Source organism: Lycium ferocissimum, chromosome 1 (assembly GCF_029784015.1).
Source record: "Lycium ferocissimum isolate CSIRO_LF1 chromosome 1, AGI_CSIRO_Lferr_CH_V1, whole genome shotgun sequence".
NCBI lineage: Eukaryota > Viridiplantae > Streptophyta > Magnoliopsida > Solanales > Solanaceae > Lycium > Lycium ferocissimum.
Window position 1 is genome coordinate 17,354,963 of NC_081342.1, and position 57,944 is coordinate 17,412,906.

The following is a 57,944-nucleotide window of genomic DNA, read 5'->3' on the forward strand; positions in this document are numbered from 1 at the left end:
CCATCTACCGAGAAAAGAAGGTATATGGGCATGGGGTTAACCCCGAGCTCGGGAAAGAATTTATTGAGTTTCTTAAAATTAACTCGGTCGCTTTGCTTGGTCCCATTTAGACATGACGGGTATTCCACTGGACGTGACGACACACAAGTTGAGCTTGGATCCGAGTTTTCCCCGGTCAAACAAAAGCGAAGGCCACAACACGAGGTAAAGCATGCATTCGTCAAGGATGAGGTAACCAAGCTCCTTAATATAGGGTCCATTCGAGAGGTAAAATACCCAGATTGGTTAGCTAACGTTATAGTAGTGCCTAAAAAGGAGAATAAGTTTAGAATGTGCGTAGATTATAAAGATTTAAACAAAGCCTGCCCGAAGGATTCCTTTTCTTTGCCCAGCATCGATCACATGATCAACGCTACCGCGGGTCACGACACGCTGAGTTTCCTCGATGCATATTCCGGGCACAACCAAATACAAATGGACCCGGAGGATCGAGAAAAAACCTCTTTTATAACTAGGTTCGGCACATATTGTTATAATGCAATGCCTTTCGACTTAAAAAATGCCCGTGCCACCTATTAGCGTTTGGTCAACCGAATGTTTGAACACCAAATAGGGAGATCCATGGAAGTTTACATAGATGACATGGTCGTTATGTCCCTGCGAACAGAGGACCATTTAAAATTTTCTTGGAAACTTTCAGCATATTAAGAAAATACAACATGAAGCTGAACCCAGAAAAATGTGCCTTCGGAGTGGGATCGGGCAAGTTTCTCGGATTCATGGTGTCAAATCGGGAAATCGAAATCAATCCGGATAAGATAAAGGCAATCGAAGATATCACCGTGATAGACGACATTAAAGGGGTACAGAGATTAATGGGGGACAGATAACTGCCCTGAGCCGATTCATCTCCAGATCCTCGGATAAGAGTCACCGTTTCTTCTCGTTGCTAAAGAAAAATACTGACTTTGCATGGACCACCAAATGTCAGGCGGCCTTGGCAGAACTCAAAAGATACTTATCAAGTCCACCTCTGCTCCACACACCAAAAGCGAACGAGCAGTTGTATCTATACTCGGCGGTGTTCGAGATTACGGTGAGCGGTGTCTTGGTTCGAGAGGAGAATGGTACGCAATACCCGATTTACTATGTAAGTAGAACTCTCGGTAACGCCGAAACCAGGTACCCGCATTTGAAAAAACTCGCTTTGGCTTTATTAAGTGCATCTAGAAAATTGAAACCTTACTTTCAGCGTCATCCCATATGCGTCGTAACATTGTACCCCCTAAGGAACGTCATGCATAAACCCGAACTCTCAGGCGACTAGAAAAGTGGGCTGTGGAGATTAGCGGGTATGATATTGAATACAAACCCCGAACTGCGATCAAATCTCAAATATTGGCGGATTTCGTGGCCGATTTTGCACCGGCCATGATCCCCGAGGTCGACAAGGAAATGCTTCTTGCCTCGGGGACTGGCACGGGAGTCTGGACCCTTCACACGGATGGTGCGTCTAATGTGAAAGGGTCCGGGTTAAGGATTGTTCTCAAACCCTCCTCTAGTGACATAATAAGACAATCTATTAGGTCTGCTGATTTAACTAACAACGAAGCCGAGTATGAGGCTATGATTGCAGGTTTAGAACTAGCTAAAAGCTTGGGAGCCGAGATTGTAGAGGCCAAGTGCGATTCTCTCTTAGTGTTCAACCAAACGAACGGAACCTTCGAAATCAAAGCTGACAGAATGAGGAGATACCAAGAGAAATTGCAGGTTGTCCTTCGCCGGTTCAAGAAGTGGACTTTGGAACACGTACCCTGGGATCAAAATAATGAAGCGGACGCCCTGGTAAATCTGGGATCTTCGGTCGAATCGGAAGGGTTCGCCTCGGAGGCGTGGTACGATTGCAAAATCGATCATAGAGACCGCGGCGAGATAAACTCGACTAACCTCACTTGGGATTGGAGGAACAAATACATAGACTATCTCCAAACAGGGAAGCTACTATCCGATGCCAAGAAATCAAGGGCCTTCCGAACCAATGCAGCTAAATTTTGTTTGGTCGATGGCCAGTTATACCGAAGATCATTCCACGGCCCCTTGGCGAGATGCCTAGGACCAGGGGAAACCGACTATGTTCTGAGGGAAGTTCACGAGGGCACTTATAGAAACCATTTGGGAGCCGATTCATTGGTCCGCAAGTTGATCAGAGCAGGATACTACTGGAACGAGATGGAGAGGGACGCCAAAACTTTCGTTCAAAAATGTAACGAAAGCCAAAGGCACGCCCCGTCAATACATCAACCCGGGGAAGAGCTTCATCCGGTCCTCTCCCCATGGCCATTCATGAAATGAGGCATGGATATAGTGGGATCTTTGCCATGGGCCCCAGGTAAGACGCAATTTATTTTACTTACGACTGATTATTTCTCTAAATGGGTCAAAGCACAAGCACTCGAGAAAGTCAGGGAAAAAGAGATCATTGATTTCATTTACGACCATATAATCTGTCGATTCGGGGTACCAGCGGAGATCGCGTGTGATAACAGGAAGTAGTTCATAGGTAGCAAGGTTAGCAAGTTTTTTGAAGAATACAGAATCAAGAAAATCTTATCAACCCCGTACCATCTAAGTGCGAATGGTCAGGCCGAGTCTACCAATAAAATCATGTCGCAGAATTTAAAAAAGAGACTGGCCGGTTCCAAGTACCGATGGAAGGAGGTTCTGCCCGAGGTTTTATGCGCCTACCGCACAACGGTAAGATCAAGCACCGAGAAGACTCCATTTTTCCTTGTATACGGAGCCGAGGCCCTGATACCCGTTGAGGTTGGTGAGCCGAGCTTGAGATTCCGTTATGCCACTGAGAACTCGAACCATGAAGTAATGACCGTCAACTTGGATCTCATGGACGAAAGAAGGGAAGCTGCTCATATCCGGATAGCCACACAAAAACAAAGGATGCAAAGGTATTATAACCGGAGGACAAACCTCAGACATTTTCAAATTGGGGACTTAGTACTGAGGAAGGTCACACTTCATACGAAGAACCCTCACGAAGGGAAACTAGCCCCGAATTGGAAAGGTCCATATTGAGTCACTAGAATAACCGGAAAGGGTTCTTATCAGCTTGAGAATGAAGACGGACACCGGCTGAAAAACAACTGGAATGTGGCACACCTAAAACGATATTATTGTTAAAGGTATGAATAACTTTCTTTTGCTTTCTTCTCTCTCGATCTAACCATGCAGGGATGCAGCCCGAGGGACAACGAAACAGCACACCGGATACTCGGAAGTCATAGACTTAAGACTGAAAGCACGTCTTTGCACTCTTTTGTCCTTCAACCGTTTTGTCCTGAAGTGGGTTTTCGGCAAGGTTTTTAATGAGGCAGCGCCGAACAGCGTGCTACGCATATAGAGCATACCAATCAGAGACCGGAGATCGGGGACTGCACATTCCGATCTAATAGTACCCGAGCCCTCATACTTTGGACTCGAATACTAGGGGACTACTATACCATGAGTTAAGTGAAAACTATGTAAAAGCCAAGGCCTGAACGATAGGATCAGATGTAAGGACCAAACGATCGATTGAATCGTGTCCACTTAGTTTGTTCTTGCCGCGGCAACAATTGCGAATGCATCTCTGGCCGATTTTTTCAATAAAATACTTACTTCGATCAAAAGATCCGATGTTGCCAAATACCGAAAAAACTATGGCATAATAGTTAAAGACTACGATCTAAAAAATAAATGCTATAGCATAACAGTTAAAGACTACGGTCTAAACTATGGCATAAACAGTTAAAGGCTACGATCTAAAAAATAAATGCAAGCTCGAAGGGTGCGACCTAAAACGGTTAAAGACCACGATGACCTAAAAATGCAAAATTGTTACGATCGGGTCTATCTTGCAAATTATGAATAAAGTAACGACTAACGACAACACGGACTAAAACCCAATCTTGGGCCGTTACCATTCGAATTTTATCCTGGCTGAAATAATATGGCAAATTATAATGAAGGCATAAACCGAGAAAACACTGAAACGTGGAGTACTTTATAAATATCAAACACAAATTTTGATTCATTCATATATAAAGTAGATTTACAAAGGCTCGGACAATGGCCTCAAAACAAAGATGCAAAAACAAAAGAAGGGGCACAAGGCCCCGAACCTAATCTTCATCCGACCCCTCGGCCTCTTCATCGGCTGACTCGAGATCGATATCCGAATCCTCGGGATCAAACGCAACCTTTGCTTCCGCTTCAAGCTCTTTTTCTCCCTCGATCAAATTTGATAAGTCCACACCAGTGGCGTGAACTTCTTCGAGGGTTTTCCTTCGGAATAAACACCGCTCATACTCAGCTCTAAGATTACTGGCCTTTTCGGCAGCAGTCACATCGGCCTTGTACTGCTCTAATATGTCGTCATAACCCGAGATCTTATGAAGAGCCTTTCCATGCTCAGCTTGCAGATCGGTGATGACCCAGCTCAATCGATCCCTTTCCACTTCGACCGCAGTAAGTGATGCGCTAAGGCTATTCATTTGTTCCTCCGACGTCCGAAGCTGCTCCCGGAGAACATCACGTTCGGCCACAACACGGATGGTCATTTCGTGGAGGGCATCAAACTCAAGCCTGATCCCATCAAGCTCTGCTCGGAGTCGATCGATCTGGCTAACATAAGCCCGGGCCTGAGAAGCAAGGACATTAGCATCAGCTATTAAAGATTTATTGTAAGTTTCGAAGGCCTTTACCTTCTCGCACTTGGCCCCGGTCACGTTCCGTTTGGCTTCGGCGGCTCGTTTCGAGCGTGCTAAATTCGATTTAAGGATGGAAAGATCAGGGAGAGACGAGATATATTGCAACTTCTTTTCATATAGAGTCATGAGCTCGTCCACCTCCTGACTCTTACTTTTGAGCTCCTCCTTGAGTCGGCCCACTTCATGTGTAAGTCGGTGGAAGCTTGCATGGTGAAGCACGGAGGCCTATAAGGGAAAAAGGAACGGTTATTAAAATGAGGCATGAAATTAAAAGCTGAGTAAAAAGAATATAAGGACGAGACTTACACGATTCAATGCATGCCGAGCCTCGTTAAAAAGGCACGATTCGTCGACCTCAGCCATTTTCTTACGGTCCTCTTGGGTCACCAGAGGGTACAGATAGCTGGACACCCCAACAGGACCCGATAACATGTTCATGTCGGCCGACACCTTAAAAGTAATTAGCCTCTTCCGACTAGGGTCGACACAAGGCGAGAAACGATTTCTCCGACCTCGGGGACCGAAATTAACCCGAAACCGAATGGTCGGTATTTCATATAGGGACCGGCCGCCCTTTCCTAGGTCACCTTGCCTTTGGCTTTTTCGTCATCGGTGGGAATATCCACCAATGGCGGCGGAGAATCCTGTATGCAAATTATCGTTTCAGATGAGGACACAGCTTGTATCGGAAGGACGGAGCCAATACCGTACAAAGGCGGGATAGTAGGTACCTTAGAGCCTGATACCGATGAAGTTGCCCTCTATCCAGCGGTTGCGGCTGGCAATTTTTTAGCACTTCGAGTGGAAGTGTGATCGGAGGCCCCGACTTTCGACCCAACGATCCCTACATCCGTCGACTTCGAGATATCACTCGACTCAGCCGGAATTCAACTTGAACTTTCCACCAACAGTGGAGTAATTGAAACAGAACCAGTTAAATCATGCTCGAGGAGCTCGTCAATAAGACGATGCCCACCCAACACCTGATCATCGTCGTCAGAATGGTCCAATAATTGACCAACGACCTCAGCATCCAAAGCACGGGCCGAGATATCTTCTGACGAGGTCTCTCGAGTGACGGCCCCTGATCTTTTCTTAGCCTGGGACGGAGCTCGAGATGATTCGGAGGATTTTCTTTTCCTCCTTACAACTAGGTCTCCCTGATCGGGAGCTTCGGTATCCTGCTCATCAGCTGAGGTCTCGGCAGTTTCCTGGCCCCGAATTCTGGTGGCCTTTGACAAACCTATGAAGCAAAGAGAAGAACAGTCATTACCTAACTAACGTGGCATACTACACATGGTAGAAAGGACAACGCTCTAAGGAGAAGACTTACCATGGGTCTCGGCCTCCCAACGGGACCGAGATAAACGCCTCCAGGTGCGTTCGGCATAAGTAAGTTGGGAACATATTTTCCCAATCCACTGGTCGAGGTTAGGAACCGCACCAAGGGTTCGGATAAGCGCTGTATACACACGAACAAATAAAAAGTTCAGTATCGGTGCAGGCACGCGGTCGAATCGCATCGATGTAAAATTACTTACCTTTTGGGTTCCATTTCTCGGGAAACGGCAATTTGTCAGTAGGGATCAGATCCGCTGTCCTGATTCGGACAAATCTGCCCTGCCAGCCTCGGTCTCTATCTTCGTCCAAATCGGAGAAGGGCGCTTTTCCAGCTCGTTTTGAAAGTTTTATCATTCCCCCTCTGAAGACACGGGGACTGTATAGGCAAAGTAGGTGTTGCACCGTGAACGGAATGTTCACATTTGTAGCAAGATAACGGAGGAGCACAACGATCCTCCAAAATGACCGGTGAATTTGGCCGAGGGTGATCTCGCCAACATCAGAGAAATCGACCACCACAGAGTCGAGTGTGGTGAAGGTGAAAGGGTAGGTGTAAACACTCAAGTACCCGTCCACGTAGGTCGATATGGCTTCATCTTGGTCGGGAATAACGACCCCCTTACCTTTTCACCCACAATCTTCCTTGACTTGTTCGAGTTTGTTCAGGGGTATCGTGCGAATAGGCTGATATTTCGACACCTCGATCCCTCTGTTGAGAAGGTTTCTCGACTTTGAAGTCCCGAATTGTCGAACAATCTTGAGGAACGAAGTCAGTCAGCAGTGGCTCTGGTTTAGGAGCCGAAGACTTCTCACCGGCCTTAGCCTTTGAAGATTTGCTCGTCATTTTGAAAGTATGAAGATAAGAAGGTCTAAAATGAGGTTTGAAGATTGAAATGGAAATTAAGAAGAAGATATGAAGATATGGAGGTTTGAAGGTTTGAAGATATCAAGATCAAAGTATTCAGAGCACACGAAGGTAAAAATTCCCTTTGGTAAAAGTCGGAAAGTGAAAAAAGAAGGGGAAAACTTGCTTTTATAGAGTGGGACCGAGACGCTTTACCTTCCGCAACCGTTTTCAGAGCCAACGGGGCTTCGACATGTGTCGATGTCAGACGGATGTGATGGATGTGACCTTGATCCTATCTAATCATGGGAAGCGTACGAGAGAAGGAACTGGGGCGTCCGCTCAACCAACAAATCGTGCTTGAACAGATCGACCTTCCGAAGAGACCTAGATCGGAACCTCAAACGAACACCTCCATGATCGAGTAAAGCTTCCGAATATTTCGCAAAGGTTGTTGTTTCGAACCGATCATGGTTGGGTTTAATAACCAGATGCTCGATTATGGATTATGGAATTCAAACCGGTAGCAAAACATGTCGGGTTCTTTCGGATTATGGAATAAATGATTACTGATCGAATACAACAAAGGCATATACGAAAGTTTGGGTACAAACATTATACATGAAATGCTCAATAAAGTCCAATAACAACCAGTTTGCAAGATTCCATTAAAGATTTTTTCCATTTCGTAAAATCTCGACTGTGCCGGATATATCGATACATCAGAAAAAGCAGAAGAAACCCTACTCTAGGACCAGTAATTGGAAAATAAAAGTAAAGCAGCCACACCCTTTCTCAACCTAACAAGTCGGAGGATGAGATCTCCGAGTATATCCACGGGATGCGACAATGACGGGTGATACCGATTAGCTGTCCCCATGACTTACACCAGAGGTGGACGACTCGGGGATATCCAGTTCCGGTAAATCTTCCTCATCGAGCACAATCACTGGTGTGGTTTCACCCAAAGGCATCTCCCGACGAGTCCCCATAATATGGCGAGTTCGAACTCGAGATCCAACCCCCAAATGCACAATGGGAAAACTTCTGGCCTCCCTGCGTCTAGGAGGCCTTGATGGAGCGGGTGTTCTTCTTCCCCGAACTACGTCCTCGGCTACCGATTTCCCTTTGGAAGCCCACCTCGGCCATAGTCCTGGAAACCAAAGATATTGAGTTAAGATATAATGCAGGGAAATAAGGATCGAAACGTTCAGATTAAGAAGTTACCATGGTCCTTGCCTTTCCACCCTTCGGGTGCCATTCTTCTCCAAGAACGACCTAAGCTACGAGAAGCCCGGAGAAGGGCAATCACCCATTCAAAAATACCAATTTCGAGCGTGGGCTCAACTGGATTCGGTGACGGGTCGGGAAAATCGACATACGATGGACGGTGAAGTTGAACCGTGAGTACCATCACGAACCGGTTAAGCCATCCTCGATCATAATTTTCTTCAGGGTCGATGATGCTTCGGCTTCCCCTGGGAATTAACTGAACAATTCCCCCTCGGATCACCCGAGGTATATATAAATGAAGCACGTGATCGAGGGTAAAAGCGACTCCGCGCGGCGGCCAACTTCTCGACACGTACGAACACGAGCCTCCAAATTTGCGGGACGATCTGCCCAATACATACTCGATATCGACAGCAGAAATCCTCGATTATTCTATGAACGGGGAGGGTGAACCCTATGGCGAAGGGATACGTGTATGACAACGAGTAACCGGGAACGTGATGAATTATTTGCACACCCTCCCCAACGGGGAGAAGGTCGACGTCCGCGCCTAGATGAAAATCTTCCCTGACCGTAGTAATGGCACTATCGTCGACATAAGACTCGAAATCTTTCGCCGGGTCAAGATGGTGAAGGACTTTACAGTCATTCGTATAAATAAAACCCGACGGGACAATACCAGCAGCAATAGATTCTAGCTTTGCCTATCGAAACCGGCGGTACCCAGCTCGATGGCATGAATGAAGGCTGACCTTCACCCTGAGTCAGCAACGGTAGGCCATGATCGTGGAAGGTTCTCCTTAACAAAGGGTACTCTCACCCTAGAACAAGAAGATTGAAGATCCGAAGAGTATTATGGGCTCAATGCAGGAATATCAGTGGGTTTAGAGGTGGAAAAAAGTGATATTTGAAGAGGTGCAGATGCATGGGAAAGAAAGAGGACATGGGCTTTATATAGACAGAGATTTAAGAGATCCTGTAGCGTATCAAGACTTCTGATACAAGGAGGATTCCCTAAAAAGATTTGGCGGTTGGGTAATAATGACCCAGCATCGGGCAGAGTGAGATTTGACTTAAAGGTCCCGTCCTGGGTAATTAGAGGCGGCACGCTCGGTTTATTCGGGGTCCGTTCCCCATTGTCGATGCTTGTGCCTCGGGAAATGGGGGGACTATCTGTATACGGGTAAAACCGAGGACACAGGCACGCTCGGTTTCCCGTCGTCATGGTTATGCTCGGACACAATACGACCGTCTCACCGGGAACGGGGCTTCGAGCCCGGGCCAGGATAAGGCGATAAAGGAAGGGCGATTAACTGCCATTAGTGGGAGACCGAAATATCCGTCCTCACCCGGATATTTCGGCGTCAATCTCGGCAATACAGCTGTCACCAGATTTACTTGCTTTATTTAGGTGTACTAGGGTTGAAACTCCTCTACTATATAAAGAGGAGGTCATCATTCATGAAAGGGGTTGGCAATAGCAAGGAGATAAATAGTTTACATCAATAATCATAAGAATCTTATTAAATCAGTTCCCATCTGTTCTTAAGTTCATTTTTATTGTATCTCGTGAGAGCTTGTAACAAAAGGGTATCGACCTCGATTTCTATACCCGAGGCCATACGTATTTAGCATTTGGTTAGATCTGCTTCTTTGTCCACTTTCTTGACATATCTCGCTATTTAATCTTTAATTGAATTTAGCCACATATCTTTGGCATCACGAACAAATTTAACTGTTCTACGTTTTAAGGTTAAACAATAGAAATTATTAATGCATGTGTTCTTGTTGATTCTAATTCCGTAGGAACATAGACGTTAATTTAGCTTGAATAGGTGAGTAGGAACTCTGAGAGTTAAACTAATCCTGTCAATTAGTAACAAATAAATCAATTAGTCAATTTAAGTGAATAATTCAATGGGATTTTCAGCTGACCCATAGCGTGATCTCTTGTTCTCATTACACATTTTACAATTTTAGCAACAGCTACATAAATCACATTCACTTTTGAAAAAATTGCTTGAATAAATAAATCGTAATAGTTTAAATTATACAATAGTTGATAATAAGTCTATGTGGGAACATATTTTACTATATTACTTGCTCATTACGTATAGTTACGTGTGTTTGCGTGTGTGTTTGGCCCAACACCATTTAAATTAAAACTCTTATAATTTGACACTTCTAGCCATGTCTCCATATCTTTTGGTATGCAATTATTCAATCATTATTTGTACTAATCACTTCGACCTTGTGATGTAATTGACATGGCATTAATTGCTTCAAGTCACAGTACATACGATGTCTCATTAACTGAACTCAAGTCTTGATGTACCATTGTTAATTGATTTGATTTATATGTTTAATGTATCCCTTAGAAACTTTGCACTCAGACTAGGAAATTAAATCTTAATTGGATCAGATTTAGGAAACAAAAAGGCAGGAGCTTTATTAGTTAACATTATTTGCTCCTAATTACAGGTCGCTCTTGCTTGTCTTTGTCTAAAAACAAAGACTATAAGAAACGAGGCACTACTACACATATTCAAACCATTTTTTAAGAGGACCTTCGCTGGGGAGATAACAGGAAACTCTCACCACCCCTATTAATCTTCAAACGTTGTGCTTCATTTGGAGATATCTGATAGGCATTAGTAAGAACCTCAACAGGCATTGCTCTAATCACTGATGTGTAACCTGCAAGTTGGTTGTTCATTGGTTCACCACTTGTCCTAAACACCACAAATTCAAATCCATTCTGCCCTGCTCTCAATGTCGACGCGAAGAACTGAGGAACAACAAACATTTCTCCTTGATTCACTCTATCGCTCATCACTTGTTGCCCGCTGTGGTCTACCACCTGCACTTGCGCATCTCCTCTTTGCACATATACCACGCAGTGGCCGTTTACTGACCAGTGAGGGGTCATCAGTGCATTCTGCATCAACCAATTGAGTACAATTTTATGTCATAGTACTAGCAGAATTTATTGTGCTTTAAGAGATAATATTCAAAAACACATCTAAACTATTACTTTTTCGCGAGTCTCACACCGCCAACTATCAGTTATTTCTTTTTTCTACCTGAACTATCAGCATCTATGTAAAAACACATCTAATTGAGTATAGATGGTGATAGTTCGGGTAGGAAAAAGGAATAGCTGATAATTGGTCCGGTCAGCTTCGAGGTGTGTTTTAAAGGTGTGTTTTAATACATACGTATATGGTTGAGCGTGAAACTCACGAAAAAATGATAGTTTCAGGTGTGTTTTTTACCATTAACTCCTTTTTTAATCAACTTGGGAAGAAGGGTGAGTTAATTACCGGATAGATGGTTCCTTTTGAAGCACTCATGTCCATGTATTTAAGGATGGGAAGTTTTTGGCGATTGACATGGTTGATTTTCCCAGCTTGCCTTGAGAAGAGGTCAGCTTGTCTACGGTGTCCCATGTTGGTGTGGATTTTCATTGTGCAAATGTTTTCTTCTAAGCCATTTCCAACTGCTTCCTCCCACCATTGTTGTCCTCGTCGTGGACGCTCTTCAAATTCTTCTTCTGCTTCATCGGGCCTAACCATTTGCATTCCTTCCCTGACATTGACAATTAATCCACGTTCGCTCCGTTCTTCTTGCATCCTCCTCACAAGCTCTTGTGGAATGTTGAAGGCCTCTGCCATCAATTCTGTGTCAAAAGCACGGAAAATGTTTTGGAACCTCTGTGTGCTTTGCCGTCTTAGACCAATTTGAACTCTTTGCCTCCCACTTTGTGGTACTCCACCAGCCAAGTAAAATGCCTATAGTCCAAAACACATCCAACCAACATATAAACAAATTATATAAGTGTTTAACTTATCATATACGCTAATAATGTAAGAAAATTTACCGGTAATCTTCTATAAAAGTGAGATAGAAATCATTTCGCCCTTCTTCTAATTTAATTTTATTTAATCACATGTGGTAAACCTGTACAACAAGAATTATTGACAAAAAATTTTATATTCAAATTGTTTTAACCCGTGTTTACGCCAGTGATATGAGTTACTATCACTTGATCGCTTACACTACCCTAAACATCTTAATCGCTTACACTACCCTAAACATCTTAGGGCATTTTCTATTACTTTATTACTTACTCTTTTCGACTTTTTGAATTATTCAAAATCTTTTCTTTTTAATTTAATAATTTTAATTCACAATTAGAATTATAGCCTGTCTCCATAAGGTGTGAGTGAAATTTATCCTTTAAGGATAATCAATAAAGGCGACGTGAAACATTAGTGTGACTCATTATGAAGTTGCATGTACAAAAAATTCATTAAATTGTCGAAATTAGTGGGAATAATTATAAATTTTACCCTCAAGTTCTGATCTAGCTGGTTGGATCGATGGTTGAGGTCGTTAATGGAGACAGCCACAAGCTCTTCCTCACCGTCGTTATAGCACCAATGAGCAGCGCCAGCTGGAATTGCCACGACATCACCTTGGCGAATACGGTGGACTTTCTGGTGCTGGTCGCCTCTGCGGCCTTGGCCTCTCTCTTCCCTTGGCTCTCTGCCAGCCTGGAAGGACTGCGGCTGAGACTGGAAAGTCTCAGCACAGCCAGGGTGAGTAATTCCAAGTATACCCTGGCCACGCTCGATGTAAACCAAGCGTGGCATGGGATGGAAATTAGGTAAAGAGAGAGAATTGCGTCGAATAACATTCCTCATTGGAGCAACTCCAGCACACTGGAATTGCTCCTCGTTTTCGTCCCACACCTCAGTGAAGCCACCCTCTGACTCAATGCGATCAGAGGGCTGGCTTCCAGTGAGCCTCTGTAAGCGGCATTGTTGAGCTTGAGTCAGACGAGTGCCTCGCTGACCTTGCTGGCCCTGATAGTCTCTAACTGCATTTGCTGCAGATACGAGAAAAGCCGAGAGAAGTATAGCTAACAAGAGCTTAGTAGTGACCGCCATGGCTAAGGATTATTATTTGTTAATTAAATACAAAGATGGGATGAGATTTGGAGAAAATGAGGCCTTGTTCTTATAGTGTTGGAGTGGAGCAATTAGGATGGCCGTGTGGCAATTAACATTGTTTTCTTTTGCATGGTGAAGCTGTCTTCATTTTAGCTAGTGAAGGACACCTTGCAATGGTTGTTTCAGAGGAATCAAAGATGTGTTGGTTTGTTTGCATGAAACTATATACGTGTGGAAGTGTGCTGCTGCTTTGCTTACACCTTTTGCCTTTGCACCTACCACTTGTCTAAGCTCTTCTGTTTGCTTAATTCATTGTTTTTTGACACTCTCACTGATCAGGTTGTTTGATTTGAACTCAAAATACGAAGAAATTGCACGGTTCGGCCTTCAAATGGGTTGGTCTTCAATTTTTGTCCTTCAAATGGGCTGGTCTTTAAGTTTTACCCTCAGCAATGGAACTTATGCCTAGTAGGGCATAAGCTTTTTTAGGGCGCGAAACATAACTTATACATATTTTGATGCGAAATATAAACCGTGAAAAAATTGTTTGCTTTTACGGACAAAAATGAAAGACCAGCACAAAAGAGAGGCCTAAGTGCAAATGACCCTTAAAATTTGGCGAAGTAGCAACATTTGGGTTGGGCTTCAATGTCTACAAGCAAACCTACAAATTTGGGCTTGTTCACTGTGGGCTTTAACGATAATAAACCAGGATAGGAAAGAAGCACATTGCATGGAATTTTTTTTTTTTAATTATTATTATTATTATTATTATTATTATTATTTTGATACAGAGAAAAAAATATAAGAATTTAGCCGTTTTAATTTATTTTTTGAGGGGTAAATAAAAATTGACCATATCATCACTAAGAATGGAGTGTTACTTTAGTTTTAGCTTCATTAATGATCATCTATTGATCTAAGTCCAAACAAAAAAAAAACTTAAGGCCTGGTCACTTTTGAACATAATAATAGTAAGATTAAAATGAAAAGTGAAAATAATACTTACTGGAATGTAAGTGACTTATAGTCACGACATCACTTTTAAGTGCAGAATTTTAATAGGCCTCATTTGTTTTCATTAAGATTAAGTCGTCTGAATCTGATGCACATCTGAATGATCAAGATGTTGTTTCTAAATCTGTACCTTTGGATGATCAAGACTGTTTTTTTTCAAACATCTTAATTTGCATAATGTATTTATTTAAACATAATAAATATACAATTTAAATAAAAAGTAACTAATTATTAGAAGATAAATATAAGTTTAAACATAGAAATATTATTTGACAAAAAATAAAATATTTATGTTCGCTCGTGATGGTAGAGATGCTTTATAGCAATGTTGCTGGTGATGGTTGGAGCTAATGGCTAGTAATGGCGGTGGTAATAGCTGTGATTGTGGAGGCGGTTGGTGTTGTAATTAGGGGTGCTTATCGGTCGGTTCGGTTTTGTGAAATACCGGTTGGGTTTATCGGTTTTCGATTTGTAAATATGCTAAACCAAAACCAAACCCATAAGATAATCGTTATCGATTTTTGGTCTCTAACGGTTCGATTTTTAGTTTAACCAATAACAAAATGCTCTGCTATTTTTTTTTTTTTTTTTTGCTTTCTCTTGTTTCATTTGCCTTCATGCATAAAGTCTACATAAATTACAAGACAAAAACTACAAAATGTACTGTGGCAATCTTTCAAAAATAAAATAAGGCCAATTCACAGTTCATTTGTTCATAAACTAGGTCAACCCCAACTTCTCTGGAAAGAAAACACCAGCAACGAGACAAAAACTATAAAATGCAAACTAAAACAGTAAGCAGCAGCACCACCACCAAGCCAGCAACTTCAAAGATCCAAAAGGTTTATTTTAAAAATTAAAATTTAAAGTCATTAATATATAATTAGGGATAAAAAGGTAATTTTAATATAAACTTATTGGGTTATCCTTTAACCATTAACTAATTCATAAAATTGGAAATCGAACCGATAACCCAATAAAAAAATTACAAAATCATTTCCAACTCGTTAACCCAATAACCCGATATCGATAAACCAATAGCGTTTTTATTAGTTCGATTTATCGGTTAAATCGATTTTGGCACAGCCCTAGTTATAATGACTGAAGCGATAGTTTAGGTTGGTAGTGGTGGTGCTAGTTGTGATGGTGGAGTTGGTTGATGTTAGTACTTGATGGTATTGGTGGTGGTGGCGGCCAAAGAATATGTGGTGGCAGTGGCGTACGCAAGATTTTTCGTAGGGGGGTTTGACATTTAAAGAGAAAAAAATACCAACAAATTGGAGAAAAGAATGAATAATTTTTTCACCCCTAGGGTTATAATCCATTTAAGAAACTTAATGAGTAATTACTAAGCTAGCTAGAGACTTAGACTGTGAGCCACGACATCCCTATTTTTCAGAATATATACATACATATATTTATCAAAAAATTTCGACGAAGCGGTGTTAGATGACACCCCTTAGCCTAAGGTGTGTCCGCCCCTGTGTGGTGGTTGATGATGATGTTGGTGATAGTTGGCGATAGTGCTAGTTATGATGGATGAGGTGGTTAGTAGTAAGGATTGACCATAATGGTGGTAGTGGCGACGACAGTGGCGATGACGATGACGCTAGTGGCTGTTGATATGATTATAATGATGGAGGTGGTAGGAGCGGTCGCGACTGAGAGTAGTGGTTGTCAGCGATGGTGGTTGCCAGTGGTGGTTGTGATGGCAGAGGTGGTTGGTGGTGGTGGCGGCAGCAGCAACGATCGACAGTGATAATGGTTGACAATAGTGTTGGCGGGTTTGTAGTGGTAGAGGTGGTTAATGATGGTAGGATGGGTTGGTAGGCAGGATTGGGAGGGTGGGAATGGTGATGGTTGATAGTGATAGTGGTGGTGGTTGTGATGACAGAGGTGGTTAGTAGTGGTGGGATGGAGGTGGGGTATTAGAGGTGGAGCGTGGGTACGGGTGGGTGGGTGGCTGGTGGTAAGGTGGGGGTTGGAGGGGTGGGTGTGGGTTTAGAGCTAGTGGTTGTGGATAGAGTGGTGGTAAAAATAATTCTTACAAAAATACCTCTTCATGTATTAAGGCCCCGTTTATCCATAGAAACCAAAAAAAAAAAAAAATCACTTTTTTTGGAATTTTGGAGTTGGAGTTGGAGTTGTGTTTAGCCATAGTTTTTCAAATTGTAGTTTTTGTTAAAATGTAGTTGTAAAAAAGTGAAAAAAGTGAAAAAATTTAAAAAACAAACTTTTTGAGTTTTTGGTATTCCAGAAGTTGTATTCGGAATTCTTATGGTCAAACGCTGGAAAGTGAAAAAAGTGAAAAAATTCCGGAATAAAGTGAATAATTCTTATGGGCAAATGCCTACTAAGGCTTTGTTCAAGATTTTAATAATTAAGACCTATTCAGATCAAATAAGTTCTTAGATCTTAATGTAAATAAATGCACTTAATGGCACAGGTCAACATTCAGACGCAGGCCTCCATTAAGTGCAAACAAATGAGGCCTAAACTCTCGCTATCCCACTATTCAAATGCTTACGTCACCATACATAATTTCCAATAAAAGAAAAAAAAAACAAATCAATGTAATATTTCTTTCATCTCAAATTATTTGTCATAGTAGAAATTAAGAAATTAGAGGGAGTAGTAGATTTTATAAGTAGCTTATACGGTTATGCCCGCTGACATGGATTCAACTTGATCTCTTAGCAACCAAGAATCTTGCTAGTTGCTACCGGATAAAGGCAAACCACAAAAAGATACGAAATAGATGGTGCAGGGGAGAGAAGAATAAAAAGTAGAAACAGATGAATCTTGTAAAGTGGGAAAATGAAATGAAGATGCAAATTCCCTGTATCCATGCAGGGTTAGAATCATTGCATAATTACTCTTAATATTCGCTCTCAGTCAGCACGGCGAGGAATTGAGATCTCTTGCCCATTTACTTACAATTGAATAGGAGAAAATAATTTTTTCAGATCTCTTGTGTGATATATTTCAGAACTTTATGTGTAAAAATGAAAATCTTTTGTAAAATGGACATAAAACTAAAAACAAATTTGTAATGGATTACAAAACCATTTTGAATGTAAGGGAACCTTCCCTTGGCCAAAAATTATATTGTGTACGTGAGTAAAAAACCTTTTATAATGTGTATCTATAAATTGTTACTAGTGTCATTTGGCCCGGGCTCCAAACCGAAGTTAAAAATTCAATTTGTAGATATTTTTTAATTTCTTTTTTGCTCTTGCGTCTTTGATTTTTTTAACACCAGTTTGAGATTTTAGAAAGAATTTCAAAATATTAAAGTACAAAAACGTATCTAAAAGTTAAAGAAAATTATTTTTCGTAGTTTATATATTAGATTTCTTTAATTAAAAAAAACAAAGCAAACAATTGAAAGCTCCTTTAATTTCTATTTTATTTAAATTTTTGAGATTAAAGTCTCCAATGATCCAAATCGAGCTTCTCATATGTTAAATTAATTTCATTTTTTTCTCTGAATTGAACCCATATTAGCCAAATTATTCAAAAATAGTTTTTAATTAATGTAAAAAATATTTAAGGCGAAAATATTATTTAATGTTGAAACCAATAAAGATAACTAATAAATAATTAAATATCTTGATATTACAAGATAATTTTGTAGATGTTCTCTCAAATTAAATCACACAAAAAAAAATACTGAAAAGTCAATTAAATTAAATTTTTCTTACGTTAAGCTTTTTTTCCCTTCCAAAAGATGCATGTTGAAAAATAACAAGTTTTACTTTTTCTTAATTTAATGAACCATTTTATGAAATCTACACTGTAATAAATTTTTCATGTTCAACTTAATAATTTGTCCTAAATTATGTAAAATATTTAATGCAAAATACTTTAATATTAAAAAAAGTAAAAATATTTTTTTGCAATTGTCTATTACTATTACTGTTTGGAGCTCAAATGGTATTTTCTTTAAAGTGTTTTTTCAAACATTTTCAAAATATACATAAAAATAATACTTTATAGTTCCTCTTTTAGTATAGTAATTTATTAGATAAATTTTATGTTAAAAGTGTATGCACTTAAAATTTTAATTAACCATCGTACTTCGGAATTCATTTTAGATTGAGACGGGAGGACTATAATTTATATTTCATATACATTTTCAAAATTATTTAATAATGATATAATTAATTTTGTTTTATTCTTTTAATTTAAAACTTAATCCTACTTTAGTGAAATCCTTATGAATCACTTAAGTTTGCCAACATGCACAAAATCACAGGAGAAAAAAACTTTATGTTTAATCGGACTAATAAAATTAAAATAGCAAATGATAAATTGTAAATAACAACAATAAATAATAAATAGTATAATAAGAATAATTTTTGAATAATTAAGCCTTTTAAGATAGAATTCGAATGACTTGATAGTTCTTTATGTGTCTATAATATTCTTAAGGAAAAATATAATTTGAAATAAGTTTGATAATATTTCCACATAAAGATTCAAATATGTATGAATATGCTATGTGGGGGCCACTATACTCTTTTTCACAACATCACCATTTTTAGTGCCATGAAAAAAGTTCATAAAGTTGTCAAAATTTACCAAAATATATGAGGATTTACAAAGTCATAAGAACTTCAATTAGGGATAAAAGGAGACAAAAAAAAAAAAAAAAAATCTATGTGAGGACTACAAAAAATGCACATTCTCTCTTATATATAGTTGCAATATGCGTTAGATACAAAAGAAAGTAACTTGGAACTCGTTACCACAAAAATGTATCAAGTGCAATAAATTAATTTTTTAGATCCTAACTCTAATCTTACATGCAAAGAAAAGAATAATATGTTATGCAAGAAGATGGCTTTACAACCTGGAAGCATCAGATTAGAATATGTAGTTAGACTGTTAATTAGTAGAAATATAAAGAAAAATGAACATATAAGTTGGAGGTAAGTCTGCGGAAAATGAACGCATGCCTACCACTACTTGCCTTTTTGTCCTCTCATCCTTTTGTGATCTAACTATAGCGTAAATATTAAGCTGTGAATTATTTTGACTTTATTATTACTACCACTACTACTATATATATCTTACCATCTCATCCTTTGTTATATTTCTCCCCCTCCTCACAGCTCAATTAATTTGTGTGCTTCAAATTAAACACACCATGTCTTTCTTGAACTTGCGTAGACTCTTACCAACTCGCAAAATATGGAAGCTCTTCTCCACCAAGTTACAAACCAATTTCCACAAAGTACTCAATAGATCCAAAGTCATCAAAAAATCCAAGAATCCACATTCTTTATTCAGCAAAGATAGCAAGAAACTAGCCCTGTCCCCTATCTTTCGAGTTCAATTCAAAACTAAACGTTCAAACACTAAGTTCAAATACAAGTCAAAGTCCAAACCTACTTTTAAATACAAGAAGAAATCAGCACCAGTATATATTGATCAACTTTTCATTGAGAATATACCTGTGGTGAAGGACAACTTTGTCACAGCAAAAAAGAAGGACGAAAAACAAGTTTGCATAATGGAAACAAAGCAAGATGAGATGCATCAAGGGGAAAGTAGTGGCACAAATGGTGAAAATTACTCTAATGATGAGATGTGGGAATCATTGACATTAGCATCTCCACAGTTGCATTGTATTAATGAGAGAGCTGAGGAGTTTATAGCTAGATTTCGTGCAGACATGCGACGTCAAGAGAATATGTTGGCTCAACGTTTGTAGCATTAATTCTTCTTTGCGATTTTCTCTTTTGCAATTGTCAGCATTAAATAAGAATGTATTGTGATAATCTAGTTTGTTTATACATTGACTGCAACAGAGACATGAAAAGTCAATAATCAAGATAAAGATGAAAATGTCTGCAATAGACAGTGTCAGTGATCACCAAACGAAGTAAGAGATAGATGTAATCATTTGTTTTAATTTATGCGACACTTTTTGCTTCTTAAGATTCAAATTATATGAACTTTGATTAATATTTTAGAAGTACCTTTGCATCATATTGACATGAGATGTATTACAACTTATAATATTTTTTTCACATAGTTTTTGCTATTTAAAATTAGTCAAAATGACTTTTGGAAAATGAAAAATGCCCCATAAATTAGGACAAAGAAAATAATTCTTGTGTTGGAAGTTTGGGGAGGTGGAGCCGTGAAGGGCTCTCGATCTGTCATATTCTCATGAGAACAAGTAGAGGAAAACATTCTTATTTACTTTTTCCAACTTGTCTAAAATAAAATAGTACACTTCCTCGGTCCTTACTTATTTTGAAGTTAAACCAGAGGCGGAGACGGAGTTTAAGTAGGCGTTTGGACATGCGATTTCATCTCATGAGGTGAAATCCCAAATTATCCAAAAAGATATGATTTGGGATTTCAAATCATGATTTCAAATTTTTTTAAATGTAAAAGTTGACCCATAAATTTATATTTTGTAAAAATAGATCCATAAGTTGGTATATATATTGACCAATCATGTTTACCAACCATTTATATCAACTATTAAAAGATCTACAAGTTGGTACTATATTTATAACAAATTTACTCTTACCAACTATGTGGGAGGATTATATTAAAAAGTGGTTACAATACAACTCATGTTAAATTTTCCATTTTATTGAGCTAAAGTTTGATCAATTGATGTTGTAGTTTTTAGAAAGGCCTTCTAGTACCGTATTAATTTTGTTATGAACTATGACTTGCTCATTGAGAAAGTTTTGATGGTTTTCACAACTTGTGGGTTTTTTATGTCTATAAGAAAAAATACAACTTAAGAAATTCAAATTGCATGTGCAAAACAAAACTTCAACTTCAAATCATCATGATTTCATCTCATGATTTCAAATCATGCCCAAACGGCTCCTAAGAGAAAATGGGAAACTATGGTTTAAAATAAGTTTTAAAAAAATTTGTGCATTATTACTGAATATAGAAAGATGTCATTCTTTTTTGGACGGACAAAAAAGGAAAGACATGGACGGAAGGATTACCAATGTTTATTGGAATTCTTTTAATTGCATGTACCTGGTGTTATTATAATTTAATTATAGACCTCAATTTCTCTTTTCTGTAGTTCATGAACGAAATAATGCTTACATCCTTCATTAAACATGAACTAGGGAAGTTCATGTCGTACTTAGGATGAATTTAGTTTATTTATCATTGAAAATTTAATTATCGATGATGTATGTGGTACATAAACTACCAGACTTAAAAAGCAACATAGTAACTGAACTCAACTTAGCACGCTTTCCCCTCTCTCTCTCTCTTTAATTTTTTATTTTGTTTTATTTTTTATAATACTATCTTAAAGAAAAGGAGGATTAAGATCACAACCCCTAATACAGAATTGGCGACTCTGATTCCCATATTTTAAACCGTTGCGGTCTAATAGGGACCAGCTAGGAGGATAAAGAACTGAAGAATTGAACATCGTACCCAACTGATCTGGTCAATTGCAGGTTTCTCAGGTCCAACATTAAAGATACATTAATATCTTTTGGTACTCCCTGGCTGGATTACAAGGTGTAATTACAAAACGAAGAAAGTTGATAATTGGAAAATTAGAAATGTGCATGACTAGTACGAGCACGAAGCGAGCATTCAGATAGTTAAATACAAGTCAATGCAATAGTAATCCGTGCACACGCAAAGCTAAAATAACACACAAATGCAGAAAAAGAAAGCAAATATATATACAATAATGGAGGACATACACATTAAGCTCTAAGCTAAATTCATCTATACTCTAGTGGACCAACTATAGACGTTAACGCTAACCCTTTGCCTATATTAGAACCACAAACCAGTTGAGATACTGCATAATTATACGAACAGAGATACTTTCCAATTCTTGGGCATCTTCTTGTCTATATGTTCTTAAAACTGGGTGGTGAAGTAAGTATGTGTCATGCAGTGCTATACAAAAGGTACTAAATCATTGAAGAAATAGACCTCAACCCACCCCAACATAGAGACTCTTCCACAATTTTCGACTAGGGAACTATCGTAGACAATTAACATGGTCCAAACTAATGTTTTCTCTAAGAGATTAACAATTCGGCCACATCTCAAACTCAGTGAAGAAAGTCCTTCATTGGATCATCTTGGTGAATCCGCTTCATCCTATAGGCCTCCATTTCATCAGGTGTAACCTGTACAGGCAAAAGTCGTTAGAAAGACCACGAAGAAGACTAACCACCGGAAGAAAAATAAAAATGAAAACTTAAATGTACCTCATCATTATAATTGACATTAAATTTCCTCTTCCGTTCATACTTCTCTTCTCGTCTCTTCTCCTCTTCCCGTTCAAACAGCAAAATAAATTTGATCAGAACATCAGGAAATCAGAAGCTCTAGAGCAAACTAAAAATCCAAATACCTGTCAAAAGATGAATCCAGTCGGGTTATCACATCTTCCCAACCCCAACCTCTGGCAGTCCTAAGAAACATTTATCTCCTTTTTTCTTTTGGTGAGCTTCCGGGGTGTGTTGGGGGGGGGGGGGGGTTTACAAGCATCAGCCCTCGAAAACTCCACCCCCACGAATAACTCTTTTGTACCCCCCTAAAAATAAATTATTTGAAGCAGAAAATACATGAACCAAACGAATTCATTAGCATGAAGCAGAAAATACATGAACCAAACGAATTCATTAGCATGAAGTGCAAAAATGGAGGGTAGCGCCATGCATGGGTTTATAAGAGTACCTTCTTTAGAGATTCAGTGAGCCTTCTCTGGTCCAGTATCAAATCTTCTGGTACTTCAGTCCCCCAAGTAGCAACCCTCCTCTCCTCAGAAGGCACATGTGTATCTGGATCAAATATTGAGGAAAAAAAATGATTTGATCACTCCAAGACATTCTAGTTCGATGTTCCTTATCTCTAGCATAGAACCTCATGTAATGAAGCTAGCAAATTCTCTTGTACTGAATATCTTCTGTACTCTTTGCATCTTCTTGATGCCCTCTAATAAAATCTCTTACTTCAAAAAAAGAAAGACATTCCAGTTCGATAGGGCATGCAAACAATGGAAGCCAACTAATTGGCTTGAATACATTTTACAACAGTAGGGGACACACTAAGTTTGCTCAGAGTCTCTGAATATTCCTTTCAGAGACTGCCCCATAACCAAATTTTCTAAATTTGAAGATATATCTTGAGAAAGTTCCTATGGCACGTTAATTAGGAAACTTGTTAGCTATAATCACTAATGTATCTTCAATCCCACAACCTAAACCTTCTTACATGTAAAGAAGCATAGAAATCAACCCAGAAAACAGAGAACGGAAAGAAGGAGAAAGCTTCTCGCCCATTTTCCTGGAATAGGAGAAGCTAATTTCTCTCTCTCTCTATAATCCTACAGCTTGGAATTATCTTCTTTCCAATAAAGAGTTAGCATCACATTCCGACAATATTGCCATTACAAACTAAGTAACTTTTGATAACCTGAAACTCCCTCTTAGGAAGATTACTAGAGAGAGTACCAAGCAAAACATATAAGGAACATACTGGTACTATACTAACAACTTATACTAAACACTGCCAATTAGTCCCTCTGTCCCAATTTAGTAACACTCTTTCTTTGTTAGTCGGTCCCCAAAAAGAATGACACCTTCCTATAGTTAGTACTAATAATTTAACTTCAAAAGTTTACCTCAATGAGATGATTACAACCACACAAATAGCCACACAAATATCTATGACTTACTATAGACCACAAGCTTCAAAATTCTTCCTTTCTTTCTTAAACTCCGTGCCTAATCAAACACCGTCACATAAATTGCGACGGAGGAAGTAATCATTTTTAATGAGTTAAGAGAATGCCAATTACTTTCTTCATTGGTAAAACAATGCCAATTACTGACAAAACCACTAAAGTGAGCTTCGATAACATGTACGGAAAACAATTACTTTCTGATAACTCAGCAGAAGGTAACAAGTGAGCTTAAGAATTGGCAGGTCAGGTAAATTTTGAGAAATAGATACGATATTAAGGTAACTACAGTGAAGTATGACAGTAAGGTTAGGCAAGCAGAGTCTTTTAATTTCAAGACTACATCAATAGTTTCAACATACCTTCAGCAGCCTCCTTACGAGCAATTTTGGCCTTTATAAGATCAGCAGAGGCTTCTGCTGCTTCAATTCCAGCAGCAACGGTACAATAGCTATTTCTGATTGTTTGTTTGCAGCATCTGTAACCCCATTAGTGATCTTTCCACCATGAACCCCAAACTGTGGTGTGGTTGTTGATGTAAACATCCTCTTCGTATTTGCTTCTAGGAAGTGACATCTCCTGCAGATAGCAAGTTACTGAATTAGGCAATAGAAAAACAAACAAATATCACAGGAAGTATTTGACTGCACATTCCCTTCCATTGATTCGAATACAACTAATTCCTCCTCATTTATGCAGAAAAGCGAGCACAGAACTTGACAAGCTTGATAGACTGATCAAACTAAGAGCTCCAAACCCCCTTCCATAAGGAGGAACAACAATATCATCTTTCTCAGACAATAAATGGCACATAAAAAAATATATATATTGCCTTCAATAAATACAAGTTAGTTGATTATCCTCATTTAAAAGGAAAATTGAGACCTTAACAGACTCAGTCTTATCATGATGCTAAAAGTCGAAAACACCACTCTAGCGTACACATGTTTTGCATCTTGCTTGAACACGCTCTCTCTCTCTCTCTCTCTCGGATCTTACCCATTCCAGTGTGGAGCTTAATTATAGACCATATTAGCTAAATTAATCAACCATCTAGTTTGTCTTTAGAATCTTTCTTTTCCAGACTATATGTATAAATCTTTATGCTACTCCTCCTTCTTTCACTTCATTTCTAGCCCTTCCTCTCTATCGAGTGTTACTTTCTGTCTTAAGGGAACTCTTCGTAGAGAGAGACCAACATACATGCCTTCAAATAGGTGGTGATGTGGTCAGTGAATGAGTAAACTATGTCAACTAGAGCAGTGTGGAGTAGAGGATGCATACAGCTGAACCCAAATAGCTCAAAATTGAGGCGCCCTTCGATTTATGATTTTTCCAGACAACTAGAAAGCAGCTTGAAAAAAAAAATGATTTATTGACCACTACATACATCAGGGGCAGCAGCAACTCGATAGATGTCTATTTAGGAAACCCCCCCTCCCCAATTGCTCCAGGGGATGAGAAAGTACAGACACTGAAACTTTAGGCATCCATGACACCCAATTTAATATACAACTCTTACTATACCTCAATCCTAGGCTAGTTGGGTTAGTTATATGACTTATCCAACACTTACTGCACAAACAAATATTTAGACAACATAGAAGAATCGCGGGAGGAGGGGGTTGGTGGCGACTACAAGGGTGTGCCATACTTCTCCATGACATCATCCTTAGTTTTCACCTTCAGTTTCTCCTTGTCAATCTTATTATTTTTGTAGAGCAATTCTGCCTGGGATGGAGCTCCTTGCATATGAACAGCTCCTTGCATGTGAACATCATGACCGTTCACAAAAGCCTCCCAGGCATGAATATTAAGCTGCTTGAACTCCAATGCTTGACCACTAACTCTGTTTTGGTTATCACCCTAAACAGAGAGACAATGAATGAGTTCATAAACAAGCATATAACAAAAGATACAGAGTAATAACCCATTTTGGATTAAGAACACTTAGAGCATAGAATTTTTCGTTCGGATCCATATCGGGAAGAGGATCTTCACGCATGGACCGTGTTTTAGGATCATAGTGTGCTGAATTTACATCAAGAGTGAGAAGATATTTAGCTGTATCCTCCAGAATACGCAGGTTCCTGGTCATGACAGATGCATCAATGGAGTGTAGCGTTCAACCGCAATATTGTAAAAGTGACAACAACTTAACCCCCACAATGACCCAGAAAAGATATTAAGAAAAACTCACCTAACAGTCCCTGTGCTACCACCGCCAGTGGCTCGGACCCGCTTCTCAACTTTGGCAAAATCCATTTGCTTGCTCTCCTCAACCTTCGCTTCGTCTACCTTCAAAGCATCCATACAGTCCTTATTGTCACTATCACCTCCTTTGTCATCCTTGTTATTTTTCTCTTCCAATTTTTTAAGCTGTTGCTCCTTGAGGTATTTCCTTCTTGCTTCATCCTTGGTTCATATCGTTCAATGACATGGGCATAAGAAGCAGCATCATAACCATTCCAGCGATCCCTTTTACAATCATAATCTAGCTCAAACTGCTCTATCTTCTCATCAGGAGCAATATGTTTCCCTGTCCATTTTGCTCCCAGTTTGCGTGGCCTATCCATGCATGACTTAGTCTCATGGGTCATTCTCCACAGCCGCACAAAAGACAAACAGACATTTATCTTTCAGGATCTTTTGGATAATCCTATAAAATGGCTAATCACTTGAACCAACGCATATCATGAAATGCTTATAGAACTCATAGAAGAAATGGTACTTATTCACCTTACCATAATCAGGCCCTTCAAGCCTTCTCACGCTTTGGGGCAAACACATATAACAACACCAATATAAAGCCAAATGGTCTAAATCATTTAGAATGAAGATCCTGAAAAACATGTCCGTTTCTAGTAGTTTATAACTCAACCGAACAAATATTAGTTGGCCTCAGGTCATGAATAAAGAGGAAATAGCAACAGATGTAACCTTCTACTCCCTCTGACACAGATTGATATCTGCATTACTACAGCCACAGATAATTTTTTTTTTTTTTTTTTTTTTTTTGATGACATAGGAACCCGCAGCCGCTACCCTTCGGGTGTGCACAGGGTAAACCACAGATAATATTCTTTCCCAAACCTTATCAAAGAATATGGGCTTTCCGAAATAAACAACTATTTTACACATACCACCTTTCCTTCTAAAAAAAAATTTCACATAAACCACACGAAATTTACATATTCTCCACACTGATCAATACTAGTTTTCCTTTCCAACAGATTGCCGAAAAAACAAATTATTTTCCTAAAATGCTCCCCATTAAGCACCAAACAGTCACAATCTTACGTAGAAGTGTTTTTTCTGGTTGCAGATTCTAAACCCTTGTCTTAATATTTAATTTTTAACCTAACAAGTACTATTTGCCAAGGCAGCGCATTACCCGTTTCTTCTGTTTGGCACAAAATTGTAATAAGGAAGAATGAGCATCCATCTTTCAAGGAAGGCAGCAAGCATAAGTGTTCGAAAGTTAAAACTCCAAAGCAAAATCTCTTCATAGTTGGATTTCTTTTAAACTCCAATGTACCCAATTCTTGTGGATTTGTCCTTCAAAGTTTCTGATGTGTGGCATTATGTAACGATGAGAAACGAGATAATCTATCCAAACGTTATATTCATCAAAACAATACAATATACTATAGTACTCCCTCAGTTTCAATTTGTTTGTTTGGCTTTGACTTGGCACGAAGTTTAAGAAGACTTTTGAATCTTGTCGTTGTTAACTATACGTAGAATGTACCAAAATGCCATTTAATCTTGTAGTCTTAAACATGCCACGTGGAAAGTTGGAATTAAAGAGTTGCCAAAAAAGAAAAGAGACATTCTTTGTGAAACTGACTAAAAAGGAAGCATGACAAACAATTGAAACGGAGGGAGTGATACATTATCAAATGATATGTGCCGACCATCCAAACAAAGTGTAAAAGAAGATACACGTACTGGTCTTTCTGCATTGAGATACCAAGGAGCTGAAGACATATACTGAGGAATATGAGGATTGATTTCTTTGCCATCTTCGTCCACCTCAGCCGGAGCAAGACCGGCCTTTCTTGCTTCTTCCAACTGTTTCCTACGATCCTCCCTAGATTTAAATGTCACTGAAATTCCATACATTTAATTACGGGACTTTTACAAATATATACAACCCAACATAATATATTACACCTACATAGTCATATTTTCAGTTCACATTCGCATAACCAACTTTTTTGTTTTTGTTTTGCAACAGTGCTTATATACACGGTATACGACATTATAAGACATTATATAAACATTATACAACATTATACACTTACAATAAACAATGTGTCCACCTATAATAGTGTATAAGAGGTGTTTAAGGAAAACTGGGCTAAACCGGATTAATATAGTATAAAGTTCGTAATAATTATCACAAAAAAAAAGAAGAAGAAGAAGAAGGCATTTTTACAAAAATATACAACCCAGCATAATATATATTACACCTACATAGCCATATTTTCAGTTTAGATTCACAAAACCAACTTTTTTGTTTAACAACAGTGCTTATACACACGGTATACAAACATTAAAAAAATGTGCCCACCTGATATAAAAGGAAAAACTAGGCTAAAACCGGGTAATTATAAAGGTAAAATTAAACAAAATGACTACCTTTTGGTAGTTTTCTATCATTTATAGCTACCTTTTAAAAATTACCATTTGTAGCTATATTTTTCCAAATTAAGGTATTTTTTCGGATGTATTTGATGCTTATAAATACATAGTAACACGATAAAAAATAAAACATATCCCTTGATTTAAGGCCATAATGGTGGGATCAATTAATTAGCTATTAATTGGTATTTTTTATCATACCCTTCCACAAAATCAAATTTTAGATTACCTTTCCATAACCATTTTCTATTCCTCCATCCAATCTTCAACATTCAAACATAAAAAATTCAAAATTCAAAATTTGAAAACATTCAACAGTCAATATATTTGAAGTTTTCAATATTGATTTCGTTCTTGATTTACCCATGTATTTGATAGCATAACCAATGTATTTGAAGTTTCCAATCAAACCCCATGTATTTTATATTAAATCTCATGTATTTGTGTGAGTGACAATTTGCATCACCCATGTATTTTAGCGGTAATGTATTTGAAGTTTTCAATATTGATTTCGTTTTGATTTACACATGTATTTGATAGCATAACCAATGTATTTGAAGTTACCAATCAAACCCCATGTATTTTTATATTAAATCTCATGTATTTGTGTGAGTAACAATTTGCATCACACATGTATTTGATGGATTAATTTGAACAAAATACACAAATATATAGAAAACGTACAATGTATTTTCGTCACTTATGTATTTGAAACTAGATGAATTGATAGAATTAATTTGAAGAAAATACACAAAAATATAGAAAAAATTACATAAATACACCACCAACCACAACAATTGGTAGCTATATCATAGAACATACACAAATACATATATTTTTCATCTTCTCAAAACCCTAAAAAACCCTAGACCACAAAAAAAAACCTAGCCACAGATCAAATGCAACTCGGTCCAAATTTATGGGCACTGATCCATAGCCCAAAAGTCTTGGCATTTACAGCTACATTTTTTTTGCACGGATTGCCCTTCGTTTGGGGTGGTCTTTAAATTTTGCCCCTCAAATTTGTGGTCTTTAAATTTTGCCCTTCATATTTGTGGTCTTTAAATTTTGCCCTTTGCTTGGAAAGATGAGCGAATACATGAAGTTCTGGGTTCGAACCCCCGCTTAGGAATAAAATAAAAAAATAATTTCGCAAGGGATCGGGGAGTGTATCAGGATCCAAGATACAATTTTTAAGAAAAAGTTAAAGTTATGCCGGATCCGGCATAACTAAAAATCGCCCCTCAAGACAAAAGTCGCACAAATGGACTTTTAGTTAAACATAACTAAAAGTCTGCTACGGAGAGACAAAATTTAAACTTTGCCTTATAAGGCAAACTTTTTTTTGGTTGAAAGTCTATTTTATTCCATCCAAAAACTTTTACAAGACAAAGTTAAAGCCGACCTTCAATGTACATGGTAAAATTCCTACTCACTAACTTGTATAAGTCAAACTAGGAGCAACTATTACATTAAAAAAAAAAAATAGCCAGCTTCAATCAACTACACTTAGCTAGGGATAGCAATTCATAGCGTAGAGCTCTCTCTGCCATTTAAAGTTGTTCTGCCTTGGATGTGAATATGTTGTGCAATCTCTCTCGCAAAGTCTATCGGAAGAAAGCTAAGGTATTTTAAAATGCGGTAGGTTCCTTTCTCTCCAAACCAATGCCACTAGCATACCAAAAATGCGGGGAAAGAAGTAATGGAGCGGCTGGCACGATTTGTGTCTAGCAATGTGTGAGATCCATTTGATTTCATTTGCCCCCCCTATTCTTCTAGTGTACCCCGGCCATACCAACGTCTGTAACCACGGTCCTTTTGTGATGGAGCATTCAAAATAAAGATGGGAAAATGTTTCTTGGGTACGCCTACGAAGATAGAATCAGTGGCACTTGAATGCCAAATTTTCAAGTCTATCAACAATTGCTAACTACTTTGTATTGCCTGGGCAAAGTGTGAATTTGTATACGGGATGGACATTTGGTTGCGCATAATACTTTTCCATGTAACTTTGGTTTATATGCTTGAAAAAATACATATATATGCTTCAAGGCAAAGTTTGCCCATAAGGCCCCCATCGGCATAAGTTTGGTAAATCCTTAACAAGTTTATGCCGATGGGGGCATACTTTTAAAGGGCAAACTTTTATCATGGATCCGCATAAACTTGTGAAGGAATTATCAAAGTTATCCGGAACCGGCATACTTATGCTAAGTCCGCCCATAAGGCATAAGTATGCCGGTCCCAAGCATAACTTTGCTAATTCCTTCACAAGTGTATGCCGATGGGAGCATAGCGAAATTTAAACTCGCCTTGGGAATTTTTTTTTAAAATTTTGAATGTGGGGTTCGAACCGAAACCCATGGGATTTAGCGAAGGGCAAAATTTAAAAATTTCATATATGAAGGGCAAAATTTAAAGACCACCCAAAAGAAGGGCAATTCTGCGAATTGCCCTTACAGCTACAACTTGCACACAATGGGAGATAAGCCCACAACCATAATGAATGATCATTCTAGTTGGAACATCATTCACATAAAAAAGAAAATGAAAAGGTTAATTGCCTTCTTATGTTTAATTTGTCCACAAAACTTGAAATCATAGAAACCAAAAAAAATTTGAGAGAGGGGCGGCCGCCACCCGTGGTGGTGGTGGTTGATAGAAGGAGAGAGAGAATTTTTTAGGGATTTGAGAAATGAAAATTTTGAATTGGGTAGGGAGTGACAATAGAGAAAGTCAAAATTTATGAAAAAGGAGAGAGAATGGTAATGTATATTAAGTGATTAATATTGTTACCATTAAAAGAGGGATATGGGATTGAGGGTGCTAAATTTTAGGTGTATTTGTGCACCAGTAACTGAAAGTTACTATGTAGCTATATTAGTTAAATTCAAAAAGTATTTAGTTATTATTAGTAATTAAAACAAAAGGTAGTTAATATCACTAATTATGTACTAAAAGTAGCTATACCATGTAATTTTCCCAATTATAAAAGGGAACTATCTATCTATATCTATATATATAATTTTGGAGAGAAGGCGGTTGGACTTGGAGCTCTACGGCTACTGTCTGGTTTTATTCGTGGCGTTTTTTTTTGGGTCATTTGCACTTTTGGCCCTATTTTGCTGGTCTTTAATTTTTGTTCCTTATGACAAACAACTTTTCGTCGAATATAAATTTATATTTTTACATCATAATATCCTACAAGTTATACCCCGTGTTGACGCTCTTAAAGACTTATGTTCCGCTAAGCATAAGTTCGATTTTCAAAGGCAAAAAGTAAAGACAGCCCATTTGAAGACAAAAAAGTAAAGACCACCCCATTTGAAGGAAAACCATGCAATTTCTAATCATTTTTTTTTTTTTTGCACGGATTGCGCTTCAAAGGCGCTGGTCTTTAATTTTTGTCCCTCAAATTGCTAGTTTTAATTTTTGTCCTTTACTTAAAAAAATAGTCTAAAATATCTCGATGTTCTGGGTTCAAAAAAAAGTTGCAAAGCAAGGATTCGCAAAAATTCTACTTTAAGCCAGTATTTGCCTTAAAGCAAAAGTTTTCTTGCGACATTTCTTTTGCAAGGCACTTGTTTTTTTTTTTTTTTTACTCTGCTAGAATTTTACAAAAGTTAGGCCTATTTTTTTCCCGAATAGGCTTAATTTTGGTTTTTAACTAAGCCGGAATTCGAACCCAGAACGTCGAAATATTTTAAGCGAAGGCCAAAAATTAAAGACCAACAATTTTAGAGGCAAAAAATTAAAGACCACCCTGAAATAGGCTAATCGTACAAATTGGTCAGTTCTTGTGAAACACTTCTACTGGAGCCCAAGTGAAATTCTGCCTTGCGATTTTTTTTTTACTGAGCTGGGGTTTGAACCCACAACCTCGGGGTATTAGGTGAAGGACAAAACTTAAAGACCACCAATTTAAAGGACAAAAATTAAAGACCACCCCAAATGAAGGGCAATCCGCGCAAAAAAAAAAGGGTATTTTTGACACCTTTTTAAGCGAAGAACAAAAATTAAAGACCACCCCAAAAGAAAGGCAATCCACGCAAAAAAAAAGCCCTAAATTGGGAGAACTATTGGAATGATTTTATTTGGTATCCTTTACAGCAATTTAGTTTTCTATGTCATTGAATCATTTTTTGCCAATGATGTACCGTATACAAAACAAATTTAGGAAAAAAATTAAGGGCTATGACTGGAATTCGTTGAAAACACATAGACGAGATAATACACAAAGTTTGAGGAAGATTGGAGGTTATTTGAATTGGTTTGAAGTCAACATTCATAATCGAAACCGAGCTTAAAAATTTCTCAACAACACATTTATCTCACACACAAATATACACTGATATACATGTGATACACATCATATGCCCAACTAGTTCAAATTCTAAAGTCACTATTTAAAAATACATGGCTAAGCTAACATTTACATATAGTTATTCCATTTTCCAACTAACACTTAACAGATTTCCGAATATTTTATTTAAAAAATTCATTAAAACACTCAATTATTTTAAACAATTTATTTCAACAACTAAACACCTAAAAATATTTTAGCACAATAAAATTTGGAAATTTTCAAAAATATACAACTTTTGAAAATATTTACGCCACATAGCGCAATATTCAATATAATAATTGCCGGGGGGGGGGGGGGGAGCATTATATATAATGTATCAACCTTGTATAAAGTGTATAAATATAAAAAGTGTTTATACATAATTATGGGCTGAATCAAGTGTTTGTAGATAAAGTATGATCTACGTGGTGTAATATTTTTAAAAAATAGACATAGAGCGTAATATTCCAAAATTTTAAACGCGTCTGAACGACCGAAACGTCAACGTTGTCCAAGATCGGAACGGGTTGAGAAGGTGCCACCAGAAACCTATATAAACAGTTTCTTTATTTCTTGATCTCCCTACAAACATTTCATTTCAATGGAAGCCGAAGGTACCCCTTTTTATCATCTTTTTTTTCGTACTTACTGTTCGATAATATCTTCAACTATGTTTGTCCCATTTTAGGGCAACGAACATCCTCAAACCCCTCTGCAGTTCTTGCTGCTCTGTTGTCTAAAAGAGCCAAACTTCATGATGATCTCCGAAACCTAGAAAAACAGGTTGAGGAATTGTGGGGTTTTATTGTTTTTGTGTTTTATGGATAGGTTTGACATTGATTCCCTGAAATTTTAACTTGACTTGTAGGTTTATGATATGGAGACTATTTACCTACAGGATCCTAGTCAATGTGGAAATGTACTAAAAGGTTTTGAAGGATTTTTATCTTCGTCTAAGAGCACCAGCTTGTAAGCTTTATTACTTATTGTTCTTTGTTATAAATTGTCTAGTTCTATAGCTGCACACAGATTTCATCATAACTCCAAAGTTAATCGGGCTTGGGTGAGAGTAGTACTAGGATGGGTGACCCCCTGGAAGTCCTCGTGTTGCATCCCTCCTTTCCCTCCCCAGACACCACTTGTGGGATTACACTTGGTATGTTGTTGTTGTATATATGCACACGAGTATAGGGTAAAATGAGAAAAGGAGTTCCATCCCATTGCCACCTAGGTGTGAGGCATGTATAAGGATGGGTGTGGATAAAGACTTTAGTCTCATATTGCAACAAATTGGGTTTAAATAAAGCACGATGATGAATGGATACATTGATTTGGAATTAAGCCTAGTTGTTTCATATGGCCCTTTTTTGCGATAAGGCAATTCATATAATTATAAATTGTTGATGACTTGGTTTAGAGAAATGGCTATAGGTCTGGCCGTACTCTAGTGCTTCTTGTAAGGATTGCTTTCCTGCACCGTGGTATGTTTGGATGAAAGAATTTCGAAGAGAAATGGAAAGAGTGGATACTAACAATCATACTGATTTTGCTTTTATGATACAATGCTGTTTTCTCTCTTCCTTTTCTATTCCTTTCATGTTCATCCAATGAAGTAAGAAAGTCTAAGTGTCTAGAGAATAGTGTATTCCCAGAAGTTGCTGCAGTTGATAAAACCAATTATACTGCAATTTATTTTGATGGTACTATGGACAATAATTTTTTGTTTACAAATGGTTAAGTTACTTACACAGCTGACTGCTGGCGGGGGTACAAGAGGAAAGACTAAAAGCATACGGTCAGAGTATGGGATAAATTTTTGATAGCCAATGGTCTGTGATGGATATTATTTTAGATGGATGTGGACAGAGAAGGAAGATTACATCCAACTAACTTTTGGTATTTTGATATTGCTTTGTAAAATGTAATTGCATATATTGGCAAAAAAATTCATCAATGATGTAAATGAGCTAGTTTCGTGTTTGTTTTCTCACCTTGTTGGACTCATTGTTGAAGGGCTTAGTTCTGCTGTCCCCCTCTATCTTTTCTCCTTTCTTTTCCAGGGAAAACGTATGGAAGAACGTTAATCTTATTGTCAGTGTGTGAAAAGATCTAGAAGAAAGGAATAATAATAGTTGCAATCTGTTGTCATTTCGGAGCTAACTTCTACAAGATGAGAGTAACGAAAAATCTTTTGAGACATTGGTATAAACCCAATGTTATTGACATTCTAGTTGTGTTGAAAAGATCCACGACTCCACATGATTGAGCGTTTCAGTTGGTTGAATTTTAATAATTCTTGTCCCTCCCAAGGGGATGGCCTAGTGGTTGAAAGGAGGTCCCAGGTTTGAATTCTAGCTACAACACTTGGCGTGAGTCCATTTCCTCCTGTCTTGTTTGAAGGAATGCTTTGCAATGCATGCTTGTGGGTTGGACAGTTTTTCCAGTGGATTAGTCGAAGTTCGTTCAAGTTAACCTGGACATCACTGATGATATAAGGATCTTTCTCTCCATCCTATTGTTGCTATTTTACTTTGACTCTCACGACTATTATGAGAAGAGTTGGAAATGTGAGTTGCTTCGTGGTTGTTGAAGGAACATGTAGGACATACATTTACTTCAGCATTTTTGGAATATAATATAGTCAAAATAGTAAAATCTGTTTGATGTTGGAAATGTTATTGAAACTGTTATTCCTAGGAATAGAAGAGTATACTCCTATGGTAATATAATGATGATGTTAAGAATCTACTGAATCTAGTTTTCTGTCTTTAGGTTTCAGTCTTCTGGCCACAATTTAAGGTTCACCTATATGTTTCTTTGTTGAAATTACCCTTTTTCTTTTAAATGTTTTGCAGCTTGAAACGATCCAGGAAGTTTCAACCTGAAGATAGGCTCTTTTCTTTATCGTCTGTCACCTCACCGGCAGTATGTATTTTTCTGTATTTCTCAGCAATGGGAACGCTTGAATGCTGTTGATGGATTTATATCTTACGATCTTATACACTAGGAATCATATCTGGGATTCTGTGTGTGACATGCAAATGTAGTTTGTCTAATGTCTATCATTTGGCAAGAACATATTCTCTTTCCCCTGTTGAAGAAGTGTTGCCCTTTGTTTCTTGTTAAGATTTAAACTTGATATAGTACGTTAGCTATAGATTATAACCCATTACTGTCCTGTCTCTATCTTCTAAATGTCTAGAGTTTGTGAGGCAAGTTAGGACTCCCCATATGAATGTCAAAAAGATTTATTAAAGCTGATTGAAGCTAGAAATTCTTGATAGTGGCTACAACAGGAAGGTAGTCATTTGTTCAGCACTTCATCTTTGACCACCTTGGTTTACAGTCCTGTTTTTAAGTTAAGAGATCTTAGTTCATTCTGTTGAACTTCAATGCGAAATTCTCATTTTAGAACCCTGTAAAAGGATAGGAAAGAATAGAGAGCATACCATAAATGGAAAAAGGAAGGAATGAAACAGAAAAGGTGTCAATATTCAAATGAATCACCACAGCAGTAGACTACGAGGAGCAAGTCTTCTATCACCACATAAGAATCCCCCTCCACCGCCTTTTTGAGTGTTCTCAGAGCTTTGCCATTAACATTGAACACTAAGAAATGATATTTAGGTTCATTTTGCTTGGGAATAGCTCAGATAGCATTCTGAAGACATCGTGATATTATGCTGGTTTTCATGGATATTATTACCTATCATCTATCCTTAAATTACAATTGCTGAAATCTATCTCTCCTTGTAGCCCCTTGATTGTCTCTGTCCAAAAGAGACCAAAGTAAAAATGCTAAATTAAAAAATTACTTTCCATATACTATCATGTTCCCATCTACTTCAGAGTGGACGATGGTCGTGTAATGACACCTTAATGCATATTTCATCCAACATGAAGCTATGGTGCTGATTCCATATTCCAAAGAACATGAAAGCTGCATTTTTGCACATTTTCAGGCTGAGGAACAAGCTCTTGGTCGGGATGGTGGAGGGATGTCTGCCAATGGACAGTAAGTATTGAATTTTATCATATAATCACTGTTGTTGGAGGAGTAAAATAGTTAGTTTCACTGCTTGAGTGCTTGTTCTCGTACTCAACAATATATCTTTCAAGTTCTAATACGATAGAGTATCCTGCTTTTTGGCTATTTCTACAGAGGTAGACAAAGGAAGGGCAGGGGAGGTCCAAGAGATGCAAAGAGAATGAGGCATTCAAGTGAACCAGACTATGATTATGAAGATGATCCAGATCTAATGTAATTTGGACATTGATAAAAACAGTAGGTTGGTCGATTTGGAATGATGACATTGGTCGTTTTTAACATGTACAAAATATTTGGCTGCCTAGAATTGTATTTCCTTAGTATTGGCTGGTCGTTGTGTCCTAGTGAGTCCCTCTGGGACATCCGGAAAAGAAAGCTGTATTTCAGTGAGTATTTTTCTCCTTCGCTATTATATATACTAGTATATGTTTTTGACTGCAGCATCAAACATTTTGTTTTTCCTATTTGAGTGTGTCAACTTGATTAAATGTCCTCCAGGCATTTGCGTTCTCTTTGGGACAAAATTTTTACAGAAAATATACTGTGATTCCACATACATCTAGAATATGAGCAAAAGATATTGCGGTGTAAGTTTCTAATCCTTTCGTCGGTTTGAATGGAACACTAGCAACTCATGAATGGTATTTCTAGATGAAAAATCCAATATGCAGCGAGTTACGATTTTTCGTTTGAATTACGTGACCATATGATGATCAAATGAATTTATGGATGCGGACCAATTTCAATTTTAGTTTTAGCTTTTGTGTTTAGCTTGCCAAACCTGAAAAATTCAGTGAACATGTCAATGAAAGTAGTACTATCATGATTTTCCTTTTCTGGAGTACTATGATGATTAAATGTGTAAGTATGGAGTAGTATCTAAAATAATTGAACAAACGTGATCATCTAGGAGATAACTTTGACCAGCGTAAACTTGACAACTAAGATTGATTTTAAATATATTCGTTATATTTACGCGATATTTTTCGCTTTTCCAGATTCAATTATGTAAAAAATAATTTTCATCATATTGACATGAGAAAGAATGAAACAGCCTCCTCACCTGGGTAACGTCTGCGTACACTCTACCCTCCTCAGACCCCACATTGTGGGAATTTACTTGGTTTGTTGTTGTTATTGTTGTAGTAGTATTGACTTGAGAAAGAATGCGATGTACTTTTCATATAATTTTTAGTGTCTAAATTTTAATTCTAAGATATTGAGTTGATTTAATCCAATTTAGCTTCGAAGATTTGTTAAATTGACTCTCAAAAAGTAAAAAAAATATCACATAAATTGAGACGGGAATAGTAGTACCAACCATTGTTGTAGCTGTTACGTTGATGTCAAAAACATTAGCAAAAACACTAGTATCTCCGGTATTACACGCTACTAGAAATAGCGTTTTTCCCTATCGACATTCAATAAGAGATTTGTGTTATAAAATATGATTTTTTCACCTCATTACCGAATCGGCTCATTGGGTAAACGCACGGTGGGAAACAGGTTCTCATTGGAATACTGAGAAACTTCCTAATATTTTCGTGTGAAAACACAACTACTTAGATTTTTTCCCACAGACCGTCAGTGAGAAATTGGCACCGAATATTTTCAGTGAGAAATCCAGTGGGAAAATAATGATTACACCATATATATAATTGTACTAAAGAGAATGATAATAGTACTAGTAGAGTAGCATAACAGTGGCTTATGACTGTCCTCTTTTAGCTCAAGTTCTTCTCCTCTTCTATCTGCCACTTCTCACAAGAACATAAGAAGGGAAAAGGGTTAAAAATATCGTTCGTTATAAATTTGGGTCAAAAATACCCCTTCCGTCATTAAAATTTGTAAATATACCCCTGTCTTAACGAAAATCCCCAACATAACCCGATTTTATTTTTAAACCCGCTCCATTTAAACCCGACCCAACTAAATAAAAAACGCATATGCGTTACCCGCTCCTGTGCCTAGTGGCTCCAGATGTAGGACTCGGAACAAGTTGGTCGCATATGGATTTTTTATGTAGTTGGATCGGGTTTAAAAATGAAATCGGGTTACTTTGGGTGATTTGGGGATTTCCATTAAGATAGGGTATATTTAAAAACTTTAATGACGGGAAGGGTATTTTTCACTTAAATTTGTAAAAGAGGATATTTTTAACCCTTTTCCCAAAGTAGAGGGGCATTTTTAACCCTTTTCCCTAAAAAGAAATTACGAATAAATAAATGAAATAATTAGTTGACATAGCTACTTCTAAGAGCTATTTATGGATAATAACTACTATTTGCAACAATTATATTTCGTAACTACATTTTCATGCAGCCGTGCTGGAGTGGTTATTGGGTGTGGACTCTGCTCGCGTAGGATCGAACCGAGCCGATCACATTATTTTTCTTACATATTTTTCAGCACTTCTTCTCCTTTTTATGAGTGTATTTCCTCATATGTATTTGGCTCATATGTTTTGTATCCCATATGTATTTGGCTTCTTGTCTTGTATCTGAATGTATTTTTGCTTCTTGTCTTGTATTTGGATGTATTTGGCTTACACAGTGTATTTTTAAATTTTGTTGAAATACATTCAACTTCGCGGCAGCTCGAATACATTCAAATACATGTGATATCAGATAAGGTTGGATATAACTGAACAGTGTATTCAAATACAGTCAAATACTGTGAAAATGTCTAATGGTAGCTACGAATTGTAAATATGAAAAAGATAGTTACGGATGATTAATTGCTCCTAAAAAAATAGTTATTTAGGTAAGTTGTTCTAAATAAATTCCAAGATTTAATGCTTAAGTCTTAAAAAAATACAATAGAGAACAGCCAAAAGTATAAAGGAAAAGGCAATAATTTGATGGGATGCTCATGCATGGTTAAATGGCGTTTGGCATCAAAAAAAGTATGGGAAGCGTTCAATCAACGCACCGACCCTGAGTTAAGAAGGTGTGTTGATGACCTCTTTGTTTGATAGAGACAAGGACTTTATAAAAGAAAAACTAGAGAATAACACTATTGCTTCGTTTTCTTCATTTTGGCAGTATCTTGCTTTTCTTTACTTATCTAGAGAATAATACTAATCTTTCCATCCAACACCACCTTCAACTAACATTCTTCATTTCTCTTCTTTCTTCCTCTCAAGGGTCATATCTTTTTTTTTTTTTTTTTGCTATCCAGTTTCTTTAGACATTAACCATGTCTTTCAGATTCAGAGGGGTATGTCTCTATCTCTAATCTTGTTTTGTTCATGTCTTTGATGAATTTGTATGTTCAGAATACTTCCTGAGATTTTTGTACTCTTACGTTATCAGCGATTAACTTATTTAACGAAACGTCTTTTTTTGGCTTTTGATTTCTGTTGATAATTTTGAATTAAGCACCATAGTAGCATAGTACAGTAGTATTTATGTTGTAGAAAACACAGTCGCTTAGCAATTGGTGTCATTCTGATCCATATGAGGTTCTGTTGAGCATAACTTCTGAATTTATGGGTTGCAGCACCTAATTAGGATGGAATTGATTCATAATTACATCTTTAATTATAATTGAGCACGAAAAATACAAAATTTAAAGAGCTACAGGTATCTATAGTTCTGGTGGGAAGTAGCAGGTATCCGATGGAATAATCAAGCTGTTCTAACTCTAAGTTGGCCCGACATCATCACTAGTTAAAAAAGAAGATAAATGCCAAATTTTGGAAATATAAAGTGAAGGACTAAAATCTTTTTGCTAAGATGGTTTCTTCCTTGAATTTTAGCCGAATGCTTCTTCGGGTATGGGTCTGGCTGATCACGGCAAAAATGCATTCTTGGAGCTGAAGAGGAAGAAGGTTCATAGATACGTGATATTCAAAATCGACGAAAAGAAGAAAGAGGTTGTTGTTGAGAAAACTGGCACCCCTGCTGAAAGCTTTGATGATTTTACTGCTTCTTTGCCAGAAAACGATTGTCGATATGCGGTGTATGACTTTGATTTTGTGACTTCTGAGAATTGCCAAAAGAGCAAGATATTCTTAGTTCATTGGTTAGTCCCCCACCTGCTTCTGCCTGTTTTCATCTTTTATGATTGCAACTACTGTCTGATCTTTTGCTGATTTCACCATGCATTTCTTGAACTCATGTGTTGGAAAAAATGACAAGTTGTATACCAGCTTGGTTTTCCTGTATGCTGAAGGACAAAGGAGATAGAAATTTGTCTCTGTGGAAGTTAGAGGAGTTATATTTTGATCCTTCTGTCTTATTATATATGACTATCATATAAGGCTCAACAAACTTTTCATGAATCATAAATGTTAATCATTTCTTGATGTATCTTAGTAGTACTTATTATAATCTTTAGATACTTTTGAAATACACATAGAAAGTTGGATGCTTTGATCTTTGTATTTCAAAGCGCTTTGTTCTCTTTTGGACAGGGGAGACATCAAATTTGTCCAATCTCTTAAGCATTATTTCTACTTTTACTTTTCCTCTTATACTTCTTACAAAGAGGGAAGCAACCCTCGACCCTTCTCCTTCAATTACACTCCTCTAACCCTCCTTTTTTTAACCAAGTCCTAACCAACTCTGATGCTTTTCTTTTCAAGTCCTAACAGAACTTAATGTTGAACTACAAAATTGACAATAAAAGGAAAGAACAGTGCAACTCAATGCAGTCAAATGGTTGATTTGATGAATCTCTGCAATCAGCTGTTGCCTTCAACCTGAAAATTGATATGCATGAATTAATTTTATGTTGTATGGCATGGGCTTCATAAGTAATGTGGTTTGTTAAGTTTTCTTAAAGAACATTTTGTCTCGTGGGTAAATTACTTGTTAGTATTCAATTTTCAGCGAGATTTCTTTTCAATGCCAAAATGTTCATCTCTTCCAAACGCCAAAAGAAAATCAGTTTGATTGTATTTTCTGAGAGATTAAGATCATGTCTTACTGTCATTTTATGACCATCAATTACGCTCAGGTCTCCATAGCAAAGTAGTTTTGAAAATCTTTTGGTTACTCTATATATTAGCAAAGGAAATAAAGATAAACCAAGGTATGGGAGCATAATTTTGAGAAACTTTAAATATGCTTCCACTATTCCGCCTTTGCCTCTGTATTCGTTTGTTTGATATCCACGTATTACTGTAGTTGATCGATTTCATGGCACGGAAGCTACTTCACAGCTATGTGCAAGTCCAGCATCTCAGAGAACTTTAAGTAACAGCCGGTTTTTTTTTTTTTTCCTTCTCTCTTTCTCATTGCATTACTTTTGTTTCCTTAGGTCTCCTGCAACATCCCGTATTCGTGCGAAGATGCTTTATGCCACCTCCAAAGACGCATTTAAAAGAGAGCTGGATGGTTTTCATTACGAGATTCAGGCTACTGATCCCACCGAAGTTGATCTTGAAGTGCTTAAAGACCGTGCTCACTGAGCCATCTTGCAATAAACACTTTCTTCCTCTAATAAGGGAATAGAACTAGCAGGGCCTTGCTATCATAGTGATTAGTGCCAAAAGCTTATCTTTGGTCATGTATCTCACAGAAGAAAATTCTTCTATAAATAATAGGGCATCTGGGAAGGCTAATTTCCAGTTCTGTATTTAGCTTGTTAGTGTATATGGTGTTGGCATTGTTTTGCTTTTAGATGTTTGAACCCTTGGGAACTGCATAATAATATTAGTGGTTCTCACATGCAACTATGCCAGTATTCCATTTGTGGACTATACTTGGGAACATTTTGCTCTTTGTAGCATTTTACTTTTTGTCCTAGGCCCTGTACGTATAGAGTTTATGGGCTACAAGGGGTCTGGATCCTCTGTTATCCTATTTCTTCAGTTAAGGATTATGATTATTAGCCTTACATTTGAATCAATATCTAATGCTCAAGTTTTGGAATCCCGTTAAGTTGTATAAGTCTTATAAGAAGATGATGCTTTCTGTTTCTTAAGATAATAAAGAGTAGAAAACGACCTTGAAAATAGAGTTAACATGCCAACTGTTATGTCCAATAAACTCTCTGTAGATAACATTTTTTGTAACAAAATAGACTGCGCTGTTTGTGCTGAGTTCTGAAACTAACTTAGCTTTGTTTAAGGCACTCCAAGTCCTTTAATCTTCTTTTGGTCTGAACAGTAATTTATTTTTCCAGGTTTAGTTTTTTAAGATGTGTAAACTGTTGGAGAATTCTGTGCTGTTCCTACACTAATATTTGGAACATCTATGACTAGATAACAAACCCATAAAAATACATTACCAGGTCTATATAGGACACTAAATACATTGTAACAATATTTTACTTACCCATCCTTCTAGGAACCTTTATAGAACATAAAAGGGAAAGAAGAAAAGAAAAGAAATGAACTAGAGTAGCTATTTTTACACAGGAGCAGTCCTGTTATTAGATGGATGATTCTCCACTTCTGTTCCCGCCTCGTCCTCATTTTCCCTTGACATCTCTTCCAGTGACTTCCCGTTGGATTCTGGAACCAAGAAAGTGAAAAATGTTCCCAGAAGGTTGACTACCCCAAGAACAATGAGTGAATTCCTCACTCCAATTCCAGCAGGATACCCTGCATCAGCCTTGGTCTTGTCTCGTGGCTGAGCCAAATACAGGAACCCGAATGCTCCCACCATCGCCCCTAATTTCCCAGCTGCAGCTGATATTCCATGGCAAGTCGAGCGCAATCTAGCAGGGAAAATCTCAGCTGGCACGATAAATGTAGTGGCGTTGGGTCCAAAGTTGGCAAAGAAGAAGGTCAGTGAATACAAGACCACGAATCCAATATGGTTTCCAGGGTGAGTCCAGTGGTTGTAAGGAATGGCCAAAGCAAACATGAACGCTGTCATCATTGAGAAACCAAGCAACTGAATGGTAAACCTGCCAATTCTGTCAATGAGGAACACTGTGAACCAGTAGCCAGGCACGGTACTGCAGAGAGCGATAAGAGTTTGTGCCCTTGCAATCTTGTAAACCTCTTCAATTGCATTCATAGTCTTGGCAGCAGGAATCCAACCAATGGCACTGAAGATGTCTTTTTGGAACAAATTTTGGCTGTAGTATGCAATGTCAAGCAGAAACCATGTGCTGGTTGTCCCAAGCAAGTGAAGTCCATGTCGACTAAGAAATTGTTTCGTGAACAAACCAAATTCATTGCTGGATGTTACAGCAGTATTACCAGAAACTGCAGGCTCTGTCCGCTCTGTCCCAATGCCAAGCTGCATAACCTTTTCCATATCTGCAGTAGCTTTCTGAACATTCTTGGCAATGAGAGCAGTGTAACGAGCAGTTTCAGGCATCTTCATCCTCCAGTAGTAAGTGAGAAGAGCAGGAAGTGCGCCAACCATCAATATGGTCCTCCACACGTAATCTGCTTGAGGAACCGTTGAACCAAGCGCATCCACTTCATATGCTGGCGCCTTGAAACTAGCCTGAAATGCAGCAGAGATAATGATGGCAAACATACCACTTGCTAGAATCCCAAATCCTTGCATGGCGAAAACAGCAGCAACGAAGGCACCCCTAGTCTTTTTGTTGGCATATTCAGACATGATAGTAGCAGAAAGCGGGTAATCACCACCAATTCCAAAACCAAGCCAGAAGCGAAAGAAACAGAGGGTGGCCAATACAGTCTTAGTCTCCCCACCGAAAGAAAGGCCAGAAGCAATAGAACAAAAACACATGAGGATAAGGGTCATGCCATAGGCTTTCTTCCTGCCCATTTTGTCACCAAGCCAGCCAAAGAAGAGTTGTCCTGCAAGGGTACCACAGAAGGCGACACCGTTGACAGCGGCGGAGACATTGGGAGGTAGTGAACCAGGCTTTGGAGAGCCATCCACATGGTAGTAAATGCGGCCAAGCAACTTAGTGACTAGAGAGATGCAGAACAGATCGTAGGCATCGGTGAAAAATCCCATGCCAGCTATTATGATTGCTGTGAAGTGATACCATTGTGTTTTGGCCAAATCAAGCGCATTCAAAACCTTCATCTCGCCTGCCATTTCTACTTCTTGTTTTTCTTGGCTCTCCTCTTCTACAATGATCTATCTGCATATCAAAACAACAATATTCAGACCCCGTCGGAACTTTTAGACTTCTTTCTGCCAAAAGAGCAGCAGACACAACATTCAAAACAGCAAACAATTATTCTAACCCAAACATAAAATAAAACAAATAAAAAGGAAAAGCAAGAATACTGACAAGAAATTCAACATGATCTGGCAGAAAATGTACTAATATGTCCAATTAAGTAGGGCTGGATTATATCATTGAATTCAAGTAGAATACAGGATAGGCGTATATTGCTAATTTTAAAAGCATGACTTCCAGCCATCCGGCTACCAAAACCATAGAAGTTAAAATCTTAGATGTCCAAACAAATTAAAAAAACAGTTCATGTATCCTAGATGACATTTTGAATAAGCACCAACACAATAAAAAAAAAATAGTAAAATCTCGTTATTTAATATGTCACGGCATGTTAATCAACTTGAAAATGTTGAATTCTTGATATTTCAAGAATCACATCACTTTAACAGACTTGGAAAAGTTGAAATATGTCGCCATTCTTCTTTCTCTAATTGCATGTGAGAAAAACAAAGAAGAATCTTGATGTACACAAACTCAAAAGACTATACATAATGCATGCAAACATACATCTATATACTACTACAGTATACATCTAGTATCACACGGTGCACTCATGCATATACATATATAGAGGTGAAAAAATGGACAAATTAAAAGAATAGAAAAAACAGACCTGCTATTGGTGCAAATAGTTGCAAGAAAGAGAAACGGGAGAGACTATGTTTAATTTAGCAAAACTAATAGAGAAAGGGTTTTAGATGGGATGAAGAGAGGTATAATGGTGATGAGCATATTACCATTATATATAAGCGTTAATCCAAAAGAGTTGTCGTCCTCACATACCATTTGACCCAATGAAATTGCTCCACGTGGATGCTACTTTTTCTTTTGTATTCTCATTTTACCATCATTGATTTTCTTAACACAATTTACGTGGGCCTTTGTAAAAGGTGTAATTTGTTGTGGATTTGTTCTTATCTCTTACTTCATCAGTTTCAATTTATGTGATATTATTTTCTTTTTAATCTATTAAAGAAAAAGTTATTTTTTTATAATTAGAAATAACTTAACTTGAAAAAATTTCTTTTGCCCTAAATGAAATAATTTATAGACACATAAATGTCTAAGGTTTGTTTTAGATCACAAATTTCAAAAATCTTCCTTTATTTCTTAAACTTTGTGCCAAGTTAAACGGTGCCACATAAATTAGACGGGGGAAATATTAGAGAAACATATATTTCAATAATCACTTTGAAGAAGTTCAAACTACCTTGAATTTTGGTGATTGTATGATGTCATATTTTATTCGTATTGAATCAGTGAGATTCTCATGTAATTGATTTTTTCCTAGCTAATTTTTTTAAACTGCAAAAGAAGATTTTGTGAATAATTTTATCCACAAAACTTATCAACAAGAAATGATTTATCTACCATTAGATTAAATTAATTATGCAGTAAAAAAATGTGATACAAGTAACTATATTGTTTTTAATTAAAATTATTATTTCTATATCATGAGTGCTCAGCCCGGGCCTCATGAAACTAGTATATTTATATACCATAGGATTCTGCTAATTAACCACCTGGGGATCTTCACTGTTATATTCCTCCTGAATTGTAGGCTTCTTATTGGTTTCCTATTCAGGATCTGTTAAATGATTTTCATATATACAAGTATATTCCAATCGGATTGGAAAAGGCTAGTAAAAAAAAAAAAAAACAATAGCCTAAATCCAAATATTAGGAAGATATATACGGCAAACATTGCCATTAATTCTGAACCGGACAATGGGGAAGGTTCAAATTTTCGTCACTTAACTATAGAAAATAGGATAATTATATACACCATATATCCTTCATTTTATTTTGGTCTTAAAAGTAGGGGTGTCAATGGTACCGTTCGGACTGTTATTTTATAAAATTTATACCGTATCATTTTTCCAATTATTTTATTTTGTATAATCAAAATTAGACTTTTCGAAACCGTCCCATCATCTCAATTTCTCTTTGGTAATGGTACAGTTTGGTTAATTTTCAGATTTTTTCTTTAAAAAATGTAAAGTTCACTAAAGTTTGAACATGCTACCATGTATACTTGTGTAGGATTTTGACAAAAACTCTTTACACATTTTTACTGTTTAAAAGGTGATGGATCAAGAATACATGAAAGACAACTAGAATAGAGATTCATACCACTATTTTACGGTATTGTAAAATAAGGTTAAGCAAAAAGAAAAATATAATTTAGATTACACAAGCAGGAGGTAATCAATTAAGATGTGACTCAAGAATTGAATTTACTAAGATTAAGTATACCAATAAGAGAAATTTCTAATAACTCGTAGCTTCCTACTCAATATCGTTGGAATACCTTGTAACTACTAGTTACTACTCGAGATGCTAGAACTAATTAGGTTTGATAATATTAGTATAATAGGTCTAATTTAGTTTTGATAGGAGTAGTATATTAGGTTTCAGAGTGATAGGATTCTGAGTGTTAAGTATGTCACCAACTTATAGTCATTTCCATCACCCCGAGTCTAAAGCATAAAAATTAATATTTTATTATTTTAAATTTAATTTATAAAATATATTTTAGCATATATTATTCGGTACGATTCGACATTTTTTCAGTTAATTTTTATAAAAATAAAAATTATTCGGTACGGTTATAAATTTCTAATAAAACCGTCGTATCTATTAAAAGAACCCTAAAAATCGGTTTGATATAGTTTGGTTAAATCCGTTTTTAAAAACCATTGACAACCCTACTTAAAAGAGTCCCCCCCATTACTCAAGTAGCTTATTTATAGTCCTCACAACTGATGAAATTTTTTGTAATAGGTGATGCATAAGTATGACATAGTGTGTAAGGGAGTATTTAATTGAAATTATAATGTGGGACCACCATTTTATGCTCCTCATTCTCCTCCATTTTAGTCTTTTCTCTCTCCTCTTTTTTCTCATTTTTCTATTTTTCATTAATTTTGAAAACCAGTTTTATTATACGCAAAAAAAGTTTTTAATGTAAAAACTGATAACCAAAATTTAGGATACTTTTGAAGGTAAAAACGCCTTAGGGAATTTATTGGCCTTCTTTTTTTGTTTATTGGACTTCTTTTTCTTTTTTCTTTTCATTTGGTATATATTCAATTCAACGTGGCTATATCTGCACCCTAGAAATTCAAAATTTTCAACTGCCATCAAAGTAGATACAGAATATAGGGTGTGAAAAACCTGTTTAACCGATAAACTGAAGTGAAAAGAATGTTATTGGTTTATTGATATAGTTATTGGGTTAATGAATTTTAAACTATTTTGTGATTTTTTTATTGGACTATCAATTTGATTTTCGATTTTTAAGTTCTATTAACGGTTAAATTGATAACCCAATAAATACATAAGTTCTTATTAAATTTCCTTTTTAAGTATATATTAAATTTCCTTTTTAAGTATACTTTAATATTATTTTTCTGTGAAAGATGTGGCCAAACCAATTGTGTTTGAAGACTTTGCTGGTTCAGTTCATCAGCTAAACAAGTTTTTTCACGCCCCTAGATCCAGGGTCTACTTTGAAAGCACTAAGAATTTTGGATTTCTTAGGTGTAGAATGTAGCGAATTTAAATTGAATATATACCAAAATAAAAAGACAAAAAGGAAATTCAATAAATTCTCCAAGGTATTTTTACTTTCACAAGTATCCTAAATTTATTTTTAGTTATCAATTTTTACATTAAAAACTTTTTTTCAAGTGTCAATTATTTTCTTTTAAGGTTATTCTGAGTTTAACTGAATTTTTATGAAGAAATTGAAAAACTGGATAATGAAACAGAAGAATATTTAAAAGAATTTTGATATGTATATAATAACATTGGTTTTCAAAAATTGATGAAAAAAAAAAAAAAAAAAGAGGAAAGAGGAGAGAGAAAAGAGTCAACGACTGAAGAGGAAGAAAATTGTGTGGAAGAAGAAATGTAGGAGAACGAGGAGCACAAAGTGGTGGGTCTCACATTATAATTTTAATTAAATACTCCTCCTAAATCGCGTTATACTTATATGCCTTACTCATTGTAAAAATTTTCACAACTGACGAACCTCTACGTGTAACTAAAAAAGGGCAAAAGACCAAATTTGCCCTTCAACTGTACCAGATAGAATAATTTTAATCTTCTTTAATATATGGTCACTTGTGTGCTACTGCCATCATCATCAAAATGACTTAATATTGCATTATTGACTAACAGATCAAGTGTCAGCACACTTATCTCTAATACTCCAATTAAAAGAGATGGATCCTTATTTAAATGTGACAACTAAGCTTTCCCCCACGACATAAATACATGCATAGATTCCACTCAAAAGACTCGGAGCACGCGTGACAAAATTAGCCGAAGAAATCATGACCCCCCCTCCCCCCCACCGGGAACCCCCTCTCTCAACCAATCATGTTAAGGTTAATCGACTTATTTTATTAACACGACTCATTTTGATTCATTTAACTCAACTCATTTAAAAACTAGGTTGATATGCAGGTTGTAGCTTAGATTGACCGTGAGAGTCTTTTTCTTATTTGATATGTTAGACATATTCATAACATAAGGAAAAAAGTATTAGTAGGTACTCAAATAAATTTAAGAAAATAAACAAAGAATTTAAAACATAGATAGACTTGGACGAGTTGAGTTATGACCCGGGTTTTACCCCATTTCAACCCAATCCCTTTCAGCTCAAGTAAATTTTGAGCGCGTCAATGATCCGCTTATTTATTAACTCATTTTATTTTGACATGCTGAACTTCAGACCAACCAGCCCATTTGACTCCCCTAACTTAGAGCATTTTTATGGGTTCAGTTAACCTACTTTTGACATCTGAAACGAGTTTATTTTGATGAAAATGAACTTTGTAGAATAATCGTTGCTATTTTTACCAAGAAGGGTTTCTTGAGAAAAAGGCATTAGAGTGATGATCAGAGTAAGAACATTTTATTTTAATTTTAAAGGGCTCATGTGTATGAATTTTACCAGTTCTTTATTAAGTTTCAGTTGTGACAATTGCAAGTGACGATTGCAGATTATGTATTGCATGAAAGATAACGCATAAGCAAGAAATATTAATCCACAAGCAGATTCTTCTCTCATTTGTCACTACACTGTTCTCCCGCACTCTTAACAATTTTTTACACGTCAATATTTTTTTTCACGGCCCATCCCTTCAATTTTAGCTCTCAACTTAGTAACACTTCAAACCCCAACTTTAATTATTTCATTAATTGGGGACACAAGTCTTTCAATTGGAATACTGTCTCTTCCTTAATATAATGAATTATGCCATCTTGGAGTAGTAGTGGTGGAATTGAATAACAATTATTAATGTTTTATTAATCTAAAATTATAAATATTTTGGACGTAGCTAAAGTGACCTGATTAGAAGTTATATTTTGAAATTCCATATATTTTTGAGGTACTTTGAGGGCTGTTAATTGGATGCACAACTATAACGTCTTGGTCATAACTTATGACCTTTTAACTTTTGCACTGTTTGAGTTGATGTACTCTGGCTCATATACATATACACCATTAAGAATGAGAGATTCTACATTAGGAGCTTAGTCTAAATACTCCCATCTTAGAAGGATTAAGAAATTCTGAAGTAACCTGCTAATTACTTTAAATTTATTCTTTCAATTTAACTTTTTTATGCACGACAGTTATTTTTCCTCTTACATTGGCAAACTGGAAAGCAAATGAAAGGAGAAGAGAAAACCAAAAATTAGCCTTAAACATTAATCTTTAATCTTAAAAGTTAATCCTCACCATGGCTTCAATAATTTTTTTTCTTGAAGATGTTTGGGTGGTATGTTCAGTAATACCTGCAAGAAGCAACGAATTTTCTATTCTAGTTTTGTATTTCTTTTCTTCCTTTTGTTCTCTGATCCCTAACTTTTAACTATGGATGTTCAAAATCAGAAATCGCGCCAAACCAAATGTGAACCAAAACTAATTAAATTATTAGACAAAATTTTCTTTTGCTTTAACTTATTTTGATATATTAAATCCTTTTAGAAAAACACACAACACTTAATTATATATAATTAAGAAAAAAACTAAATTGACAAAGTATTTATACCTATATTATAATTATTTATATATATATATATATATATATATATATATATATATATATATATATATATATATATATATATATATATATATATATATTAAATAATTACAATATAAATCGACAAAATATATATACCTATATTATATTATATAGGGATAAAGCACTATTACCCCCCCCCGAACTATACCGAAGTTCTTACGACACACCTTACCTTTCCCCGGGTCCTATTACCCCCTAAACTTATTTAATACGGAATAGTTGTTGACACCCGATTTTGTCCCGCCCCTTTTTCGGAATTTTTTTTTTTTGCGAATAGTTATGTATACTTTACCACAATTATTTGCTTTCTATTAATATGGTCGTCTTCCACTGTCCAACTATAGTCATCACCTATTATTATTATTATTATTATTATTATTATTATTATTATTATTATTATTATTATTATTATTATTATTATTATTATTATTATTATCATTATTATTTTTATTATTAATATAATATTTATTATTATTATTGTTATTAGTATTATTATTATTATCTGCGTAGCACTTAATATTATAATTATTAATATTATTATAATCGCCGTCTTAATATTATTATTATTATTATTATTATTATTATTATTATTATTATTGTTGTTGTTGTTGTTGTTGTTGTTGTTGTTGTTGTTGTTATTATTATTATTATTATTATTATTATTATTATTATTATTGCTATTATTTTTTCATCGTACTGCGAGCACTTAATATTATAATCGCGATGGTCACTCTTAACATTTCCATTTATCATCTTATGCAAAACGCATGGCATTTATTTTATTGAACGATAGCATTTCCTTACTTTTAAACCTTATGAATATTATTGCACAGCTGTTATAATATATATATATATATATTTTATTTATTTATTTATTTATTTGAGTACTAATAAATATGTTTTATATTAAGCAATATTTTAGCACGCGTTAATTTAAATTAAATAAAGAGTGTCTTTCACCTTAATTTTTCTGAGCCCAAATCAGCCATTGCAAGAACCAGCCCACATTTTTTATTCCCCAAGCCGAGCCCAACTGCTGCGACCCGACCCATTTTCTTAGTTCATTAGGTTTACTTTCGTTTTCTGTTCATCAGCCGCACATGGCCTTCTTCTTCCCCTTTCCACTTCCATGAAAAAACCTTTTCTCTTCATCAATCCTCAGTAGATTTGTCCCACTATCTTAGGCAACTTTGTACCTTTTTCGTATCCCCCCATCTCAAGGATTGAAACGTTTCCTTCTCTCCTATCTTCAACGATTTTAGTCAACACAAAAGGCCAAAACGATTCTGAAATTTCAGAGAGAAAATCAACTTTTCAGAGATTGGGTTTGATTTCAAACAGCTCTTGGGTTTTCGTTTGGAGCCATAAAATTTGAAATCTGAAACCCTAATCCTATTCTATAAGTACCAAGTTTTGAGACCATTTGAGGGCATGGTGGAACGGCGACGATCTCATCCCTAGAAAAAAAAAGGAGCGGTAGCCTTACTAAACAAAAAAGAGCAAAAATACCCCAAAAAATTACTCTGTTTTCATTTTTGGCTTAAGACTTGGTTAATTCAAGTGGATTCGGGTTCGTCGCGTTTGAGTATAGATCCGAGACCTGAAAGCCCTAGTTTGCTGCACCCGGAAAAGGTAATCTTCTTTCTCTTTTATTCTTTCTGCAATTTCTTGTTTCTTTATGTGTTATGTGTTATGTGTTTAGCTTAAGCATGTCGATTAATTTAAGTTGGTAGGATAATCTGTTCATATGTTAGTTTTGGATCTGTTTAGCTCTTATGTAATTTGCTAGCCGTGCCCTTTTTTTTGCTAGACCAGTAGTTAAAGCATGTTGACATCTTAGTGGATTAGTTGAATAATGTCAGTTATGTAGTTAAACCTATATTATGTGATTCTTGTAGTTTCATGCGTGGGGGATGACTTAGTTTAGCCCGCAACGTATGGACGAGGTCTGTTGAACATGGTTTAGGTGTCGGTTTAACTTGTTTAAATTGAATATGTCTTAAACATTACGTTGGTCTGGTCTATTTAAGGTAGGCATGTATGGTATGTTAGTTTAGTTGATTTATCTGTTCTGGTTAGAATAGATTAGTTAACTGCTGCGTAGTAAGATCTAAGTATTATTGGTCCTAAATCAGGCTGTTATGTGTATAACAGTCTATTTTCTACCTACTACCTTCCCAAACATATGATATAATCCTGTTCATAATCTTGTTAGCTCATTTATTGTGTTAAATATAGAAATATAGTTTTTGGTTAAATGATAAAGAGATGCTATAAATTAACTCAAGTATGCTGTTGTTAAGTGCCTGTTTGGACCCATGTGGTCTCCTTTGCCAAGCTGACTATGTTTGAATGTGTAATCCCTGCCTTATAACGTTACCAATTAGTCTGAATCTCATCATGCTTGTTTTGTTGACTTAAGCACTACCAAGAAAGCCATGGTTGATCCCCACATATTAGCTAAAATATGAGTTTGCATGGTTCTCTACTATGGCACTGGTTTAACGTCACACTTTGCTATGGTCTAAAATATGAAAAGCATGTTAATATGGTTAGTTTCTCTGTGATTGGCTATCTTGTTGCCTGTTTATGCTTAGTTTTCACTAATGCGTATTGTAACTGCTCAACCTGATGTGAGCATGCTGTGCAGTACATAAGCTCATGTATTTGCTTCCCCTGCTATCTGACTTAGACTAGTGTATAAGTTGGAATGGATATTTAAAGCATGCCTACACTTGTTTAAGTCATGTTCAAGGTCATTTATGGCTTATGGTGTGTAATATGCTAGAGTAATTTCTTTGAGGTATGTTGTTTGAATCCATTATTGTTTGCAAAGTGCGTGGTTGACTCTAGGACAACACCTTTACGCCTGTTAAACTTAAAACTGCACCTTTTGAGGCTGAAATGTCATGTGATTTGAGTGATTAAAGTAACCAAGACCTTTGTATGCTCCCTTAAATGACTCTATTTAAACCATGTGGCCTATGTTATCAACTTATTATTTGTTTTAGTATCTATAATCCCAAAATATTTTTCTTTTGGGTCAAAGCTTTTAAGTCCAATCCTGGCTATTTAAAACTGTGTTGGCATTCTGTTGAAGCTCGTGATCAATAGTCAAAACTCTTTATTGAGGAAACATGCAGTTGTGTGTTGTCTGGTCATTTTTACTAAGTTTGGGTCTGTTTGTGCTCATTTGAGAATATTAGTTGAACTGGATGAGTGCATACTCTTGTGGAACACTTGTTTTAAATCTGTATAAAGGAGATAGTAGATGTGCCTCACTGGTATGCCTAAAGAGAATGCCACAGTCCTGTTTGCATGATCGAATGCTGATATGTTTTATGCTCAAAGTTGTTCATGGCTGTTAGCTAGGACCCTGTCCGTTTGAATCCCACTATAGTTTTAAACCCCATAGTCAGTGTTACGCCCTATTTTGAACGGGTCCAAGATAGTTTGCAACTTCACGGTTCTTCTAACTGGTTTAAAAGGGTTAGAGTCGCCACCTTATTTTTTTAGGAAAAATCAGGAAAACTATATATATTTGTGTGTCTGCTCCATTTTAGTCCACGAAACTTATGAGATTCTAGATAAGAGTTTTATTTACCCCGAGGGGAAGGTATTAAGCATCCCTCAGAGCCTGTCCGAAGACAGTCCTTAAACTTAGTTTAACTGAACACTATAGGGGGATTATCTATCTGCTTATCATTATTATTACCTGTTTTCAAAATGTTATGACCTCATGAAAAGCTACATTAGGTGATGATATACTAAGTATATACAGTGTATAAAAATATATTTATATCAAGTATCAAGTATTCATAAAGAATGTATAGTAAAAAAGAATATATAAAAGAGTATAAAGAGAGTGTACCTCATAAGTATAAAAGTATATCTGTTAGTACAAAGAATGTATATCCGTTAGTATAAAGAATGTATACAACTATATAAAGAATGTATAAAAGATATAAGAGTATGTAAAATAGGTATATCAAATATAATAAAGACTGTGTGTCTATGTATAAAAAATGTATGTAAATTAAACATATAGAAAATGTATTTCAATTATAAAGGTGTATATCAAACATAAAATATATGAAGAATTGTATAACTAGGTATATCAGTGAATAAAGAATGTAAAAGGAATCCCCCGAGTATTCATTGGTGTAAAAAGCTTATATAATAAAGGAATTCAGAAAAAAGTGAAGTCGATTTGACTGATTTCTACCGTTTCGTAAAAAAGTATTTGTTTAATGAATATCCCACCAAAAGAATAGGGAACAAACGAATTGTAAAAAAAAAAGTATTGGTAAAAAATAAATATAAGAAATTATGTATAAAAATGAGTGAAAAGATATAATGTCTTTAAAGAATAAAAGATTGTAAATGGATAGCCTAATAAGTACCTAGCGTCAATAATGTGGATTTAACTTGAATAAAAGGTATATTAGTGTGTACGAAAGAATGTAAAATGTATGTTGTAAAAAATGTGTATTAAAAGTGTATGGAAAATGTGTATTAAAATTGTATAAAAAATAAAGGATGAACTATTATCTTTGCCTAAACGCCAAAAGTGTGAATTAATTAACAAAGTATTTATACCAAGTCAATTTAATCTATTTATGAAAGTATTGACGGCCTAATTCTTGCCTAAAGCGAACGACAAGCTTTAAATTAAGCATGCAAGATGACAGGTAAATAAATATCTCCACTGGACATTCAAAATAATATTTCCACTATAGTACGAGTTTATGTTATGTACAAGTTTAAAGAACGCGGAAAGTAAATACAAACAGTGATTCTGTTGCCTTCCGAGTATCGTCTTTGAGATGTATTTCTCCATAGTTGTATAAGCACTTGGTAAAAATGTTAGTAAGAGATTAAATAACTATCAAATGAATTAAAGAAATAATAAATAAACTTAACATAAAAACCCGTCTTTTGTACATGGGAGGCCTTGGAAATTGACGAAAATTTCTTCATCGGCCAAGAGTGTAATATTTGTAATAAATTGTAAAATGAAAGAAAAATATGTTAGTTAAAGAAGTTTGAAAAAGTCAAAAAATAAGGGATGTGACATAAAGCTTTTAAAATGTGATTTGACATAAAGCCTTTGAAAAGTGATATGACATAAAGTCTTTGAAAAGTGATTTGACATAAAGCCTTTAAAAAAGCGATTTGATATAAAGTTTATTAAACTTGACAAAAGGGAGATAAAACTTGTTTTGACCCTAGAATTGGTGTAGTATACACGATGTAAGAATATATATGTATATGATATAGGTAAAAAATATAAGAATAAAAAAAAAAAATTAAAATATATGTAAATGTAAAAATAATGTATAGACAATGTAGAGAAAATATAAAGAACAAAATGTGTAAAAAATAATAAAATTAAAATGAGCATGTAATGTGATGATATTGCCAAAAAGGTAAAAGAAAATGCTTGCAAGTGTATGAAAAATATTTATAGGGGAGTAAAAAAATGTATGCAAATTTAAAGAAAAAGTATGTAGAAAATGTAGAGACAATGTATGAATAAATATAAACAAAACGCATGAACAAATATAAAGACAAATGCATGAATAAATGTAAAGATAAATGCATGAATAAATATAAAGACAATGCATGAATAAATATAAAGACAATGTATATAAAAATATAAAGGCTATACATACAAGGTATATAAAAGCGTAACGACAATGTATGAAAAAAGAAGAGAAAAAAAAAAGAAAAAAAAAAAAGAGGAGGAAGATGCTAGTCTTCCTATGAAAAGAAAATATGAAGAGTGTAGAGAGAAGAAAAATATATGTGAGGTAGTGTGAAGTGGTGAGAAAAATGAGAGGGGAAGTCCTCCTTTATATAGGCAATGGTAAACCACTTTTTAGCCAAACTCATGTGCCAAAACCATGGGCTTCACAAAACCATGGCTTCTCAAAACCATGTGCTAAATTTTATCTGCGTTTAAAATTATTTCCTCCGATTTCCATGTAATAATAGACTGTAACTAAAATAATAAAGTATAAAAATATATTTAAGGTAATTTCATGAATAAAGTAAAAAATGTGATTTGAATTAAGGAGACCTGCTAATTAATTGAAGTAAAACTGTATTAGCATGTTGTTTATATACAAACGACTGTAACAAAATAATTATTTAAAATGAAAATAAATTGATAAAAATTCCTATTATTTAAAAATAAGGACAATAAACAATAAATTATATTAAAGTTAAAAATGTATAAAAACAGTATTTTGTGCTATTTAATTACTAGGAAGTCTAAAGAAGTTAGTTTTTAAGTACAGAGGGCCAAAATTGGGTGTCAACAGTCAGTAAGTTATTAACACTTGATTAGTGTAGTACTTTGGAAACAGGGGCATGTTTAAATATTCTAGAGATTTTTTAGATACATATATACTCCATGTATTGTTAATTGGGATTGCGTGCTAATCTTTATTCTTCCTTTTTCTTTACATGTACATCTTGGAGCAAAATGGAGTCCTGAATTGGGACTCTCTCAAAACGGAGTTTCGAATTGAGACTCGATATGGCTATCGCTAAGCCGAAGATCTGCATTCATGATTCTTGCCCATTTCGTTCCCACTACGTCTCCAAGCAGAACGAGGGGCGACGAAGTTTCCGCCTCCTATTTATTGCCATTCTAGTTTTTACCTTCATTGAGTTCTGTGATAACTTCACTTTATTTTTAGCTTGTCCTTAATTCTCTTAACGTAAGTGTAGGACTAGTAACAATATTAGTTTAGAAAAGGGTAGATGTTATGTAGGGAAACCAATAGCTTTTTTTCTT

General features: G+C 36.2%; 4 protein-coding genes and 1 pseudogene across 7 annotated transcripts in view; 2 read left to right on the plus strand and 3 right to left on the minus strand.

Moving 5' to 3' along the window:
- Positions 1-10,604: 10,604 nt before the first annotated feature.
- LOC132050764 (11S globulin seed storage protein 2-like) lies at positions 10,605-13,180 on the minus strand. Its single transcript, XM_059442129.1, has 3 exons — positions 12,534-13,180; positions 11,505-11,972; positions 10,605-11,119 (listed from the first exon to the last, which is right to left on the minus strand). The coding sequence occupies exons 1-3, from the start codon at positions 13,131-13,133 to the stop codon at positions 10,739-10,741; spliced, it is 1,449 nt and encodes a 482-aa protein (XP_059298112.1). The 5' UTR covers positions 13,134-13,180; the 3' UTR covers positions 10,605-10,738.
- A 9,597-nt stretch (positions 13,181-22,777) lies between these two features.
- On the minus strand, positions 22,778-26,465 carry LOC132062720 (pre-mRNA-splicing factor SLU7-like; annotated as a pseudogene).
- A 6,884-nt stretch (positions 26,466-33,349) lies between these two features.
- On the plus strand, positions 33,350-37,356 carry LOC132050821 (uncharacterized). 2 transcript variants are annotated; one of them, XR_009413508.1, is made up of 7 exons: positions 33,350-33,471; positions 33,546-33,640; positions 33,726-33,826; positions 35,713-35,782; positions 36,820-36,872; positions 37,020-37,249; positions 37,282-37,356. XR_009413508.1 is itself a non-coding variant. In XM_059442177.1 (6 exons), exons 1-6 carry the CDS (start codon positions 33,459-33,461, stop codon positions 37,120-37,122), a joined length of 435 nt encoding a protein of 144 aa, XP_059298160.1. In that variant the 5' UTR covers positions 33,350-33,458; the 3' UTR covers positions 37,123-37,356. The 2 variants fall into 2 exon arrangements, 1 of the variants encoding a protein (XP_059298160.1); XM_059442177.1 differs by having other exon boundaries at positions 37,020-37,356.
- A 2,570-nt stretch (positions 37,357-39,926) lies between these two features.
- LOC132050775 (actin-depolymerizing factor) lies at positions 39,927-42,749 on the plus strand. The gene is made up of 3 exons (XM_059442137.1): positions 39,927-40,124; positions 40,666-40,931; positions 42,171-42,749. Exons 1-3 carry the CDS (start codon positions 40,104-40,106, stop codon positions 42,319-42,321), a joined length of 438 nt encoding a protein of 145 aa, XP_059298120.1. The 5' UTR covers positions 39,927-40,103; the 3' UTR covers positions 42,322-42,749.
- Positions 42,750-43,062: 313 nt separating this feature from the next.
- Positions 43,063-57,944, minus strand: part of LOC132050792 (inorganic phosphate transporter 1-4-like) — a 27,970-nt gene continuing 13,088 nt past the window's right edge. The window contains exons 4-5 of one of the 3 annotated variants that reach the window (XM_059442153.1): positions 50,791-50,846; positions 43,063-44,933 (exon numbers count right to left, since the gene is read on the minus strand). In XM_059442153.1, coding sequence (XP_059298136.1) covers positions 43,265-44,887 — 1,623 coding nt within the window. In that variant the 5' untranslated portion in view covers positions 44,888-44,933; positions 50,791-50,846 and the 3' untranslated portion in view covers positions 43,063-43,264. Of the gene's footprint in view, positions 44,934-45,648; positions 45,770-50,790; positions 50,847-57,944 lie in introns of those variants that run through there. The other 2 variants (XM_059442166.1, XM_059442159.1) reach the window with 2 other exon arrangements.

Excerpts from the sequence above, each read along its gene's own strand:
- LOC132050764 (XM_059442129.1), bottom strand. The coding sequence starts at position 13,133 with ATGGCGGTCACTACTAAGCTCTTGTTAGCTATACTTCTCTCGGCTTTT. Across the intron at positions 11,973-12,533 it reads AGCTAGATCAGAACTTGAGG|GCATTTTACTTGGCTGGTGG; the intron begins GTAAAATTTATA and ends TTTGGACTATAG. Across the intron at positions 11,120-11,504 it reads CAAAAGGAACCATCTATCCG|AATGCACTGATGACCCCTCA; the intron begins GTAATTAACTCA and ends TGGTTGATGCAG.
- LOC132050821 (XM_059442177.1), top strand. Across the intron at positions 33,641-33,725 it reads TCCGAAACCTAGAAAAACAG|GTTTATGATATGGAGACTAT; the intron begins GTTGAGGAATTG and ends CTTGACTTGTAG. Across the intron at positions 33,827-35,712 it reads TCGTCTAAGAGCACCAGCTT|CTTGAAACGATCCAGGAAGT; the intron begins GTAAGCTTTATT and ends AATGTTTTGCAG.
- LOC132050775 (XM_059442137.1), top strand. The coding sequence starts at position 40,104 with ATGTCTTTCAGATTCAGAGGG. Across the intron at positions 40,125-40,665 it reads TGTCTTTCAGATTCAGAGGG|CCGAATGCTTCTTCGGGTAT; the intron begins GTATGTCTCTAT and ends CTTGAATTTTAG. Across the intron at positions 40,932-42,170 it reads AAGATATTCTTAGTTCATTG|GTCTCCTGCAACATCCCGTA; the intron begins GTTAGTCCCCCA and ends TTGTTTCCTTAG.